The sequence below is a fragment of the Lonchura striata genome, chromosome Z (assembly GCF_046129695.1).
Source record: "Lonchura striata isolate bLonStr1 chromosome Z, bLonStr1.mat, whole genome shotgun sequence".
Taxonomy (NCBI): domain Eukaryota; kingdom Metazoa; phylum Chordata; class Aves; order Passeriformes; family Estrildidae; genus Lonchura; species Lonchura striata.
The window spans coordinates 54,403,561-54,475,649 of NC_134642.1; the positions used below are offsets into that span (position 1 = coordinate 54,403,561).

Genomic DNA, 72,089 nt, shown 5'->3' on the forward strand with positions numbered 1-72,089 from the left:
ACAGGAAGGCAAAGCCCTGGTGCTGCAAATGTTCCCTCTCAGTAAGAGCATTAGAGGTAGCAATGAGGCCAGCTACTCAAGTAACTTAGAAAAGTAAGGGTCAGAACTGTTGTTTTAACAACTATGATCAAAGCAGTGTTGAGTGAATGAGGGAACGTGAAGCTAATTTACAGATAACAAGGACAGAAGCACCACCCCAAGCTTTCAGTGCACCACTGTTTGCAGGAATTTGAGTCACAAAGAGCACAGAACACTTTAGTTCCAGGTACAGTCTGTCGTGCAGTTTTCAGAATTTGATATTGTTTCTTCATCAACAAAGTCAAAAAAGTTTCAATAAAATTGAAGTACAGACTTCAGCATCTCATAATATAATGTGTAGAAGTAAAATCAAAACAGAAAATACTGCAACTCACTGGAATGTTTTCCACAAAGACATTAAAGAAATCAGGCCAAAACAACATTTTGGATGGATTGTTTTTCTATTAGAAACCATTTCAGTAACTCCAGTTCTTACAGGTCTAGGTTTATGTTACTGTAAGAAGCAACAATATCTCTTTTAAAAAATGGTGTTGTTTTTAGCAAGGATAGAGGAGTACAAAGTGCTTGACCGTGCACAGTGTACTGAACAAGACACTCAGAGTTTTTCCTGTTCTCTGCAAAAGGACAAAATTACCTGTTACAGCTATTATTAGCTCCTATTCAGTTTTAGCAGCCTCTTACAAAACAGACCTTTTTTTATTGTGTTTTTGGTTCTAAAACAATATTCAGGCATTAAATAAGCATTTATTTAACATACACAAAGGCAGCTCCAGGGGCTTTAAAAAAAACAGGTCCTTGCTGACAAGGCAAAACACTTTACTCTTCACCTCTTTTATGAAGTGCTACCATCAGAGTTCAGGCCTTCAGCTTTCCTTTACCTGCATAATCTTAAACAATGGAGATCTTTAATGAAAAGGATGAATATTTCAGCTTCCTTTAGTCACCATTCAAAACAAAGATTTTGAAAACCATACTTTCAAAGGACCCATGTGAATTACAGGGAAGGAATTTCTCAGAATGATCAGCCATAATAAGAACTTTGTGACTTGGGCAAAATGACAGTGTTAGGGCTATTAATATCAGATAACATTAGTTATATTAATGCCTTCTGCCTAAGAGTGAAGCACACCTAGAATGTAACTTTGTGGACAATCAGTATTGTATCCTGAAGCTGCAAAATGCTGGGCACAAGGGGGTTCAAATCCCCCACCAGCATTTTTAAGTGCTAAAGTAACACAGTAATGGCAGATATGATAACCCTTCAATAGTTCATACACATTTATACAACAGAAATGCATTCATTTCTGAAATACAATATTCCATAAATAACTAGGATAGGGCCTAGAGTGTCAGTAGTAGCATTACTTATATTTTAGAGGATTCAACAAGAGTTAAGAAACTCACTGATCACCAGGTGGGCATTAGAACATGTACAAGAAATTAGGCACCCTGAAGTATGCCTTCTTGTAATGCATTTTAGAACAACTCAGAGTCCCTGAAATTGTGCAAGTAGGGCCGAATTTGTCACAGGCAGAAAAAATCAAATAAATAAATTCCATACAAAGATATTGAGACTGCACAAGCTCCCCTGTTCAGTTTTTGCTGCAGAAAAACCATTTTGGTTTTATCAGTATAGACAGAGCACCCAGGCACAAAAAGAAAACACACAAATGTATATATAGAAAATATTGCAATAACAATTAAATATTAAACTGGTGAAATTTTTAGCAATCCATACATTTATAGCAGATTGGTCACATTAGTGTGATCAAACTCTGAGGAGCCTTAGAAGAAAATCTTATTCAATTTTCTCTGTAAGTTTTCAAAGTAAATTTTTTGAAGCATTTACTAAAAATATCCTTCCATTAATGTGAAGAAGAAATGGCTGTGAATCACTCAGATTTGCTTTACTGTGAAATATTATTAAATATCACCAAATGTTAATTCTTTTCACAGAAATAATATTGGACTTCCAAGAAGAGTCTCCACAGGTTTTCTTTTTGCTTTCTGCACAACCACCACCACCACCCACTTACAAATTTGTGTATGCTGACTGACTCTGCTCCATGTGTCAGTTCAGGAAATTAATCTCTTTTCATGAAACCAGGCATGTTAGCATGTTTTTTTCCTGTATATACAATTTGTTCTTTTGTTCTGATCACCTTTGACCTTAAATAAGTAAATGAAGTTTCACTTATTACTTATAGTTGAAAGGCTCTACAAATTTTGTTCTACACTTTAAATGCCTGAGCTTTCCAGTTTTCATATAACAACCCAAAGCTGCACAATTTTAAAACTGAGAAAACAAGCTGGATCCCCACTGAACTTCTTTTCTATTTTATATCAAGGCTCTGGGACAAGGATAACTCTAAATTTATATAAGCATGCCACCACTACTTTGAGATCACAGTTCAGCTTTGCCAAGACTTCCCACAGAGGATTCCCACTGTTCATTGTTAACCCACATATTTTATTTCTGATTGATTCTTCAATATGTTGACTAATAGTTCCAGCACCCCAAAAGTTTTGCACAGAACTGCTGTACAAATAACCATTCATTTATGGAATGGCCCTACTATTTCTTATAGAAGACTGAGAGTGCATACCTCTTGTGGTGCCACCCGGCCATACAGAAGCTCTTGTCCAGCTGTCCATCACAAGAAGTGGTACAGAAAAGTGCTTTCATTTAATAAAAGGCCAAAAACATTATAAAAATAATATTTTGGTTTCTCAGAGAAGATTTTTGGCAAACATAATTTTATCCTTTGGCTTTGCCAAAGTTTCCAGAGGAAGAAACAAGTGTTTTGCCCAGCCTTCACCAACCATACCATCTTCTGTTGCATATACCATACCTGACACTGGAATAGAGTATGTGTCATTAATGCACAGGCATTATCAAGGATCTTTATCGTTGAAATATTTAACTCACAGAGATTGCAAAACTCTTGGCTGAAGATTGAAAACTCCAGGACTTGCTGAATCCCCCAGAGCACCTTAGTGCAATTGCTGCATTAAGTCATTACCATTGCACACAGAAAACATTGCTGTGGGGTTTGCTAATGTTAGAAGATGGTATTTTACCACACTGCTCAATTTAAAAACCTTTCTGTATACAGGCTTTACAGACCCTCTGCAATAAGGCTTTACAGATTTGGCAATGTAAGAGAGGAAGATTTTTTTTTTTTTTGTTGGAATAACAGATTAAGTTGCAGGATAGCATTTTACTTACAAATCAACCATTTATTTCTGCCTGCACGTAACAAACTCATACTAAAAGCTCATTCAGAACATGAGAAACAGAAAAAACAGAATGCCTAAACCAAAAGCAGATAGATAGAAGTAAATACAGAATATTTATTCCCTTAATGAAGAGAAAATAAAATCTTAAAACAACAACCTGAATGGCATTCCTTATTTTTCCCCATTGACATCGCTAAAGATTGCACTTTAAGGAAATATAAAACTGGTATTGTAAAGTGAGAATTCATCTTTTCATTTTGTTTGTTTGCATTTTTTCACATGGACACCTGGAGTGAGGAACATGTCATTTTGAGACTGGGGAAATGACCATGAGGAAATAAATACAATTTTCTATGATTCTCCTTACCAGAATCAGTTGAAGTATAAGCTACAAAAATATTTTTGAAAATAATTCCACATAGTGAAAAATACTGTTAAAAGTTTGGACCACAAAACAGTGCAAACAAGAAAAATCATAACCATCCTGTTAGCAAAATATTTCAAATTACCTTTTTGCCAAGGAATCACACTGTTCTTGTTAGACAAGGACATGCAGTATCATCTTACAAATAAAAAGGAATTAAATTTGGTTTATGACAAAAGAAATATCCTTTTATAATTATATTGTGAGGTACTGTAAGGTTTAAAATGTAGCTGTAAGTGTACAGTTAAAAAGAAAACATTATTGTTTCTTTCCATGTAAAAAGGCAGAACTAACAAAGGAATATTGCAGTATTGAGAGGAGGGCAGTGTTAGCTCTTTGTGCATGCTGTGTACAGAGGCCTCCACATCTTCCTGAATGACCTGGTCTGGTTCTTACACTGTCATGAAAACTGTGAAATTGCAGAAATGTAAAATCATTACCCTGTGGACAACCTGTCTGGTTCAGGGCAAGGATTTGATCTTGTCTTTTAATTTGAACTGTGTGACCTAACCAACAGGCCACCAAGAGGATGTCCTTTTTCTAAGGAAAATGCATACAGACATATGTATGTGTATTTTATATATATATATATAAATACACACAAAATATATGCATGCACATACGTATGTATGTTTATGCACATATATGAGATTCATCCTGATAAAGAGTTTTTCTTTTTTGTGTCCTTAGAAGACTCAACTGAAGGTAACATTTTCTCACATTACTCCAAGATGAGACAGGTTGGCAACCCACATGCAGATTGTGTGGGGAGCTGTAGAAAATATCGGGCTCCAGCATGGTGTGGATGAAAGGAGGCAGAGATCTCTGAAGTTTGCTCTTGGGGAAAGAGGTTTATTGGGGGTGCAGGAAGGTCCTGCCTCGTGCTCCCAGACGCAGCACGTGGCCGGGCCTGAGAGGGTGGGGCAGGGGAGAGACAAAAGGATGCTCTAGGAGAGGGGAAGCTCCAAGAATGGAGGAGGTTCTAAGAGGGGAGGAAGTTCCAAGAGACCGCGTGGCCCCACGAAGCCTCCTTATCAGGGGCTTCTGGGTGGGTTGGAATAAGGCATGGGCCAATGGGGTTACAGACATTTGATATTTGAAGGGAGGGATAGAGGTGTGGGGTGAACCATACATCTTTTGTGGGGTGGGATGGAACAGTCCATTTCACCCCAGGACTCATCTAAAGGCAGGGGTGTCATCTGGCTAGCTGGGAGAACTGTTCTCATCCTAGCTGTATTATTTATGAACAATCATATTTATCTATCATCTGCAACAGGGAGCCCCAGGCTACTTAAAACCCCAGGTCAGACCCATGCATTAGCATCTTTATTTCATGGAGTAGTTGTAGAACCTCTACCTCCTCACTGCAGTACCTACTCTAATTCTTGTCTTGGTAGAGTTGCTGTGATCCTTGTCATAAACGTCAGAACCAATGTGAATATGGAAAGTGATATGTATGGCGCCACATTTGCAACCTGTATCTGAAAAGTCTCCCTGAAAAACTAGCAAGCCTTAAATTACAGAGGAATTCCTTGGTAATTATTGGTATTGATTAATCTCTAATAATTTCAGATCCAGGGCACACTGGCATGCAGGCAATCAGAGGAAAATCACAGAGGCTGTGTCTATGCCCAAGAATAAGTCTGTCATGTACCCTACCTTGGCAGAACTGTAATGCTAAATGGGAATATTTCTTAGTCACAGTAACTCCCAAACCATGCTGGTGAACCCTTCTCTCACCCATCCACAGTCTGTAGGACAGGATCTCTGTCGACTTGACAAAGTGGATAAAGAGGTCGAGGTCAGCAGTGCAGGGAAGACCCAGGTATGGGTCAGCATGTGGAGTGACAGCCAGGAGGCACCCAAAACAGCGGATTACAGCACAAATACCTTTCCTCTTACTTCGAGCTAATTCAGCTCATCATTTTAAAGGCAAAGACTATCTCAAATGAGCTTTGATTATCCATAATGGATTCTTTCTGACTGGCTGTCAACCTGAAAATTAAAATGGCTGGTTGAGAAAGCACAACAATGTGCTGCAGCAAGGGGAGATTTATCATTTGTTCTGACAAATGAAGACATCACCACCAGTGTAAGTCAAAGAGGCTAGATATCATTAGCCACTGATATTTTCCTTAAAAATCAAAATGCCTTTCTCCACAAAAGCAAAAGCCAGCATACAAATTTCAGTGTATTTGTTTTACTAATGGCAAAACTAAAATTGTTTTCTTTCCTTTTCAGCAACACACTGGACATAGATGAAATCAACAGACTGCACACATTTTTTAATAAGATAAACAAAGACATAAAATGAGGAGATAAAAGAGAGATGTATTAATGAATGCTAAGTTATTCCAATATTTAAATTAATTATATGCTTAAAGAGTGATTGCCTCTTTTTATCTTCTTCTAACTTACAAGCCAAAAAAGACATCAAGAAACACAGCTGGGCATTTATTAATTCTACTCTTCCCTCTACAATTAAACTTTAATCTGTTTCAAAGGACATTTGGGTTCTGTCCAATGCAGTTGCCACTTAAAGCAGCAATTAAAGATAAAAGTTATGAACATTACCTGTAGCAGCAATTTAGAGGAAATTTTGTCTCTGTAAGAAATACACTTTGCACCAAAAAGGGTTTTGTCCAGTGGGTTATACACAACATTAGTTCTAATAGATGTTTCTACAAACTGATAGATAGCTTTCCTTTTTGAAAAGTAACATCTGTGAAGTTTTATTTAAATATTTTACCTAATCTGAATTGTCTTTAGAAAAATCAAGAACTAAAATCCTTTAATGTCATTAGCCTTCAGCTGAGATTCATCATTAATAACCCCTCTATAGCTTTAAAGCTGATGTAAAACTTGTACAATCAAAACCAAGACTTCAATCACAAGTAGCAGGTTTTTAAATCCAAATGTTTATCAAAAGATATCAACCCTTTCTTCTCACAATGAGGAAGAGTAGCATCAATGAAAAGCAGCATGGTTTCCCCCTCCCTGTAGACATAGTACCCGCTGTCAGTGGTTGCACACATCAGTCTTCACCTTGGGCTGGGCAACAGGATCTGTCTGCCTTCCTCTGGAGCTGAAATGCAATCCAGAAAGGAGGGATCTGTAATCGTGCTACTGTGAAATTTAATATCTGCCAGGCTACGAGAAGCTATGGCTGCCTCAGATACCAAATTAGATCAATTGGCTATCTGGGGTGAACACATGGAAGAACATACAGAGAGCAGTGAGCAGCAATTAGTCTTCTGAGGGTTTCAGGAAGGAGACTAATCAGTAACACAGAGATCACATCTATAACAGTACTATAATTTGAAGAACTTTTACCTTTAATAAGATTTAAAAGCCCTAAATAAATAAGAATACCCACCTAATGAGACAGCTATTGGTCTGAGCTAGCAGATACAAGAAATGGAGCCTCAAACCTTGATCAGCTGCCCTTGGCTGAAGGTACTAGGAGCCTTTGTTGCAGGCACTCCACAATAAGAGAGGGTCAAGCACACTTTTAGCTGGTACAGTGGAGACCCTTAATAAGGGTCAGACTCAGATCACAACACACAAAGTCAGCAGTTTGGACAGAAGAAGGGATCCTTCTCCAAGTTCAAACAAGCCTAAGTGTTCTTGGGCATAGTAGTGACGTTCCACAGGGCATACTGCCCAGCAGGAATTGGAGCAGCTGTCCCTGCCAGGACAGAGGATGTGTGGGTGCACTGCCCTCAAGGCTGAGGAAACTGGCTGTGCTTTCAAGTGAAGTCTGGGCCAGCTGACCCTGACCTCCTTAAAGCCACCATGAGGCAGCAGTGGCAGCAGCAGTGGCAGCAGCAGGTGACTCCCTGTTGCAGGGGACAGCAGCACTTCTGCCAACCTAACCAGATGGTTGCAGAAGTCTGCAACATGCTGGGGATCTGGATGTGGGTGTTGGGGTGACTTCCAGACCTTGCCTGACCCCCTGACTATTACTCCATGATGTTCTTAAATGTAGACACCAATGACAGTGCTAGAAAAGCTGGAGAGTATCCAAAGTGACTACAGAGATGTGGGGGTGGCAGTGGAGGACACGGTGATCCAGAGTTCTCTTCTCCCCTGCCAGCATGGAGAGAAGAGGTCTCTCTGATAGTGCATGTCAGCCATTGATTGTGGAGCTGGCAAAAGGATTCTTGCTTCTGTGGTCTTAGGATAAACGTGTGCTTGAGCAGGGGTTAGGCCAGATGACCTCCAGAATTCCCTTTGGGCCTTAGCCTACCTGTGATTCCATGAATATATCATAAAGTACAGCAGATACTATTCTTATTACAGGTGAAGGATGCTTGATTCTGTATTTTTTGCTAAAGCTATATCTGGTAAAAAATAAGACCTAAAGTATGCTCCTGAGAAAACATTGCCAGAGAAGATTTTTATTTAAATTATGATAGAAAAAAAAAAAACTATTTGAAACTCAGACTCAACAGCTAGTAGTTATGGCCAGGAATGGACAGTTGGTCCAATTCCATTTCTTGAAATGATATATAACTCTCTGGAAGGCTTACCCTGTGGGAGACAAAAGAGCAAAAGCTGCTTCTTCGCCTTCTCAAACCCAAGTTCCTTCTGCCCCAGTTCCTCTCTTTTCTGCTGAAAGAGTTTTCTACCATTCACAGGAGAGCAGCTGAGCAGAAACTGGCACAATTTTGCTGCCTGCCACCACTGTCCCTCTACAGATTAGTAGCAGAGTTATACCCTGCCTCCTACTGAGACATAGGGTTACAGACAGTAAAAGATGCCTGTGCACTTATAGTGAAAGCAAGGAAGTTTAGCTGAGATAAATGATCCCTGCTTCCACCTGGGGCGTTACTGAAAGCAAAAAACTATGTAAAATTACTTAGGCCTATTAATTGTCTCCCCTGACTCATGTTAGTCAGGAATAACTTCTCAGAGATTAGAAACTACACTGTAAACTGAGGTAACCAAGAGACGTCTCTCCACAGTAGGAATTTGGCAGCAAATATCTTTTTATAAAAGCAAAAGCAAAAAGAGACCTCACATCTCTGAATACAAGGCTATCTATTTTTTTTTGACCCTAGCAAAAACTTGGGACCACTTCTATATTATTTTAGAATATAAGAGGTAGCTTGATCTTCTTTCTGAATGACCTGGTAGAAAACAATGAAACACATAATGATACCAATTTATACTCAGATTCTAGCAAAATATAAATATTGAATTTTATGTCTAATTGCCACCTACTCATTGCCTCATAAATTAGAAAATGCTATTCAATAGCATACTATTTGCTACTTAACATGGTGTTGCGCATTTTATAACAAACAGTTGTGGGCTTTTTTTCTTCCCCTACTTTGGTTAAAATATATACCTCCCTTTGGAATTGTTAGATTGATTTGGTTTGTTTTATAGTTTGGAAGTGAATGGCTCACAATCCATAGGGTCTAACTTTCCTTTTATAAATAATTCCCTTTTTATGGTGCAATTAGGATGCACTGTGTTTTTGCAACACACCTCAAAGGGAAGCATGACAAATGGGAGGTACTAAAAGTTCTGTTGCTTTTCCTCCCTGACAAAGCAGAACCTCAGGAATCCAGAAAAAGGACTATAATGGTGTTTCTGCATATATTCAGTTCACAGTTTCTACTGTGTACCATAATTTTTATTCTGATGCTTTACCATGCTGCTGCATCTGTACTTGATATTTACCTCTGTCAAGGGGCTTCTCAGTATTACCTATTTATCTATGCAAGCATAGAACAATACATGCATTTTGTAAGGAATTCGAAATTATTTCTGTAAATGTTAACAGGTGTTTACAAAATATATACAGATATTTAGATTACATTCAACTCATGACCAAAACTGAATTTATGGCAAATGATAAGAATAGAGATGATACAAATGAAAACTGAAATTATAAGAATGAGATTCCTTGTAACTTAAAACAACTGCATAAAAGATGATGAGATGTTGCGAGGGGTTTTAAATGAGCAATTACAACAATACCCATTCCAATGATATTTTTATTCTTCTGCCTACATTGAAGATGTATAGCTGAGGTACCCTCAAGATACATGTAAGCCATTTCACCAAACAATTTATTTTTTACATCAAGCCACAAAAAAAGGCAACAAAACAAACAAGCCAAAACCAAACCAAAACAAAAACCATCCTCAACTCCTTTATGTAAAGGAACACACCTACACAAAAACAAGCTCCTTTATGGAACAGATGTTTGTGAAAAGGCTTTGCACCAAGATTTAAATAATGTATGTAGAAGAAAATAAAGAAAATAGATAAAATGTAGAGAAAAAAACATTATTTGTTACTGTGTCCAGCTATCACTTTTTCTATGATAAAATCAGCAAGTAATTTCCTTCATTGATATATCACAATGAATGTGGTAATGTGAAGTCTTTTATTGAAAATGTTCCCATGCCCATACTCCCATTCTCCCCTCCTGTCTGGAAAAGCTGCAATTACAAAACCATAAAAGAGAAACAGCATCTCATGACAAAGGTAAACAATCACATATTTTACATGTCAAAGACATACTATTCTTTTTCATTATTCCAAAATTGCTTCAAAAATTTTAAATAAAGAACAAAAAATGCATTCTAATCTATCTGCATGCTGTTAACAACATGCAAACAGAAAGATGAACTACAAATAATAAATACATCATTTGCACTGACGTGTTCAGTTTGTACTCTTTTATAAATGCATCAGCTTGTTGAAACCATGAAATCACAAGTCAGACATTAAGAAATAAAGTCACCATTAATATTCAATTTGCCAAGAAAGGTAAACCCAGTCAGCATCATTTGCTACATGAACTGAAGCTACATTCATGTCATGAAAAGTCAGAAAAGCACAAGTTCTGTCTGTTCCTTTACAACTGTATTACAGTTCACATTCCAGGTAAGCATAAGGAGTGAACATGTAAAAGAAATCAAAATGACTTGGGGTCAGATTTGTTTTGGCATATAAAGTGAGAAGCAAATAGTACTGATGTCACTTTCCCAGATCTTGCCCTAATAAGGGCCCCTTATATCTTCCAGGGGAGTACTCAAATTTCATAAGACATAAAATTTCATTAGACATCATTGTTCATATAGCCAACTCTGTGAATTAAGCTATCTAAACCTGTAGGCTCTTAAGATGAACTCTACTCCCCACCAGGCTCTCTCACAGACACACACAAAATCTGTTATTACTGCCTTGTAATTTTCTGGAGCTATCCAAACTCATCAAAACCACATGAAGGGAAGCTAGTTGTCCCATTAGATTTTCTGATTGGTCTTCAACCAACTTTATTCAACTACAATCAGTCTATTTAGTAGATGAGAACAATGTTGCCTATGGCACGATTGGTGATAGGGTATCAAATAGTTTTTTTACGAGCAGTTTCTTAAGCATGGGACTTCTGAGTTCCTACCTGCACTCTTCAACATCAGACAGAAAACAGGTTCAGCTGTGTTTGGAAATGCTGTCTTGAACTCTTCACTCAGAAGGGATGCTAAGCCTTGGGAGAGTTCACTGTTAACCTTGAAAGAGAATATTTCATTACCCAGGTTTTGCTGGCTCCTCATCATGGAAAGTTTGATTCTACCCTTTGAGCATCCCCTGAAGCTCAGTAAAAAATATCCTTATATATTTGCTGTCTTCATGTGCTTTGAGAATGCATATCGTCATATTGTCTTTCATTTCATAATTTTATTTTTCTCACTGTCTGTCCTAGTGTGTATATATATATATGATGTGTAGGCATGCTTCTTACTGGGTTACTAGGGACTTCCAATTTCTAATTTCTTTTTTTTTTTTTTTTTTTTTTTTTTTGCTTAAATGCAGAAAGAGCGCTCATGAAGAAAAGAATGCCTGAAGACTTAAACAGGGCTTTACAGTGAGGGGAGAACCTGGGAAAACAAAGCTGGCAAAGAGAGGATGCACACTCTATTAATATACTTTTTCAATACTATTGCTTAAGATACACTCCCTGGAACTAAGCACATTTTCTGGCTTTTTGTTTTGTTTTGTTTATACTATTTTTGTTGCAAGACAAAAGGAAAACTATCCATCAAATTGAAAAACAAAATGAAAATCATCACACTACTGAAGAACTGAGGTAAACAAAAATACTTCTGAAAACAAGTACTTTTTGGGAGTAGGAGTAATTTTTAAAAAATAATATGCTTGTTCTATTAATACAAAAAAAAAGCCCTTTTGTGCAAATGACAAATACATAGGGTTTTTACTATTTAAAATAAGAATCTGAGTTCCACATGCACATATGTGGACAGCTATGTGCCTTCATTCCTATGACTGCCACTGTGGATACTATGAAAAATAAAGAGGAAAGCATGCAGGGAGCAAGTAAAATCATGGTACATGTACATACAGCATGAAAGCTAATCTTATTATTCAGCTTCACAGCGCTGTGTCTTTCTCCTTTATGCGTTTTTATTAAGCCCTCCAGAGAAGCTATTGCCTTCCGTTGATCTTTATGTTAGTGAACACATTCTCAGAGCTTAATAAATAGTCAGGGATGCTGTGCAGATTTGTGGCTCACAGTGAGAGGGCAGCTCAGTAGGGGAGTGTGTAGAGATATGAAAAAACTGTTCAGACACTGAAAACTCTGTGGACTGGGCATGTGTGAAGAGGCTGCATTCTTAGTTTACATCTGGGTGGACACAATATTAAAAAAAAACATCAAAAAAGTCTTCATGTGCTGAAAAATGCTGAGATGTTGAAATGGAGAACCTCTAGAAACTAGAGGAAAATAAAGATTTTTACTGGAGTACTTATTAAACTGTTAATGTACAAAAGTCTTCTAAAAATTCATAATTCTTGGCAATTTTTTCCCATGTAAATGCAGCATGGACATCATCAGTAGAAATACAGGCTTTTTGTGTGTTTCCTAGTTGAATAAGAAAATAATAATCCTCTTTCCCTTGTGAACAAAAATATTATTCCTGTCCTTTTCCATGGTTTTAATACGGAAATAGCCTCATCTCACCTGTCTTTGGAGGACAATATACAAAAATCCTACTCCTGGGAAGCAACAGCAACAGCAAAGCAAAAATGTTCTACCATGCGACATGTTCATGTCCAAGAAACACAAAACCACAGGAGACTCAAACTGCAGCTGTATTGATCCTGATGGCATCAGTGAGCCTCTACACACACTGGGCTTCCTAATGGAAAACTACTGAGAAACATCAATGAAGTGAAACAAATTTTGTTTCACTGTCATTTTTCAGAAAGGAAGATGGACTGCAACAGGGTAGAAAAAAAAGAATTGGAGAAGAAAATCGAAACAGACTCAAAGATGTAATTTTTTTCACATTTTAGACTCAAACTCTATCATTTATTTTGATAGTTGTACTCAAATAAAATGAAAATATTTCTCTTTAACACTCATACTCTCACTGATCTAAGATCATCCTTGTTGACAAAAAAAAGTGTCAGAAAATCTTCAGAGGCAAAATGCATCAAGAGGTCATACTGTTATTTAATGTGTTGTATTACCTTATCATGACATCATAATAAATCCAGGAAATATAGTCATATTCAGGACTCAGTAGTGTGAAATCAAAGATCACATCACAATCTCTCAGCTATGCTCTCCTCTGCACCTGTACCAGTAAGCTGATGCACTTTGCAAGGTAGGCTTTTATGATTACAGGGTGGAGAGAAAGCTCAACAACAGTAACAAATTATGGAGTGGCTTTTGTAGTATTTAAAGAGGCAGGAATCTCTGAAATTCAGTCCTGATATCATTGTCTGACACTGCCTCAAATCCTCTTAGTCTCCCCTCCTCAGATTTGAAGATATAAATAAGCGGTCGATGTAGAAATTGCACAAATGGTTATGTGGACAGCTAAACAGATGAATAAGGAGGGAGTTCTTCTAGGTAGTAATTTTTCTGGCTTGTTACTGGACCAAGAAGTAGGCACTGTGAGAGGAGCAATTTAGGAAGTTAAAGTTGCACAATTAATTTGAACAAGCATGATAAATTTCACAAGATTTTTATAGCTGGTATGATATGCAAACCTCAGCTAAGATTAAATCTGTCCAGCTCCTCAGTGTTTTTTGCAGATAGCATGCCTGTTCCTTGGTTCACTCAACAATGGCATCAGTGCTTATAAACTCTTTAAAATAATGGAGATTATTTTTTTAGATTACCTTCAAGCTCAATACAGAATTCTAGCCATGCCTGCACCTTAGATTTGCTATGTTCAGAAATAACTAAAATGGGAATTTCTGTGGAATATCATGCTTATGACAGTATTTGAGAAGGTGTTTTTAGGCAAGTGTTAGATAGGTACTTCTCATGACAATTAAAATCTTATTTCATATTTGAAAATCAAAATTCCTTTTGCTTTTACCTTTGAAGCATACCATATAGATAAAAAGTCTTGTTTCATTCTAAACATTCATTTTGGATGCAACATTACATAATAAGAAACCTGTAAAATATCTCTCCATTCCTTCAGAAAAAGAAAAAACAAAAACAAACAGATCCTTACGGGACATGAAAAACCCTGATATGCTGTGTGAAAGTCCTGGCACAATGCCTTTTTTTCTAGACCTCCTTTTTTTTAATCCAAGATAGGAGCACAAGCCCGAGGTTGTTGTTCAGTTAAACTGGATTTTGTTTTGAGCTCTCAGTGTTTTTCTATTAGTCTCTCTTAGTGCATGACTGCAGGTGCTGTGTACGTTCATTTTATCTCTCCATGTGGTTAGCTCTAAGCTTGAAAATCTTGATCTAGACACATCTCTGTCCCTGCAGCATATAACAAAGAGCGATTGCCAGTGGTCTAGTTTTTACCTTTTTCTTTTATAAGGGAGAGTAACAAGGGAGATGACACAGTGAAGAGTGAGAAAGTGCAAAAAAAGCAGGAAAGAAAGCCTACCAATCTCACTCATAATCTGAGACTGATGTCAAAACAAATGTCTGGTGAGTGAAAGGGATGAGGTTTGCCATTTCACTCCAACTCTAGTTGTTCTGTAGCCTGCCTCAGTGCTGTGATGTGTGGGTCCACATTGTCCACAGCCGTACATTTGCAGAATATCTGTCTGTAAGCATCAGTTTCCCTGTCAACAACACACATTTGCTCTGTGCTGCAGTGAGAGTGGGCACAGGCATCTCAAAGAGTAAAATCTGTCTCTTTGGCACATAACATCTTGTAGTTTTTCCCATTAGATAATATTTAAAGTGTTTTCCCTCCACCCATCCATCTAATTCTGCTTTCTTTTTTTGCACTATTATTTTCTCCATTGTGATGACCAGAACTATGAAACCTGGCAACAAGCTTGTTTTTACCAGTGATGGCGCAATTTTTCTGAAAAAATTTTGCAAAAGATGTTTCTTTTTTTTTGTGAGACATAAGTTACAGCTAACTTGGTTGCCAGCAGAGGTGCTTCAGAGAAATAACAGTGAAAAGCACTGTTTATGTCCCTAAGCCTGAAGTTAAATAATCAGAAAGTTTCAGGAAAAATGAAGAGACTTTAACTCCAGAGGACTGGAGATTAAATTGTAAAATCTCTGACACATCATACCTGTTTTGCTTTGCATATAACCTTCATTTTTTTAGCATTTAATACCATTGATTGGTTATTTTCACTAAAACTTAGGAGCCCATTGAGAGAATTGGTATCTGTAGGTGAAATCCATGTCCCAGTTTTGACACATTACAAAGAGCATGATAGCAATCTTGAAGTTATTGTTTTTTCACCTATTTGCCATTAATCATGTCCTCCTTCCAGATTATTTGCAATTTCATGTGTCAGAAGTTGAACTCTCAGGAAAAACATTTTCCATAACAGGAGTAAAACAAGAATTATAGAATCACCACCTAGTACTTGAATTCCTCTCTCCTAATTATCCTGATTTTAACTGTTTCTACTCTGACAGTTATTAAGTATACATCTGGTTTCTGAATTTCTAAGTTAAGTGTCTACATAATGTTTTTAATTGTTGCATCTAGTCGTTTTATCAGGAAACACTGGGTATTTGAAACCATACTGCAGACTGTGGTTCTATTTGTTTTGGTAAAATGTGTATTTCTTTTGTAAACTAATTCGTTCTACTTTGGTTTTAATGAAAGATTTTTTAAAAATCCTTTAAGAAATAGGATTGTATTAAGGATACATATATAAGGAGTTATCTTGTGTGTTTTCCTTTGATGGAAATCATTCTGATACTTAAAAGACATTTGGTGCCCCTACCTGACCTGGATACTGGAAACTCTGTGCTTTGCCTCTAGATTTTACTTTTTCCAGTTTGCCATTCCCTTCAGACTCTTACTATCAGTGATATGAAATGCTGTGCACTGATATGTATTGACAGGTCCTGATTAAAATTCATTTCACATCGCCTGCTATTACTTCAAAGGATCAAAGATCTTTTTTGAAAGAAAACCTAAGTTTTCTTTGAGGTGCTGAGCATGAAAACTGTCTTTGTTTGATAAGCAGCATCTGATGATTCCTCTCTTTTTAACTCAGTGACTGGTCACTACTGAAAATCTGTAAAAGCTGTATTTTGCTTTTGTCACATCCAGGTGCTGCTGACAGCTAACAAGCTGCTATTTCGAAAGCAGTGCTTATCCTTACCAATTTCCTTAGGCAGAAGAAATAGAAAAAAAGGTACTACACCTTGAAGCACAGAATTTATTTTTAGGCTAGTTCTGTATATTTTGACCCAAGGGAAGCAGCTGTTTAATTTCAGTGCAATTTTCTTCTCTTCATGGACATTTAGAACCTGGTAGTTAAATTTTATTCCCCTTTCACTCTGCTTGCAAGTTGCATGTAAACTTCCAGTAACTTTTGCATCCTTTTCCTGATTCTGAACAAGCCCAAGTCAATTTTGCATTACAGGCATGTGGGACCTAAATGGAAGACAGTACAAAAACTTGCCGTCTGAAACTGAACTGAAACAAATTAAATCCAAACAGAACACTTCTCTTGAATTCACTTCCTTACCTCAAATACTCTTGATCAATTTCCAATAATCAAATTGCAACCACAAAGTTTAACTGTCAATCCTGACTCAGTCACCAGGGTCATGTGGAAAATAAAAACATAGATCCTTGAGTCTTATCTCTTCCTTGGACTATCTCTCTTCTGATTTCTCTGTACTCTGTTACTGCCGACATGTACGAAATGCAACTGACAGCTGAGAAAATATCCCTTTTTAAAAGTGATACTGTGTTCAGGAAAGATGTGAGTCCTATATTTTCCAGGTTTGCCAGAGAAAAGTAGTATATTACTAAAGCATTATATAACTCATGGGTTAATTAAATAAATATATTACTTTGGCCAGTCTCCAAACACTTTGAAAATCTTAGCAATAAATGATAGCATTATAGTTAATCTGCACCCTGCATTGAATCACAGGTGTCCAGATTACAGCTTATTAGTTGTTCCTCAGTGTTACAATTATGGGTGATGGTGTCAGTTCATATGGATAGCAAAGCTAGCAACTATTCCTGTCATACCCATTTATTGCACCTTGTTTTATATTGCCACCATTCTGTACAAGGCCTTTAGGGTGCCTTCTAGACAAAAGACTCATTCACCTCTTGCAAGGTGAAACACCTTTCCTGTAACCTCTGCTTCCTTCTGACTCTATTAGCTCTATTTGTCAGAATCAGATTCCTTACCAGAAACATCAAAGTGGTATTAAAGAGGTAGAATGAGAGAACAGTAACAGGAATGGCAAAGCATTTGAAAAAGGGACCGAAAAGGAAAAGACATGGTGGTAAGGATTTAAGATCTGGCAAATAAGTGGGCTCTGCTGCTGACTGAAAAATATTCTATTAATCAACTGCTGGAATAAGTCATCCAAGGTAGCTTTGTTTCCTGCATTTTATTTGCCAGAGTAACCACATTAACATGGGTCAATAGTTACAACACCTATAATGTCTAGCACATAAACCACCATCTAACTGCCTGACTTGCTTATTACCATCTGTCATTCAAAAAGCTCTTATTTGAACTCTGCTGCAGTCAGTTCCTCATCAAGGCTTATTTTTATAATTAGATTTTTAAATAGCATGAAAAAATAAGATTCCTGCAGGATTTTTAGCTCAGTGATGATTCATAAGAGGATGGCAATATTGCTAGCTATTTCAGTATATTAAATACAATCTCCTAAATGAGCAAAATTAAAGACCAGGAAACCATCTATGACAACAGATTTCCACAAAATGCTGATCACTGTTATTATATTTTCATCTCTGTGCATCACAATCTATGTAATACTTGAAACAAAACACCAAAAAAAAAAAATAACCGTATGTGCTTAAACACTCGTACAGAATTATGGGGCTCTGAAAAATTACATGCTCTGAAAAATACATACCACTACTAGGTATAAAAAAATCCCAGCTGTTTGATACCATGAGGGAAATATATTGGTTTTACATTTTATAATTTCAAACCCTGTTGTCAACAGGTAACTTATGTTACTTTATATTCTACTCATCACAGCACACTATAATTCCTTATGGCAGGAACAAGTAAAATATATCCCTCTGTGCTGACGTTACTTATTGTTTTTTGTCTTCTATAAATGATTTGTGGCTGTGTTTTGAATTTTTGCAAGAGTATTTTCAGAAGGTTTAAAAAGAAACAGTACATTCTGCAGAGCAGGCATACCAATATTTTAGGACACAGGAGAAAACCTTTGGTTCATTATCTGACCCTGCTTAATTTTCCTCTTGCTACTTCTTGCCAGAGTCCCCTTGGCCCCTCTTTTCTGATCAGGCTCATCAAGTAGTCATGGAATCCATTAAATTACTAGCTCTAGGCTATTTGAGCACATGAGTGCTGCTCACTACAGCCCATATGCTACACACAGAAATGAATTGAGAATCAGTTTTTCTGTTTCAGTAATGAAATGCTGGTTAGGCACACCTATGTCTCATCAGTGGAGGAAGGAAATACCACACATGGTGAAAACAGCACGAGCACAAAAAGGGGTCTCTTTCATCTTGGTACCTTAAGCTAATTAACAGACTCCATTTGCAGTTTCTAGCCCCAGCCGTTTTCAAACATTTCTTTGACTACTAAGATACTGAATTGTAGACCTCTGCTTGGGTTTGGCAAGGCTATCAGAGCAAGTCTTTTTAATTACCAAGAAGGCCCACTTGATTTGAAGCCCAGAAAACTGGTTTGTTGGTGATTTTTTCCTGTCACTTTTAACACTGGGGTACTTTTAAAAAGTAATTTTGGTCAAATACTGTAATTTCACAGAATTATAGAATCACAGAATGGTTGAAGTTGACACAGTTCTCTGAAAGTCATCTGGTCCAAATCCCCTGCTCAACATAGTGCTGGTTGCACAGAAACTTGTCCCAGTGACTTTTGAGTATCTCTAAGGATGAAGATTCCATAACCTCCCTGGACATCTGGTGCCAATGCTCAGTCACCCTCACCTCAACGCAATGCACCCTCACCCTCAGATTTGCAATATTTAGAGGGAATATCCCATGGATCAGTTTGTATCCATTGCCTTGTTCTGTTCACCGAGAACCACTGAAAAGACACTGGTTCCGTTGTCTTTGCACCCTTCTTTCACAACCCTGCGCAGATTGATGGGATCCCCATGTGCCTTCTTTTATTCAATTCCAACATTTATACATGAGGGATATTTCAGCCTCTTGTAAGCCTGTGGTCCTTCCCTTTGGTGAAGCCATGCTGACATCTCCTGATGACTTTCTTATGCTTTTCTGCCTGGAAATTGTTTCCAGGATTAGCTGCTCCAGCTCCTTCCCAGAAACCAAGGCAAGGCTGGCTTTGTCTGTAGCCCTCTGGGTCACATATAACCTTCTTGAAGAGAGAGGTGATGATATGACATTTTCTTTCCTCCAGTCTTTGCATACTTCTCCCAGTTACTGGGATCTAGCAAAGATTGTTGAGAGTGCCCCCTCAGTGATACCTGCCAGATGCCATAAGTGCATTCCATGAACCCACAGATTTATGTATTCCTGGTTCACTCATAGTTTCTGACCTGATAACTCTTTCACCAAGGGTATTTCTTCTTTCCCTTCCTGCAGGGAATATGGCCTTCATAAAGGCCAGTCTTTCTGTAAAGGCTGAGGCAAACGAGGCAGCTCAGCCTTTCCCATGTCCTGTATAATCTGTCTCATTGAGCACTGGGCCCACATATCCCCTAGTTTTGCTTCTACTTATATACTTACTAAAGCACTTCTTGTTGTCTTCAATTACTCTGGCTAGGTTCAATTCCTTTTACTTTTCCTAGGTCCATCCCAGGATGCACAGGCATGTTTTACTACTCCTCCCATATTACTTACTACCACTCCCATGTTAATTCTTCAACCCGTTTTATGCTTCCTTTAATGTCTTTGAGTTTGGCTAAGAGCTTTTTGTTCATACACACTGGCCTCCCATCTTTTGTGTTTCCTACAATGGAAATGAAGAATCCATTGTGCATTGCTTGCAATAATAAAGCATTTTCCAAGATAATATTCTAGGTCACAAAGAAATCTTCTTCACTTAAACCACTTCATTTCAACACATGACTTAATGAAGACCAGACAATTGGTTGACTTAAACACCATTACTACCTGTATAATTAGACTAATATTTATGGCACTAATTTATCAGGCTTCACAGCAGGTTTCACTACCTAATTGAAAGAAAAAAAAAAAAAGAAAAAAGAAAAAGCATTACCCCTAGAAAGGAGAAAATCAAGCAACTATTTTGCCAACATTAGAGACATTACCTTTGACCTTTGATACTTTCAAGAGTTGTTCCTAAGGAAATCATCTGCTGTAATGCTGATCTGTTGCTTCTCTGACCTTCTACACATGTACCACATTATTATTACAACCATATGCTTCCCTTTTCATGCTGTCATTTTGATGATGGGGCCAATGGGCAATTCATCTCCAGACCAGATAGTTGAAAGAAAGTGGATACCAGTAAATGAAATTAAATTGAGAATGGATATTTCTAAAATCACAGTAAAACTGCTTTTCAGAAAGAGACCCAGCTTTCTAATTATACACTATGTGAGGTAAAAAGTGTTTGGCACACATATAACAATGATTTAGAGATAATGCATGGAATGATCACAGCTCTGGCATTTCTTTCAAGCTTTTCACAGCTTATTCTTTAAACACACTTTTCCCTTTGAACAGCATCTAGGAATTTATTACTTGATTTTTCCTAGTTCCTATCATAGCTCATTCTTTCACCTGACATTTGTTTCATCTCCCAAACTTAGAATGACTGGCACTACCTAAGTGTGTCTCTAAAACAAAAATAATAACAACAATAAGCTTTAGCATGGGCATTGTTAGAAAATAATGACTTGCTGACAATCAGATGTTGTGTCGTTTATTTCCACTTAGACGTGAACAATATTCTCATCTCACAAGCCTCCTCATATGAGGGGCATATAGAAGCATCTGTCTGCCCTTTCAGAGGCAGCAGCTGCAAAGAGAAAGGCACAGTTCTGTGCTAGTTAGTCCACTTCTTGAATTTCCTGTGTGCTCGTGAACTGCATCAACCAGCAAGCATGCTGTAGTAAAACTTAATTGTTGAAAAAGATTTCAATATTTTAATCTGGTTTGATTTTTTATTAACTTCACCTTATTTGAGACACCAAATGTTTTGATATTTCATTATCCAATAGTTTCATTTTTAGAAGTCTTCCAAATACTTGGTAGTCTAGGACAACAATCTGAAAATATACCTAAAAGCAAAATTAAATTGTATAGTTTCTTTAACTGTATGCACTGCAATTTTGAGTTCTAAGCCCTTAAGCCTAAGGGAGGTTTGGTCCCCAAAGCTGTTCAAACATTTCTGGCCAGTAATATAGCAATCATATTTAACACATATCCCCAGTTTAAACTACATTGAAACAGCTTGTTTTGAAACTGTAACTACAGAGGAAAATTATCAAAATGAAGTTCAAGTCTTGAGTTTCTAAAGTTATAGAAACATTAAAAGTAACTTTTATGCATTTTTCCTTCTAAAACAGGAGCTAAAATGTTTTCTAAGTCAAAATTAAAATAATCTTTCCGGGCCTTTTATTCTGAGATCACAGTGATGAAGAAAAGAACACTTCTTAAGAAAAAGAATGGAGGAATAAAGGTCAGTAGATGAGAGAGTTCAAATTACATATCCTGGGCAAGAAAAAGGTATGGCAGAAGAATATCAAGAATGTTGGGCTTTTGTCTTACTTTTAAAGAAGCATTTCAAATACTACACCTCTACTGTAGCTGCAATAAAGCTGAATGACATATTAAATTACTGAAAATGCAATCTCAAGTTTTGAGGCTTGAACATACTAACAGGCATTTCAGCATTTTGGAAAATTTCTCTACTCTTCCTGTTAGGCAAAGAGATAAGAAACCTTGGTAAAGAGTCAAAGATATGTCACAAAATGTGTGACAAATCTACAAGTCAACTTAATGTTTAGACAACAATTTGGGGATCAGAGAAGTCTTTCTTCTGAGTTGACCTGAAACTTTAAAATAAGTAAGATTAGTTTAAAAATAGCCATTAAAAAAAGATTGTTTAAATGTTGTTCTATGGACTTGACCCAAACTCCAGTATCAATTTATTGCCTTTTTTTCACTAGTGATAGCATTAGAATTAAAATGGTATGGAAAATTATGACAAAGTAATAGAATGGAAATTAAGTAGAAGGGGTTTCATAACAAAGTAAAATGCATTTGAAAAAGATAAGGCTTTTAAGGTGTTAAAAATGGCAGATAAAAACTTTCATTACAGCAGAAATTTAAATTTAAAATAATTTTTTTAGAGTATAACCAATTTTAGCCCATACCTAATTTTTCCATTGCAAAGATAAAGAAATCCCTAACCACAAAGCACAGTACAAAATAATAAATCTTTCATGAAAAAATATTTAAATTGTGGGGAGGGAAATTACTGAAAAATTTGATAATTTGGTCATTTGGCATAGCATTAAGCAGTGGCAGCACTGGCAAGAATATAGGATGTGTTGCATCCAGAGAAACAGCAAGTGAAAAATTATTAATCAGGGAGATCTTTCTGAAACTGGAGTGTCATAGAAACTATAAATTCATAAAGTCTAAACCTCTATGTTTTCAAGAAAATTGACTGAGACCCTATTTAAGGATAAAATAGTACAAGACCAGGATAAAACTAATTCTGAAAGGTCAAATGAACAGAGTTTAAAAAAGAAATCCTGTCAGTCCTTTTGAAATCAGTTGTTTGTGCTTTAAAGGAGTTGCTAGCAGCAGCTTAGCTTTCCTTGAGGCATCTAAAAAATGGCTCAAAACCAGATCATTAAGTGGCGTAGCAACAGAAAATGGGGCAATATAAGACTTTGAACCAAGAATTAATGAAGGAAGAAATATACAGCAAATGAGCCACATAGAACTTAAGTCGTTTGCCATAGTTCAGCTACATAAGACTTCTCAATGTCAGACAATGAATACAAATAAACAAGAACAGGGTTACATAAGAAGAGCAAAATTGCAAAATATTCAAAGAAACATAAATTGATACATTAGAAGTGTTATGTGATCTTATAAGCCTTTAAAATTTACAAAATTTGGTTATTTAATTTCTGACAGTATTCCCAGGCACTAAAGAAGGCCAGAAGTGTCCTGGCACAGTAATAATGTGATTATCAGGAGCAGAGCAGTGACTGTCCTCTGGTACTTAGCGCTAATGAGACGACACCTTGAGTGCTGTGTTCAGTTTTGAGCCTCTCACCGCAAAAAGAACATTAAGGTGTTGGAGCGAGTCCAGAGAAGGACAATGAAGCTGTTGAGGGGTCTGATGCACAAGTCTGATGAGGAGCAGTTGAGGGACATGGGGGTGTTCAGCCTGGAGAAAAGGAGGCTGTAGAGGACCGACCTTATCACTTTCTACAGCTACCCAAAAGGAGGCTGTAGTGACATAAAGGTTTGTCTCTTCCCTGAGGTAAGAAGTGACAGGACAAAAAATGGCCTCAAGTTTCTCCAGGGAAGATTTAAGTTAAATATTAGGGAAAAATTCTTTCTCAAGGATCTGGTCAAGAATTGGAACAGGCTAACCAGGGTTGAGGCACCATAACTAGAGGTATTTATGTGTAGAAGTGGTGTTTAGGGTTTAGTAGTGGACTTGGAAGTGTTAGGTTAATGGTGGGACTTGATGATCTTAGGAGTCTTTTCCAACCTAAATGATGCTACAGTTATGTGGTACTGAAGCCTTTAAAACTCATCTTCCCAGGCTCTTATCTGCAAGTCAGAAACACATTTCTAAAAGAACTGAAAGACAATTTTAAGACACAGATCACACAAATCCAAGATCTGAGGTTTTCAGAGGTGATGGTTGCAGGAACAGATTTTTCTGGTGGCTGAACTGTGGGGTGAATTGCACATACCAGGTTTTATTACAGTTACAGCTGGGTAGCCCTTCTTCCAGGGGAGGACTGCTACCCCCACTGAGCCCTTACTCTCTTCTCTGATGACCTTCCCACTTTCTCCCACAAATGCTTATGCTGGAAAATAGAAACATCTGACCTGGACATGGAAAGGAGGTATCATGCAGCATGACAAGTGTTAGCTTGGCAAAGAGGATAGAGTAGGAAAAGGAAATCTCAATAACAGCATCAGAAAGAAATGCTTCCTGAAGGCTGGCACAAGCCTCTCCCCAAAGACTGGTCCCTAGCAGAGCATAAGCTTGCACTCTGGTCAGTCTTTGCTCTCTTTGCTGGCACTACAGCAGAGCTGTTCCTGGCCACTGCAAGAATGATGTGGGGTGAAAAGCTTTGTTTTCTTCCCAGTTCTCTAGCAATACCATGAGGATGGGGGGAATGTGTTTATTCTTGCCTCACTAGAATCAAATCAGAGGGTAGGAAAGAAAGCTGTGTCCTCAATGCTTGTACTTCACTGCTGTGTTTTTAGGTGCTACCTTGGAGAAAATCATGCCTAGACTGCTTCAGGACGTGACCTACAGCCCCTGTGCAGGTTAGAGGCCTTCTCAGTACAGACAGTACCCTTCCAGTATTATTCCAGTATTAGAAACATGCAGCTAGAACAATCACCTAAACAAAACATTTATGAAGGGATTGAAAAGCATTTACCACACATAATGTCCCAATTCCTCTGCATAGAAGAAAATAACACACATTTCATTGCAGCAACCAAATGCATCCAGACACCCCTGCTTTGACCTGTAATGTGTCTGGGACAGCACTTCCACTGCCTGTGGCTGTCTCTCCTAAATAATAGGTAGTTATTTTTTTCCTCTGGTTTGCCTCTGTACTTTGTCCACTGTAAGGAAGATGCCCCCAAAAAAGTGTGCAAGCACTCTGGAAGGTAGCAGACAATCCCTAATGTATTGCCCCCCAAAACACATACATCTTTATTGTGGCTTTTAACTTTTCCTCTAATGTCCCAGGGGACTACTGTGCTGTTATTTTCACCTAAACTGTTAATGGTATTCCTACTTAATTACTGGGCTATTTATCCACTCCATATATAACCAAACCACTCCAGCTGTCAGATTGAATGCAAAATGTTTGCTTCCTGATGCTGCTGCTGATATACTCATTTCAGGATATTGGTTGCTTTAATACCTGTGTGGATTCTGTATTCCCACTGTGCACATTTTGTTCATGGAAGAACTGGCATTTATTTTCATCCCTGAGAAAGGTCATAACTCATGAACCACAAGAATAATTAAGAGAAATTAAAATATTTTTCCCATAGCACAGATGGTAAGGGTCCTAAAACTTATTAAAGTATATTATCTATAAAAAATGACATTTCATAAAGCAACTATTCATAAAGCTGATTTTTTGCAATAATTTTTATTTGCAATAGAAGTATTAGTTAATATCTATTAAAATGACATTAATCCCCTGAAATTATATTTATTAATTCAGGATTTGAGAAATTACTTTCCAAGTGGCTTTCTTGTAATGCCAGAAGACAAAAAGGAAACATCAGTTATTAATGGATTGAGATACAATTATGCTGGAATCAAAGTATGTTTATGTCACATTTCAAAGTACAACTTTCAGACAGACATTGACATCAGTTTAAACCAAATACCAACAACAATTGTGTGGCTCAATCTTAAAACATAGTTGTCAGAAGACAAACAGCAAAAAACTAAGAGGTGAATTTTAAAAAATGGAGGTGAATGAAAAAAAAGTATAGAAGCAATGTTTCAGAAGGAAAAAAAAAAATAGCAGTGTAAGGAAAACCTAATTCACCATTTTCATCATGTGCTATCTTGGCAATTATGCCATAATATCTGTTGTATGTATAAAGAATTCAATATTATTATTATTTTTGGCATTAACCCATAAAAGTAAGTACATTTATTCACTGATTTGAAGTTAGACAATTGTTTAACATCTTTGCTGGAACAAAATTTTAAGGCAGATCTCAATTTCAATGACATGAACAAAACATTTTACTTCAAAAGTAAGGAAATTTATTAGTCCTGCTGGTAACCACCTTTTGAAGCTATGCCACTTTTATTACTCTCCCATATTTGTGTTTTTACATTTTCCTTCATCTCCACCTGAGCCACCTGTGTCTTTGTCTGATGAATGTATATATGATTCAGGGTTCTTCTATACTTACCATAGGTTTCACTACATGGGATTTTTAAATGTATCTATTTAAACTTCTGGAAATCTCTGTTTAGGGATATTATATTATATACTTTGGTATAATTTAAGCTAATGCAAAATGCTATTTAAAAAAAATAACAATTCCTACAAAAAAATTGTCTTCCCATGGCATCTCCAAGGATGCTGTCTTTGTAATATATTTGTGCCAAAAGTGTATTTTCATATTTAAAACCTGCAGATCACATAACAATAAGTAACAGAAGACACATTCTTTGAATATAAATCCTAAAAAAATCCACACAAAATTAAAAGTCAGAACAAATAGTCATTTCAAAGAGCTTGGAGGCAAATTTGTATGTCCATACAGACCTTGCACTTCTAATTAGCAAGCTGAGGGCTTGAAATTCTTGTTTTGCTGGGTTTCTTGATGGGTTTGTTGGTTTGTTTGCGCTTCTGGTTTCAGGTGGGATGGTTGGTTGGTTGGTTGGTTGGTTTTACATAGCTTCAACTGCATACTATATAAATACAAAACACCACTGTCCTTTTACAAAGCATACTACTCCTTCAGGTGGACTGAAAGTGAATGTGAGCTTCACTGAGATCATTACTTAGGCCACAGCTTACAACAAATAGAAAGCATGTTCTCACTGAACTCTTGTTCAAGGAGAGTCAAAAGTAGCTCAGTAGTGAGGGGGACTTATTTTTCATTAAAATGGTGCAGGTTGGAAAAGACCTTTGCAGAATACCTTGTTCAAGTTCCCAACCAAAGCTAGTTTTGAATTAATCTAAAACAACTCTTTGACATACCCTGAAGCTCCCTTCACTGCTTTAATATTTTCGTGGCAATGTTTTCTTAGTATCTCACTGGAATTTTTCTTGCTGCATAATGGGGCTGTTGCCTGTTATCCTACCACATCTCAGAGAACAGCCTGTCTCTTTCTTATCTGCAGATTGCTGTGAGATTTTTAAGACAGCAATAAAAGTCTAACATTATATTTCCCCTTAAGTTTTATGCTGTGTGGAAGAAGTCTCTATCAAAATGGCACAATCAATTTTAAGAATAAATTGGGTAGGAGTAAAATGTAAGAAAAGTAAAACCTACAGCAAGGAAAGATGGAGCTAAAGGTAGACTGAACAAAGCACTTTATATCCAAAAACTAAGCAGCTAAGAAAGTGGCTGTAGAGAGGTGTATCTGCTGGGGGCAGTCATCAGAGGGCTGTCAAACAGGAGCAAATGAGAAAGCACAGACAGCATATGCCCTCTGAATAATAGATGACCCAGTTGCTAATGGCTTCACAGAAGCTGGAGGATTTGCGTCTTGTAAAGATGCATATGTATCAGTCATGCCCAGAGGAATTAGGTGTTCCACACATGGATTTCAAACCTTCTATCCTCAGAACACAGGAAAGTATGCCAGACATGTTGTAATAAGTTCATTTTCCCAAGTAAAACTCTTTCATTCAATGAGCATACTATGGCTACTGCAGGCATGATCTCTAATTCTGAGGAGTGAGACCTTTGTCATGTCCAAGAGTTTTACGCCCTTATAAATATAAAACAGATACCTATTTTAAAAATGTGTTCTTCTGGAAATGATGTTGTTTAAACTGTTAAATAATAATATCTTCTAAGCAGATCAGATTTTTCTGTCATCTGTACCACTACAAAAACTCTTCTTACAGCATTTCAAAAGCACATAATTCTTTCATTTGTAGGTTTTGATTTTCTTCAAAGGGAACCATCTTATTACCTTCCACAGAGTCAGAGCCTTCTAAAAGTGCCTCATAAAAGTATTTGATAAAGCGGAAAGCCTTAGATATATTTTGACTCATTCTTCCTCATGCAAGAGCAGACAATGTATCTTTTTAAAGACGCATAATCAACATAGCATCAATATAGAGGCTCTTTTTCCCATTTGCTGCTGAGCTAAAGTAATTGCAGTGGCATTAATTTGCAAAATAAATTACTGATTATTAAAATAAAATAAAAATACATAACAAGCTAAGCTTCACCATTTTGTTTAAAAACTCCCCCCAAAAAACTAAGGATGCAAGCATTGCATTTAAGCAAGGAATATTAATATGCCCAACACAGAAAAAAAATGCATCATCGAACAACAGGAAGGGGATATCAAGATGCCATTTTTGATCTCAGAAGGACTAAAAAAAATTAGTTTGCATGAAGTTTCTTGTCAAACGGACTTTTCTTATGCTAGTTTTCATGGACTAGCAGATGGCTGTCAGAAGACTTGAGGTAGACTTTTGAGGAACTGAGCTGCAGATCAGGGAGTAAGCATGTTTTCTCATAGAACACAGCCTGGTATAGAGATGGGTATGTCTGTATATTTAACGAAAGACCGCAGACTCTCCAACAGCCCTGAGTGAACATTCATGCACTCACATTCTTCAAGTCTTATAAAAGGTACCTGAAACATTGTTTTGTTGCATAAATTTAAGACTAATATTTATCATCAATATTTTCTACTTTCTATTTCTTCCTTTTTACATTATCTTTTTTGTGTTTCTGCTCACTTGCTCTCTTTTTCAATACAGTTCTCTATGATTATTCCAGTTACTGCATTACACTTTTTCTGGTACAATTTCATTTGATAAAACATATAGTTTTCAAGCTAATTTTATTATTTGAAACTTGTGATTATTTTCACTGTTAGGATAGTCTAAAATTGCATGTGGGTCACAAATCACACCAATACATAATACAGCACGAAATTTCAAGAGGTTTTCTCTGAGAGGCCATCTTTGCTAACTGCCCTCTGCATCATCAGATTTCTTCAAACTATACTTCCAGTGAATAGGGAAGCACGTGAAATTCAGGCAAGTGCTACTGCACCTCCTGATGCCAATAAACAAGAATGATGAAGTGCTCACCAAGATAGAAGGCATGAGGTTAAGTGCGCAATCTAACTACATTCCTCTTGAATTGCAACAAATACTTGAAGACTGCTTTGTCTTCTTTTTCAAGCTTGACTCTTTAATTTGTTCTCAACCTCTTCACTGCATCTCTTTTGCTCCCTTCCTCATTCTCTCCCTGCCTCTGTGTTGTGTGACTGGCCCCTGTGTTTTTTTCCACACATGATTCCAGCAGAAAAACACTGATTAGAAACATTGATTATGGTGGACATCAGAGAGAATCCCAATGCGGCATCAGTCCTGGTCCTGATCCCCACCAAACAGCGGAGAAAGACAGCGATGCTGGGTAATAAACAACCAAAATTCAGTGGCTGATGGTAACTTCATAACCTTGAATTATGCCCAAAAACTTGACTATTTTGAAATTAGGATATTACTTCATGCTAAAATCTGTGCTATGGTAAAGAATGGCAAAAAAAAAATCTTATAATTTTGAGAGTCCACATAAACTTGTTGTTTTTTTTATTTTAGGGAAGATTTAAGGATAGGTGTGTAGATCTGTAACCAGGGTTTAGCTGGTAGAAGAGCTCTCCTGACAGCAGATCGGGCTGGCTCAAGAATTTGCTAGTGAAGCTTCAGCAGAATTTGTCTCTGCTAATACAATCTACTGCATTCCCCTGTTAGAGGAGCTACTTTGCTTCTCTACCTGCAGAGAATAATTATCAGTGAAGTTGCCCTTTCTATCATGAACTTCCTTCAGGTTTTCAGTGTTTTTACCAGGATATACTGGATAATTCTCAAATAAAATCCCATTACAAGCTATCTTATCAGTGTAAGACATTATGGAAGGGGTCAGTTACATGACTGAGTTGCAATAGCATGATGAATTCCCTACCAGCCATACTACTGTAATAAGCTGTGTATTGGCTCTCAGCCCACTGCAAGTGTGAGGTAACTTAAATCTCTTCCAATTAAATTTTAAGGAAAGGACTTTCACCTCACTTTGCCAAAAGCTAGAAGCAAGCACACAGCCTGGAACTGCAGTTCAGCTGATATGCAGAAACTTAATATTATGTTTGTAATTGTGGAAGAAGCCAATGCACTGATATTTATCAGGCTCAGGAAGGATGAATTTACTATCATTCTCTAATCAAGAGTAGCATTTAATACTGGCTCAGAAGGGTGAGGTTCCTTCCCAGCCTCTTTCCTACATGGAGGAAGGACAAGTCCTACTGCCCACATCGCACTGCAGGGACACAGCACCAAGACCCTTAATTTTTACTGCAGGTGGCTTGTGGCAGCTTCCCTGGGCAGGTGCTGTTGGGGTGCCTGCAGCACCAGGAGCAACCCTGCTGTGGTCCATGCTGACAACTCCCCCACCCTACCAGACACCTGAGTCCCAATGGTGTAATTGTGCCTCACCAGGAAAAATGAGAGAGTCCTTTGCTCAGTAAAATCCAGCAGGATTTATTTAGGAAAAGTCCAAGGGTCCAGGCAGGGTAGGAACATAGCGCACAGGCAGGGAGAGCAGGTTAACAGCTACCACTGAAAGGAACCAGAAGCAAAAGGAGCTGGGAATGGGGGTGGAATTGGGGTATATAACTGAAGGGAGGTAGGCGGGGTTGGAGTACAACTTGTCCAATGGGGAGAGAAGCCAGGGGAGGGGTTGGAGTGGTGTCACTAGGACCTAACCAATGGGGAAGCGGGGAGGCAATGGTGCTGCAGAGAGGACCGATGGAGGAACAGATGGTATAGAGCTTTCTGGATCTGGGGAGTGTGCAGCCAGGGACTGGCAGCACAGCATTTATATTAACAACAGAGGATGATGGGGAATTTTGTCAATCTCTCACCCTAAGCTACACTAGAGTGTTTTCCAGGGCATCCTGACCCTGTCTTCCCCATAAGTGTCTCCCACATCTTCCCCTTTCTTATTAATTAAATAAATGTTCTCCAATGTCTTATTGATTGTCCTCTTGAAGCATATCAGTTCACCAGAAACTATAAAAATTATAATAAGAACCAACAGGGGGCTTCTGAAGATGCAAGCCACGCACCCGGGAATACCCCACTGTGTCAGAATCTTGTCCATTACATCCACAACATTATTCTCTGCATGTATGGTCTTTAATTGGTCTTAGATTTGTTTGATGTTGGCTTGGATAGATGAACTCCTTGACGTGATGACGCTGTTGTGGCAGGACAGGAATGAATTGACTTTGTTCAGAAGGCTGAGAGCATAACTCTGTTTATTTCAAAATACATTGCTCTTTTACACAGTTTCGTGCAGACCAATTCCATTGGTCCTGAAGTGAAAACATCCCACCTATTGGTGTGCAGTGAATGACGTACAGTAGCAAAACCTAACTATAAACAATGTGAACAACAAGAGAGAATAAAGAATATTCTTCTCAACAGTTTCTCAGGCTTCTGCCCGGTTAGAAACTTTCCATTTCTCTCTGAGAATACCCACAATGTGAGATTAAAACAACAGAGTCCTTTAAAGTCCTCGCAGCTGTGGCCATGGGCAAGCAGTAGGAAGTCTATGGCCACTTGGCTTTGGAGAATGGCATGCCTGGTGGTTTCTTCATCCACCAGGAGGTCTGATAGAGTGGTGGATGTAGCATTGACATGCTTCCTAAGCCAGCACCCCAGGTGAGAAAGCTCACTGAGGCCTTCACAGCAGCAACCTATGGTAGAAAAATAAACACTGCAACCCTCTTCATTTTGCCCCAGATATAAATTTGGTCATCACAATTGGGATCAAATTTGGTGTATGATCTCTTTTGGCATGCCAGTTTGGTTTCTCATCACCAATCCTTAATTTGGGTAGTGTTTGGGGTGAGGATAGTGGGCTGGCCAAGGCTGCAGGGGCCCCCTTCCATCTTTGAGGGGATCCCTGACCACACCCTGTCACCACAAATGAGAAACACTCCCCTGGGGAGCACCCTGGGTTAAGGAGAGGACTCAGATGGTGTTTCACTAGTGTAATTGCACCAATCGACCATGTATCTCTTATCATTTGGTAATACATTTTTCCAGGCAAATGCCTGGGGCTCTTTGGTGTCAATGCTCTGCCAATCTTGTTTGGTTGGTTTGTAGTGAAATTTTATACAATACATTGCTCTGGAGGAGCCCAGTAGATCCAATTCCTGGGGCTCCTATGGTGCATGGGGCAGGATCCTTGTCCACTCATCCCAAGAGTCGACCAGATTGGGTTTCTTACCTGTACAGGGCTAATCATTTGGTGACAGGGGATTCCCACCAGGCACATTGACAATAGGTCATTCACGCTTCCCATGGTCTGACAGAAGTTCTTCTGTTTGAGGGCTTTTGCAAGTGTCATCTATATGTTTTTCTTCAGCTGCGGTACAATCCACCTGGCTGCTGTTTGGATGTGTAACAGGATGATGGTGATGGCAGCAGCTCTCACAGCGGTCTGGGGTTTCCTGGGAGGTATTACCAGGGTGGCCATCACATCTCCAAATGGGTCATGCATGCTCTGATGCACTAGTAATGAATACACAGAATGGGAATTTAGATGTTCAGATGTTGTTATTAATAATTTCTCCCCTCTCAAAACTCCTTCAATCCCTCTTTCCTTCCAACTTGTTTAAAATTATAGATTAAAGTAGAAGGAGATCTCCTTAGGGGTAATGGGTAGGGGGGTTGAGGGAATAGGTATGAGGGAAATGGGAATGGGATAACAGGGGAAGGTATGATGGGGGTTGTAGTCACATCTGGCATACATAGGTATCTTCTTGTTATTAGGACTCTGGAGACGATGTTTGGGGTATGTGGTCTTTTTCTTCCTCCGTCTGCAGGCGACTGCGTTGTCTGAGGCATTCTGCAGTGGTGGTGTGGTGGGACAGTCTGCTGGTGAGTCATCTTTTGCTGTGGCATCTTGATACAGCTTAATAAACTTTCCAGGTATTCATTTGGGGTCCTTCTCAGTGGAAACACACCCATACTCTCTTCCCCAAGTGATTAGGGGGTATGGTCCTTTAATACATTTGTAATCAGGACCTTTGTTAAGTACAGGAGGCCTTTCTTTTAAATGTGCATAGTTTTTCATGTGAAAGTGTTGGAGAATTGGTGGGTTTGGCTCTTACCAGAGCAAATAATTAAATTCATTACATAAAGTACTTTAAAAAACCTCTCCACCAGGGTTACAGTCAAGACCACATTGTGCTGCTATTCTAGTATTTTTTTTTATCTCTTTGTGTGCCCTTTCCACCACTGGCTGGCTGGTAGGGTTGCAGTACAGTGGTTGATGGCCCATTGTTGTGTAAATTCTCTAAAATGTTTTGAGATGAATCTTGGGCTTTTATCTGTCTTTATTGATTTCAGGACACCTAATGTGGCAAATACCACATAAAAGTGTTTTATGATGTCCTTTGATTTTTTCTCCCGTGTGCAGGTGAGTGAACAATGTCCCAGTATTGACACATGTATGTATTTCAAGCATCCAAAGGGGGCATAATGCATTATGTCCAATTGCCAAGGCTCTAGAGCTCTTAAACTTCTCAGGTTTACACTTGTCATTACTGATGGAATGGCCAACGATTGGTAGTTTGGGCAGGTGGAGATGACTGCTCTGGCTTGATCTTATCTTAAATTGGTGCAACAAGGCTGGTGCGTTTTGGTGGTAAAATGTGTGGCTCAACTACGTTTGCTGAAATGTGTTGCAATGGCTGGTATTTGAGTTGTTGGTGCAACTTGAGCTGAAATTGTTGTCATGGCTAAAGCATCCACCATCTGGTTAGCCTCTGTTATTTGTCCAGGCAGCCCTGTGTGCAACTGGACGTGCAATATGTGATAAGGTTGCTCTCTGTGGGAGATGAGCCAGATTAATTCTGAGAGAAAGCTGTACAATTTTTATTTTGAACTTCTTTGAGCAGGGCATGTTCTGCCCACTCAGCTATCCCAGCAAATACACTGAATCTGTTACCAAATTAAGAGGCTGCTGAAATTTTTTGAGCACTCTCACAACTGCCCTATGTTCTGCAGTCTGGGGAGAACCTTCAACAACCTGGACATCAGACACCCACTTCTGAGTGTCCAGGTTTCTCCAGGTGAACACTGACTTGTGGGACTTGCCTGAGCCATCAGTGAACACTGTGACAGTATCTTTGATGGGGGTTTTGTTTTTATATGACTTTGGGACCAGATGGAAAGTGTCTTTAAAAAGTTTATGCTTGGGATAGTGTATTAAGATTTGACCAGGATAGCTGTCTAAATAGATTTGGAGATGTTCATTAGTTTGTAATAATGAGTCTATTTTTTCAAATTAAATGGGAGGTAAATGCACACTGGATTACAAGCTGTGAGGGTCTGGAGGCGGTGTTGGCGTTATGAGTTTTGCAATGAGTTCAGGGTAGTGACAGTTTTGCAGGGTTGATGGGGTAAGAAAATCCACTCAATAATGACAAGTGGGTCTTTTGAGGTGTCATCCCACTGGAAAATCAGTGTGTGAAAATTGGGGCACTTACCAAAATGCTGATGTTTAACAGAAGGCAACGAGAAACCCTGTGCACCTGGTGAGATGTGATGGCGGTGGTGACCCTCTCCAATGCCTCACGAGCTTCATGTGTTAGGGAATGCTGTGAGGCCAGGTCTCTGTCCCCCCACAGGAGGTCGAAGAGAGGCACCAGTGCTGAGGCCAAGGAGAGGCCAGATCCAGGTGATAGTGCCACATAATTGTTACATGTGTCGCAACATCTGGGGATCCTTGTTGATGTTCAAGTTTTGGGGAGTGATGGTTATCCCAGTAATTAAAAATCTGAGGTATTTCCAGGAGCTTCACAGTTGGATTTTCTCTTGTGATATTTGAAATCCCACACTTTCGACAGCTGCAATAGTGTCCTGGTTTGTAAGATAAGCTTGTATTCTATTTGCCATCTGTTGGAGGTTGGGCAGGTTTGTTATCTCTTCCAAGAACAATGATTTGCTCCGAAGAGGTAATGGTTTAATGGGCCATTGACTGACTCACTGCAGGGCTGGTAACGTAACACCATCCCATTGTGAGATGCTCCACCCAGAGGAGGAAGCCAAGCACTCTTTTATGGTATAAAGTAGTACCTTTTGGGGGACAGAACAGCTCTCTCTTTGCAGGATTTCCCAGAGAAGCAGCTCCTTCGGCAAGACTCCCAAGAGAAGTGGCCGGAGCGCGGTGAGGCGGCGGTGGAGGAGCTCGGAGGCAGCCCCGGCACAGAGGAAGACCGGCCCAACTGCCACCAGATCTTCAGAGAAAACTATACCCTTCTAAAGATCACCACTTCAGCTGCAATTCATCAGCCACTGCAAGAGGAGCAGCTATCATTTCCACCGGACCGCTACCAACACCCCGAATCCTCAGGTTGTGGACTTTTTCACTAGTTTTGTTTGTACTGATTGCATTTGCCTTTTTTTAAATTGTTATCTAGTTTTCTCCTAGTAAAGAATTGTTACTCCCATTCCCATATCTTTGCCTGAGAGCCTTTTAATTTAAAAATCCTAGTAATTCGGAGGGAGGGGGTTTACCTTCTCCATTGCACAGGAGGCTTTTGCCCTCCTTCACAGACTCCTGTCTTGTCAAACCAAGACAAATAGTCTTTGTCAGGGCAGCATCTAGGTAAGTCTTGGTGGCAGCACATTTTAAAATATCATCCACATAGTGCAAAATGATAGCATCCAGGAATAATTTGCGCACTGGTGACAAAACTTATGCAACAAAGGTCTGGCATAACACTGGGGAGCTTTTCATCCCCTGCAGCAAAGTGGTCCAGTGATATCTTTTCAAGTGTTCTCCATGGTTGACTGATGGAATGGAGAATGGGAACCTGAGAGCATCTCCAGGGTGCATAGGAATGTTTAAAAAGCAGTCCTTGATGTTGAGAACTGTGAGCTGCCAATCCCAGTGTAGCATGGAGGGAGAGGGGAGGCCAGGCTGCAGGGGACCAATGTCCTTGATAACCTCATTCAATTTTTGAAGGTCTTGGAGCAGGTGCCACTTGTCTTTGCCAGGTTTTTTGATTACAAAGACTGGGGTGTTCCAAGGGCTAGTAGATGGCACAAGGTGCCCCAGGCATACCTGCTCCTCGTTTGGAAGGGGCTACTGATCCACCCACACCAGTGTGTTCATTTTCCAATTCAAAGGCAGGGTGCTGTACTCTGCAGTGGCCCATACTAAAAATCCCACTTGCGGCCAGGGATATTGAGGCGAGCCCCTCACTGGGACAGTACATCCCTGCCGAGTAGTGAAATGTTGGATGAAACAATGAACAACCGAATGGTAGCAATCGGCCCCTCAGGTCCCTCTACACTTACCACATGTTTGGATCTCATCGAATAGACAGCTTCCTCGATACCAGAGATTGTGCCACAAGGGGGCCCAACTCCCAGTCGCGGGGCCACTTTGCCTTGGAGAGGATTGTCACATCCGCACCAGTGTCTGCCATCATTGGTAGGTTCCCTCTGTGGGAAATGGAAACAGAAATTATGGGCTTTTCCTTACATAAGTTCTGGGAGAAGAAGACTTTTTAGTTATCTTTGCCATTTAAATAGTCTGTTCCTGTTAAAATGTACATCTGAGCGAAGGGGGCTCCTTTGCATAAAGTGTAAGACGTGGTTTACAAGTCACTGACACCGTTACCTCATTCCCAGGGTCCACAGATACCACCTCAGAGATGATGTTGGTCTCCTCAGGAGTATGCTGGCTGTCCCCAAGAAGGAGCATGAAGGTGGTGTGCTGTTGATGAGGGGGGCCCAGGTATCCTGCAGGGACTCTTACCAGGTCCTCATCAGGGAGCAGCAGATGGATGGAGCTGTAGAAGACCCAGCGAATTCCCTGGACTTGTTCCCTTGTTCTGAAGAAGAATCTGAGACCCTCCTCATGACTTTGATCCTGGGAGATGTGCTATCCAGGAATTGGGTCTTCTGGATGGTCGGTAGACCCTGGCGATGCAGCCTGCCACTTGGAGTCTTGCACAGGGTCGCATCACAGTCCGCCACATATTTCCTGAACTGTGCAAGGGCTGTTGGTAATAATTCCTAAGTGGTCTTGGGGAAGGCTAATAAGATGAGTCCAAGCACCCAGGAGGCAAATGGGGACAGTTGGCTTGGAAGTGACCTAGTTGGCCACAGCTGAAACATCTTACGTTATTAACATTGACCATTGCCTCCCCCACCCCTTTGCTCATGGCCATTGCCAAGGTTGTTTCCAAAGAATAGGCTTTGGTGCAAGCATTGACCATCTGGGGGATGGTTGGCTCGGGGTCTTGGGGTAGAGCTCTGAGGAACTTTTTGTTTTCTAAATTGGCATTGCTCATCACCATTGTCCTCAAAAGCTCTTCCCTGGCCTCTGTATTGTATATTTGTTGATCAATGGCCTCTCGAAGGCAGTCCACAAACTTAATAAATGTCTCAGCAGCCCCCTGGTGTATGGAGGAGAGGTTTTGGAGGGGGGTGGTCCCATCTAATATTTTTAAAAGAGCAGTCTTTGCTGCAGCTTTGATGTCATCCAAAATATTGGTGGGCAGCATGACCTGATCATCTGTTCAGCTGAACTCCCCCTCTCCCATCAGTGCCTCAAGGCCCTCCTCGCCTTCACCCAGTACTTCACTTAAGTCAAATTTGGTTAAAATTGGTTTTTACAGTTTTTTCCATTAAATCTCCCACAGAAGAAACTCTGTGCAGAACAGCATCGCTTTGGTGATATAACAAAGGTCATGCAGGATCAGAGTATGTCCCATAAAGGTTAGGTCCAGAGTGTTTCTAAAATAGGGTGAATTGCAGCCATAGTTCTTTGCCACCTTCCTCAACTCCTTCACTTCTGCATATAAAATCTGTTCCCACCACAGCTCCTTTCCCTGTTTCATGATGACCAGTCAAGTTCCTGCACCTGTTCCAAATCCCCAGTCCCTAAAGGCCTCCTCACTCAATCTACGTCCAGCTCCCCCTGGCTTGTTGTTATTGCTGGGGGCGCTACTGTCCCCATCCTCTTCAGAGGATGAGGCAGGGCAAGCTAGAACGCAGGACCTCCAGCTGGTTGGTGGGACGCAATGGCTGGGGTCCTGGCAAGCCAAGATGGCCTGCCTCTGGCCAAGCCCACTTTGGTCCTGCCAGTGTGAGAACTGGAAGTGGCAGCAGAGGGAGGGACATGGGCTGGTGTTAGGCCTGACCTACCCACTGGGGTATGGCCTTCCTGGAGGCTGGTACCACCCACAGGAAGCCCACGTAGGGGCGTGGTCAGAGGGATGGAGGGCGCGGGTCCTGATGATGACACCATCAACACGATCGAAGGGGAGGGACCCGGCATGGGGGCAGAACTTGATGTGGGAATGGATGAAAGGGGAATGGCAGGAATACAAGGAGGTGAAGGAGGAGGGACACCATTTTGAGAAAGTCCAGGAGCAACCCTGCTGTGGTCTGCGCTGACAACTCCCCCAGCCCACCAGACACCCGAGTCCCGATGGTGTAATTGTGCCTCACCAGGAAAAAATGAGAGGGTCCTTCACTCTGTAAAATCTAGCAGGGTTTATTTAGGAACAGTCCGAGGGTCCAGGCAGGGTAGGAACATAGTGGGCAGGCAGGGTAGAGGCAGGAGCAGGGAGGGCAGGCTGACAACCACTGCTGAAAGGAAGCAGAAGCAAAAGGAGGCAGGAATGGGGGTGGAGTTGGGGTATATAACTGAAGGGAGGTAGTGAAGTGGTATGTGGAATAAATAAATAGACTCCACAGCTTGGGGTAGTTATGAAGTGGGTATGTATTGTCAGTGCCCAACACAAGTGAGATCACTCTCCAAAAACTTTTGCCCTGATCCTTAATTTGACCCACACTTTTATTTAAAAAGGTGTTCCATATGCAGTACATTTGTCATGGTTTGACACAGAAAAAGAATTTTCTCGGAAGGAAGAGGTCAATTTGGATATCGACCAATTGAAGGTGGACACGCCTCTGAGAACACAGAGGGGTTAAAAGCAGAATTCCCAGGGGAACTCGCTCTCTTTGGTTCCGCTCAGCCGCAGTGCAGCCTCTCCCCTGCCCGGCCGTGGCTGGTGGGGAGGGGAAGGCCCATGGCCTTACTGAGGTGGGCCCAAGGGTGGAGGGACTGGAATCGGGCTGGCCCCTGCAGATGGAAGGGTGGAGAAATCTGGGATGTCTCCGTTCCCCCCCAGAGTCCCTCTTGAGAGAGAGAGAGAGAGAAAAGAGGCAGCTGTGACTTGTCAGCAGTTCACTGCAGGGAAGGAGAAGAGCAGGGGAGCCACAAGGTGCCCAGCTGCCTGTGGGAGCCGGAGAATCCGGGCAGAGAGCCAGCCAGGGTGTCGGGACTTTTAACCCTTCCTTGAGAAATGAAAGCTTTGTGAAATTTTTCCCCTCTTTGATTTGAAAGAGAGGAAGAGAGACAGCGTGGGCCCTGAGATGTTAGAAGGAGAAATTCTAGATGGGAGGGAGTGAAGGAGTGGCTTTTGGCTGGACTTTTTCCTTGGTAGCCACTGACTGAATCAATCTTCTCCTTCAAGAGAGACTGTATTTTAGGAGGATGCCTGTGAGCCAAGAGACCTGCTTCAGCTGGGAAAAGACAGAAGTGGAGCGAACAGAGGAAAGGTAGGGGGTTTGTCACTGTCCTCAGTGAAGGAGAAGAGAAGAAGATCTCTGTTCTTGGACCCTTGGCTCCAGGGGGAAAATGGGGGGGACTATGGTCCCAAAAAAAAAATGAAAAACTGAACTGTTGTGGTTTTTTCCTCCTCTTGGCAGGGCATCCTTGAAAGGAAAAATCCTAAAAGCAGTCTGCCTGTCCATGCATTGGTGGTGAGAGCACTGTGCATAGAAAGGAGAATGGTCACCATGGCAAACTCTTTCTCTGGGCGGTACCATGTGTGACATGGAAACACAGGATGTGGCAGCTGGGTTTCCTGTGGATCTGTGGCACAGGAGAGACTCCTGTTCCCTCGATGGACTGATTATCAATTGTCTGGAGGGTGGAAACCTGATTGAGGTCCAGACTGTGTCTCACTGTGGTTTGCTGGAGTTGGGTGGTGGGAGGAGGAATGCTTTGCAAGGTTTCCATTTTGATCTTTGTGTGGTTTTTTCCCCTTTCTTTTTTTCTTTTATAGTTGTAGCTTAATAAAGGGGTTTTTTTTCTGTTATTAAGCTTGGGCCTGCTTTGCTCTGTTCTCAATTGCATTTTACAGCATTCAGTCAAGAGATTGCATTTTCATGGGGGCACTGGCATTGTGCCAGTATCAAACCATGACAACATTGCACAACTTTTTCATGCATATTCAACCCCTGGCCCCACTTGTCCTCACCTCTCATGCTAAATAGGTCCACGCCCTTCTGGGCACGCGTGGTTTGCTGTGGTGGTCTTGCAGGGGTCTTTGGTGGTCTCGAGGGTGAAGATTGTGGTCTTCTTTATGGTTGAACTTTTGAACTTTTCTCCTTTGCGCATGTGCTTTTGGTCCTTTGGTGCTTATCTGAGTACCATCTGTCAGTCTTGGTAGGCTTAGGAACACAGTAGCCTCTTTACCTGGGTTCTTTGCATCTTTGGTCATTTCTGGTATTGTTCTTTATGCAAGAAGCTTAGGAAATTTGCATTTTCTTATGCCCTTTTGTATTGTGGCAGAGGTTTCTTAAAAGGTTAAAAGTCAATACATAACTCTACAAGCTAGAATATGAATGCTTAATTCATTTTGCTAACTTAAGTGAACTCCAAAAATCTCTGTTTCAGTAGGAGGGGTTGGAGTACAACTTGTCCAATGGGGAGAGAAGACAGGGGAGGGTTGGAGTGGTGTCACTAGGACCTAACCAATGCGGAAGCGGGGAGGGAGTGGTGCTGCAGAGAGGACCGATGGAGGAACAGATGGTATAGAGCTTTCTGGATCTGGGGAGTGTGCAGCCAGGGACTGGCAGCACAGCATTTATATTAACAACAGAGGATGATGGGGAATTTTGTCAATCTCTCACCCTAAGCTACACTAGGGTGTTTTTCCAGGGCATCCTGACCCTGTCTTCCCCATAAGTGGCTCCCACATTTTACATTTCTTCAGCTCCAGGAGTAAAGAAAGGATGCATTCCACCAAGCAGTTGTGAGGGAAAGTGAATAAAAGCAAGACACAGTTTGGGATTTTTCTTGTCTGTTTTCTTTGAGGTATAATTAAAATAGTAAGTTCACTTTATTTAAAAAAAAAATGCTGATTTTAAAATGCAGTACCATAAATAGGGCTAACATACATATGTTATAAAATAAGAACTAGGTCAGTACTGACACCAGTGTTTCAATTTGAGAGACCTCCAATTCATCTTTTGTGTGTTTACTTCATCTGGCTTCCTCCTCTTTTATTATATTTTGCTTCACTCCTTTGAGAAAGAAAACTCAATTAGTTGGCAATTCAACAGGGGACCAATTTTCTAACAAGCAGAAGTTTTGAACTCAGTTATGATGGAATTTATTCTAGTTTAAGAAGTTAGTATGCATATCACTAGAGGCTGTCACTCAATCTTCCCAAAACATTTCTCCTCCTCCATTTTTAAGAATTACGAAACCAAGGAAAGAACCTAAAAAAACAACTGGAAAAACAAAACAAAACAAAACAAATAACAAATAAAACTAAAATAAAGAAAAAACAAAACCCAGTCTAATCAAAATCAGTAACAGGGAGACATAAAATTTGAACCAAGTTGTACATTTCAAGAAAGGTCTTGGCTGCTTCTTTCCCTCCATCTCCTTGACTCTCTCATTAACATAATCAATCATCAGGCTCCACAGACAATAGCAAAGATGTGATGCAGGAATGAAATGTGATCACAGAACAAAAAACAGCCTTTGGACAAAGGAGATTCAGAAACGGTCCTAGACCGCGTTGAACTTCAGCGTGAAGCGTCATTCAGCTATTTCCGATGTCCATTTCACAAAGAAATTCATGAATTGTAAATAATCTTGTATTTAGAAATTAAACCTTCTGTTCACCAGAAGTCAGAGTTCTGGCAAACAAAGAACTTCTAGAGAGCAAGGGGAAATCTAGATTCCTGCTGTTTATCACTTCATTATACTCTCTGTGGGATTGTGCAGTTAGTTTAAATGTCTGTAAAGCGTGGGTATGGGACTGTTCATGTTAGCAGACTTTTGCAATCCTTTCCCTTTTTTGTGAGGAAAACTTTGTGGTAGGGGACTTGGGAAAAGCCCCCCCGAATATGCCTTGGGAGGAGGCTGTTGTATAAATTCCCGCCTCCAAGCTGCCCATCGAATCTACCACCCCCCTTATGTTATGTAACTGTCAGTTATGTCCATCTTTATGTCAATCATTTTTGTACTTGCCTTTAGTTCCAGAATGTTCCTAAGTTCTCTGTCTGTAATTGGCTCTTCCCCGGTTATCGCCCCCTTCCCTCATCCCCATTTGCTGTACCCCAATTATTCCATCCCAACTCCTCCTCCGAACCCCATTCCTACTGGACCCTTTGTACCCTGTCCCTCCTATTTGCCACCTGTTATAAGCCCCACCCCGCCCCTTATTCGGGGCTCTCGGAGCCTGCTCCCTTGCCGAGCGGACGGGTCGCGGATCCTCCCTGACACCCAGCCCTCAGCGAATAAAGCAGCGTCCGAGAGACGACCTGCCATGGTGTACGCATTCTTATTACCACCGTATCGGCGGAGCCTCCATACCGGAGAGCCGCGCCCCGATACTAAACTTCATCTGAAAAAGGAGAAAAAATGGAGCAATAAGAGCTAAAGAATAACAGTGGGAAAGAAAAGAAGATAAGGAAAAATTAGGAAAGCAAAATAAAGCCAAAAAATCCTGCCACAAGAGAGTAAAAAATAATTGTCACAGTCTCCTGGAGAAAACTGGCAAAGTGATGAGCTTCAGGGTGTGCAGCACAAGAGTAGAAAGAGAAGACTGGAAAAAAATTACTGAGTGAATAGAGAAACGGGAGAGTGTGCAAAGGAAAGTAACAGCATATGCTCTTTCACTATACATCTCCAATTCCCTCACATAAAGAGATAACCATTATTACTAGTCAGAGATAGAAAGCAAAAGCTCAAAGGATAAGATACTTGGAGGAAAAAAAAAAAAGAGTAGATTTAATAAGATGTTTGGATATGCAAGATAAAGGAAGGACATATGAAAGACTGCAGGGAAGAATGAAGCATAGGAAAGACAATGCAGCAATAGAAGAAAAATAAATTTAAAAGGGCAGGAAAAGGACTGAGCAGAAATGGATAGGCAAGTGAGCAGACAGAGACAGAGACAAGAGCAGCAGAATTAACATGAAGGAGCAAAATCAAATTTAAAGTGAGGTGAAAGGGACAGCCTCTCAGAAACTTTATAGTGGATCATTATTTCTGTCATTTTCTGATCAAGATAAAGGTCAACACACCACACTGCCTTGAAGACTGACATTAATAAATGGAGTGAAAAAAGAGGAACCAGAGTTTCTACAATGCCCAGGGAGCAAGAAGAGCAATGTCTTTTAGTTATAACAGCCATTTAGACTTTATGCCAGATTATATTGCCAAAAATCAATGCTTTGCTTTAAAACATGCAGACTTACAACAAGGTAAACCACACATTTACTTACTTCTGGGCATCACATCAGACACCTTGGAGTGTCACTTCAGGATGCAAAGAAAACTGAATATCAGTTGCCTTCTTATAAATAAAAACGTATCAAGTCCATTGCTTTTTCACACATTGATCAGATTTGGCTCCTAGCTAGCTGAAGAGACAGATTGGGCTTGCTCCAAATCCACAGGATCTTCTTCAAACAGAAAAAGTTGTATTTGTGTGGCATGCAAAATCCCTCATCTCAAGCTCTCTGATTTAATTGTGCTGCTCAGTTACAATCTCAGGCAGTAAAATGAGTGTAATCTTTAATTTGAGTTTACTGAGTTCTGAAGCCTTAAAGCCTTTCCTTTACATCAGTTTCAAAACTCTCCGTGCACTTTACTTTTTCTACTTTGTGTCCACAGATTTATCTAAAAGACCAATCAGTTTACTGCTTTGCCCTGTGTTTGTATTATCTCATCATCATTCCTTTTTAACCTTGTCTGACCATATATTTATTTTAGATTAGGATCTCAAAAACACTCCTCCCCCCACCTCCCTGTTTCCACAAATCCAATTTGAACTGTTTCAGTGACTTTCATTTGTTTTTCCTTTCCCAAGAAGAGAATTAGTGAAAAACAAGGAGGAAGTGAGTAGGCTATGTAGTATTCGAGAAAATGAGCAAGAGGTCAAGAGGTTACTCTCAGAGATGTTACAATCTCAGGAGTCTCAAGCCTCCACTGTAGCAGAACCCGCAAGTAGTCAAAGATGTGTTGAACATAAAAGCCAGAAGCTGGTTACTGCCCATACTGGGAGGAAGGCAGAAACTTGACAATGGCAAGTAGGACTGGCACCTCTTATGACAGGTATGAGGCCGTGGAACTAGAAGGACAGTCAGCTGATAAGGTGGAAGAAGATCCTTCTGGGATAAAGGGCCCACTTAGGGCAACACAATTTAACCTCTCCTTCACAAACTCTGTTAGGAGCAAAAGAAGGGTAGTTGTCAGAGGTGGCTCACTTCTAATGGAAGAGAAGGCCCAATATGCAAACCAGACACAACCAACAGGAAAACCTTCTCCCTTACTGGGGCTCTGGTAAGAGGTATTGCTAGAAAGCTCTCCCGCCCAGCAAGGCACTCTGGTTATTATCCCTTACTAGTTTTTGAAATCAGTGGTGATTAGATACCAAAGAGAAGTCCAAGGGCAACCAGACTGGATATCAGGACCTTAGGACAATTGGTTGAAGGATCAGACAAGCACAGGTAATGCTTTCCTTTATTCTTCCAGTAGTAGGAATTAATATTGAAAGGAACAGGTAGATTCATCAGGTCAGTACATATCTCTGAGGCTAGTGTCACTGCAAAAATTTTGATGTTTTTGACCATAAGGTAATCTATACAGCACTTAGTTTAATAATACCTGATGGGATGAATCTATCTCAGAAAGGAAGAAGGGTTCAAACACAGGAGTTATCTCAGCTCTTTGAGAAATCTTTAAACTAGATTTGAAGGAGGAAGGGGCAAACCCATGCTTGCCAGATCAATGGGAAGTCATACCAAAATTTGAAGGAGGAGGTGCCAGTGGGATCTCTCAAGCTTCTCCATGAGGCATCAGTTGCAACAGACCATAACTGAAATGTTTCTACACCAAGGCACACAGTGTGAGGAACAAAGAGGAGCTGGAGGCTTTGGCCTGGTCCCAGAGATTTTACATCATTGGAATAAGTGGAGGATGAGCCCCTTGATTGATGTGCCATGTTGGATGGTCATAAGCTCTCCAGGAGGGACAGGCAGGGCAGGTGAGCTGGAAAGGCTGAAATATTGCCTGAAGCCAGCAATGGCAAGCTGACAGTCTCTGAGTAAGGATTAAGGGGCAGAAAAATAATGTGGATGTCATCGAGTCTATGATAGGCCACCTACCCAGGACAATGATTCCAGAGAATTCTTCTTTGAGGAACTAAGGGACAACTTCAAAACAGCTGCCTTTGTCCTTATAGGAATATCAACTTTTCAGACATTAACTGGGAGCATGACACAGCTGGCACAAAAAAGTCCAGAACAGTCCTAAAATGTCTGAATAATAGCCTCAAGATATAGCTACTAAGGGAGCCAATTAGGAGAGGTACCTTCCTTGGCTTGTGGCTTGTTAAGACACAGCCCTCAGGTGTGAAGATTGGCGGCCACCTTGGCCACAGCAACCATGAAACAATCTAAGTTTAAAATCTGTTGTCATGTTGCAGTTCTTGGGACTGTCCTGTACCAGGCCAGGAGCTGGACACTGATGATCAATGTGGGTCCCTTCCAATGCAGGGTATCCATGATTTCATAATAAACAAACAAACAAATAAATAAATAAATAAATAAATACACACACATATAAAATGTACATCTATATCTATAATCTATATTACATATTACACATTACACAAAATATATCTATGTACAATACCTGTATATTTTATGTTTCAGAGCAGGACAATGGAAGCAATGAAGTGGCTGAAGCATAAGTCTTATGAGGAACAGGTGTGGGAACTGGGGTTATTTAACCTGGAGAAAAATGAGGGTCAGGGGAAACCTTTTTATTTTCTGTAACTGCCTGAAAGGTGGTTGTACTGAGGTGGCTGTGAGTCTCTTCTACCAGGTAATATGTGACAAGGCCAAGAGAAAAAGTTTTGTCATAGAGTTTTAGATTATATATTAGGAAAAATTCTTAATTGAAAGGGCTATCAAGTATTGTAATTCACCCAGGGAAGTGGTGAAGCTGGCATCCCTAAAGTATTCAAGAAACATGGATATGGCACCTGAGGACATGATGTAGTGGCAATGGGGCTAGGTTGTTGTTCAGACTTCTCCAACCTTAACTTTTCATTATTCTATAGAAGTGACCACATACCTTTATGGAGTACTCCTCAGATAGCTGCATTGCCACTCTTGCATACCTCCCTTGGTGACAGTTGCACTGGATAATCTGATTATCTGAGAAGCCACCACCACCAGGCCAATAGGCACAGGATTTTTGGGGACAGTTCATTAAAATGCCTCAGAGTTCCAAAACTATGCTTTGAAGTTGAACAGTAGGAACTTGCTTGAGTTAGAGGGAGATTGAAGTAGCTGTTCCCATATTCAAAGACTTTTTTTTCATTTTAGAGACTTTATGGGGTGAAACTTCTCTACAAAAGGCAGAAGTGTGGACAAAGTTTTTCCACATTTCACTTATAATTTCTGCATGTCAGATCTTTAAAAAACTTTAAATCAACTTACTTCTTATTTCCAGTCATCAGCTCAAGTGTAACAAATGTCCCCTGACATTTACCAGTTATTGATCTTCTTTCCACATCTGCTCCAACAGTAAGGGCATGACAGATTTGCTTTACACAGCGCAAAGTCAAACCTAATGTCACACATGTGTTGCTGCCATAATATTCAGACCATGTTATGTGGCTTCTTTGTAGATTGCAGCACTCTAGCCCTTAAGGACACCCTAAGAAAATAAAAATAAATAAGCTAACTAAAAGACAATTTTGTTACTTCATCCTATAAATAGATTATTTTCTTAAATAACCCCTCCTATTCTCCTTTGTTGTGTCAGTTTTGGCAGAGGTAGAAATCCAATTTATATTTATTGTGCTGCTATCTGTACAAGTTTCCATCTCTCTTACTGTCTCCAAAAGTCTGATGTTTGTACACAGGAAGAAAAGAGATAGAAACTCCTGGGAACTGAACACTTTTATCCTTACATCCATTTACTGCAGAAGGAAATTTGTGCCCATGCTATGACCATTCCTGTTCTTCGGCCAACACATTGGCAAAAACATTCTGTCCTTGAAGATGAGGCTAGAACCTGGGACCGAGCCCCTGAAGCTGGGAGCATGCGGTCCTGCCCTTCTCACTGTAGTTCCTGCAGTGGCAGGCCCTGTCACACAGCCAGGGCTGATGTTACAAAGGGACTTTGGACACAGGCTCTCTACCAGAGCCCTAGAGGAGAGTGATGGTGAACAGAAATTGCATGTACCTGGCTAGCTTAAGCTCTCTTCCAAGGGCTTTTTCATCTGGTCAAAGGCAGCTCCTTGACTTACATTCTTTAATAAGTTCAGCAGGATCATATCTTCAAATGAGGCACCACTTCCATCTAATCACAAAACATACAGTTTTTATTGCTTGATTTTACTGTCCAGGAGAAGCCCAGGATTGTTCACAGCTGGGGCCTGTGATGAAGGCAATAATATTAATTAACTTCACCCCAAAGAGCATGAGTAGACTCAATTAATTTGCACTTGAAATCCCTTTAAAACTCTCACATAAAAGTAAGTGTTCTCCATTGATTATTCCAAATCAGTTATTACTATTTATTTATATTATTCTTATTATTCTTAAGTTTATGTTTTGCAAAAAAAAAGAAAAATAAAAAGAAACTAATGAAATGGATCCCATAATTTTTAAATTCTCACGAAAATTTCTTAAGATCTGTAAATCACAGATGGTACAAAGCCTAAAAAGATTAAAATAAAATCAATTAAATATTGAAAAAAAAAGACAAAAATACCTAGTACTGTATAATTGAATCAATCCTCCAGAAAACCTAAAAAACAAAAGATGTGTAATATTTAAAAAACACGGATTTGTTTTTGTTGGGTTTTGTTTTAGTTTGGTTTGGTTGGTTGGTTGTGCATACTAATCTACTCAGTAAACCACAGTCTTACAAATATTCTGTTGCTAAGCAAGATAATAAAATAATAAGAGGGTAATTCTCATTTCTACAGTAGTGATCTTTAACAGGCTCTATTAAATGGTGACGTCATCTATGTCCACAGGCTGGAAAAATATCTGTCTCACCCAGCTGGACCAAAATTACAAAAGAAGGAATATGAACTGTTCATCTCCTTTAATTATCTGTAACAGTTGCCTACTTCATTATGTTAGTTAAATGACTACCTGGACTTAAATACTGCTTACATAATGTGAATGTTGGAGAAGACCCTGCTAACAATACACAGCACAAACACATTTTCAAGGCTATAGCAAAAATGAGACACTAATACCAAGTTTACAGGCTGGTTTTGAACACCTCTGTGGCAACACAAGGCTTTAGCTTGCTTCCCACTTAACACATGCAAATATAGCCACATGCAGAGATTAATGCATCTTTAAATACAGAGGTGGGGATTCACTTGTGTCTTATCACACATTCTGTATTCACAGGAGCAGTAGTGTATGGGAAATATCAAAGCAATAAACAAATCACAGTGTTCCCACTGTACAGCTTACTTTCACCTTCAGTAGTCTTTGTAAGGACAGAGTTGAAGAAAAGAATTAGCTGCAGACATCAAAAGGATGAGGTATATCTTTGAAATCCCTTCACAGTCCAGTATTTTGTTTATGACCAAAGCTCCTGAGCTGCATGTGAAAGTCAGTTTCCATGGATATTTAAATGACACTTTTATCAGGTGTATCAGATCAACATACTTTGATATTTCAAAGACTTGCAAGGTCACCTTTGAGCCATCCTCAAATTCATTTCTGTCAAGCAATCAACATTTCATGTAAGCAACAAACAGTGCTTGTGGCTTGTCAGTGTGACCAAACTGGAAAAGAATTGAAATTGTGGAGTACTAAAGCAAAGATTAACAACACCAGCAACCTGTGACAGAAAACCAAACATCTTTGCTATCTGTTCTTTCCTTACTTCCTGCTCCTCCACACTGCTTTGTTCTCCCTACACTGCAGAACAAGCCACAGGTATTTTATGTGCAGTGATTAGTCTCTGAACTGAGGCACAAGACCAAAGCATTAGCTCTGTGAACATGTCCATCTAGCTGTCCTACGCTGATGTGCCACTGAAATAAATAGGATTTCTCACTTTGTAAATCAGACATTTTTGATGAATTGAGACTTTTATTTGTGCATGACATATTTTATGGGAGAATCATTTCAAGGCCAGCAAATTATGAAATCTCAGGACTTTGGTTCAAGTTGTCTGTCATCACATAAAGAAAAAATCTGTTGTAATAAAAGCTGAAATAAAATTATTGAGAAGAAATTAGCAGCAATTGAAATACTTTTTAAATTAATGTTTCAATTTTGAAATAGCTATTAAAAACATTTGTGCTTGCCATGGCTTGCAGTTAAATTTTAAAAATAGCACTTAAATATGCATGTTAATACCATCCGGAAGGCATTTCTTTCAAGCCTGTTTGGGCTGTTGAAGGCTTTAATTTAACCACAGCATTCATTTATGTCTAGCAGTTAGAATTTTCTTTTAAGCTCAAAGGAGCCAGAAGTTGTAACTATGATCTAATTGGTAAGAAATGAAGAATGCTTTTCATGTTTTATAGACAGCATGAATCCTGATCATTTTACTGCAGTAAATTATAGAGTGCTCTGCTCACTATGGAAGTATGGGCCTATATCTCATTAAACTATAAAAATAACTTGCAGTGTTCGGCACTCCTCAAAAGCTATTCTGCCAAGATATGTTATTTTTATATCACTAATGCATGCCAGAGAGTCAGTCCAGAGAAAGTTAGGTTTTTTACAGCCTAGAACTAAATTAATTTATAGCTACATCCATATGTCTGAGGGGACACATAAGGAACATAAACTTCTATAGAAAACAATAATTTATTATTGATTTTCAACTCCTTTTAAAAAGCAGCTGAAATTTATTGGCTTCTCAGTTCTTTCCTCTCTGGTACAAATAATCTAAACAATGCTAGCAATGAAGCAAAGCAGCTCCTGTGGGTATGGCAAATGACATAAAAGTCAGATATGCTTTACCTGTTTTTGGCTTAAGAGAAATGGAGCATCACTGAAATGAGAAGAAAAAAAAAAAAGATCAAAGGTGGAATGTAATGGATGTAATGCTTTTCTGCACTTTAAATTCTCCTTTTAAGGCGTGTATAATTATGCAAGATATCTCATTACATTAATTGTTCGACTTTAAAATACAAGCAAGCATTTCACACATTTTAAAGCTATGTATATTGTTATTTGGTTGTACATTCTAGCTGAATTTAGCTGCAGTAAAGTCAGTACACTACAAATGATTTAGTCCTATGGTAATACCTTCGGTTTGTGTTTAAAAAAATAAATCTAAAAGGCAGATGTTACAGAATTGCTACTGCAGCCACTGAAGTCTAAAATGCCATCCGTTAAAAGCAAGGGTAGAGTGGATTGGAAAAGAAAAAAACTAGCTCAAGAGCCAAGGTAGGAATGAGCACAGCACTAGGAACACTCTTCAAGTAGTGCAACAGTAAGATAAGAACAGTAATCTCTTTTCTCCCAGCAGCACAGCGATTAACCACTGATTTCTCCTTTCAAAGCAAAATAGTCTACAAAATTGTTCTCATTTTAGGAGCATACAGGAGTACACTAAAAATTACAGTAATAATTTTGAAAATACAGGCATATTTGATATTTCTTTCAATAAATTAAAAAAACCTACTCTGTTGCTAGGTAATTTAGCTCAAATTAGTTCTTCTGTACAAGGTTTTATTGCCAATGCCATAGTTCTTTCCCTGAACAGTCCAAGGGCCTGGCCCCAGTGCCATAGTTCTTTGCCTGAACAGTCTTAGTCTGAGGGCCTGGCCTGGCCTCTTGGCCACAGTCCTTCTTTGAGCAGGGTTTTCTTCTCAGAAAATTAATGGCCAGTATCCCAAAAGAGGAAAACAGGCAAATATCACAGACTTACATGTGAAACCTTTTGTGTTTTGCTCTTTGGTTATTACTGCACACCCTTCCTTGGCCCTGGAATTGGTCCCTTTGGAAAGAACTCCCAGAGCTAAAGGATATTCATAATTCACCCCAAGGTCTGACCATGACTGACGAAGAGCACAAGGGAAGGTCCTCCAGTTACACCAGAGAGGAAGTCAGTTTCAAAGCAAGTAATTCCATTCTCAGGTCAGGAGTTGTAACACACAGGGTCCTGGACCAGAACAAACAAAGAAGATGAGAAGGGTAAATAAAAAATGACAAAAACTCTGTCATGTCTGCCAACACCAGCCAGCTCTCACAAAGAAATGGAAAAGTTCTGAAATGAAAAGCAAAGAATGATAAAATTTACAGGAATATTTATACCCATAAAGAGTAATGGAAACATGGAAATAGAATCAGAGAGGATGCTGAATGACAAAGATCCTGGTTTATTAGATGTAACAGAATATGTCTGGAGTAGTTACATCCCAGTTAGGATAGTTAAATCTACATTTGGAAAAAACTAGAAAAAGAAGCAGTAAGGTCTAGCTGCCACCCTACCCATTTTAGAGAGCTGCTAGGATCACTGTGAGAAGTCTTCCTTCAAAAATAGAAGGACTAGGAATAAAGATAAAGTTACAGGCACTTGTTACTGACCAAAGGCTCATGAGAACAGCTCCTAGGGTGATGTGCAGGCTGCTCTCACCTACCAGCCACTATGCTACAGGCCAAATTTCACTACCTCCCCTACTAGATGGAATTACAAATTGGGAATCAAACCCCACTCTGCTGCTCTCTCTGATCTGGCCTGTAACAGAGCATACAAAGAACTCTGCATAATTTTCTTTAATCTACAAAAAAACCCCAGCCAACAAATTAACCAACAAAATAAAAACAAACAGACAAACAAAAACCAAACAAAGACCCAAGCAAACAAAAAACAACCATACAAACAGCAAAATTGGGCAACAGAGGAAAGCATAGTATGCCAATTTTGCGGTATGCAAATAGCTGGATTTTCACTAATCACTATATGATTCAACTGTAAGAGAAGCTGATCAGAAGTGTAACCTTTTGCTCACATGCAGCTAAAAATTTGTCCAGACTTCAGGGTAGAGAGGAAGAACATCATTAGGAAATGTATTCAAGCACAGTGCACAGGTTCAAACAGCCTGTACAGAATCTCATAGTTCAAAAAGAAGTTAAAAGTAGCATCCTCCACAGCGTCGAGTTCAGGCAGCAGCTGACACACATTCACCACAGAGTCACAGATGTAGATTTTCTCAAGATAGGTTTCAGACTGCTAACAGCTTCTCTCATCCCAGACACATGCAAAAAATACATCCTTAACAGAGTTTGAATCCACATATAAAGATTTACAGGAGTGCCACTGAGCCACATATGAAATTTACAGATTACTAATTACCTCAAGCACAAAAGTACCAATATGAGAAATGAGAAAGTATATATAAATCTTTAGAAACTTGATTAATATTGTCTCAACATTACCAAATATAACCATTTAGTATGATCCCATACAATTATAGATTACAAAACTGAAATTTACTCAAATTTGAAAGGGTAAAGATACAGTACTTCATAAAAAATATACAGATGTTGCCACTCAAATATTTTCAGTGCTCTTACTCCAAAATATTTTGTATTTAATTTTGTTTAAGTCTATGTGTTTGTAATCTATCTGAAAATTCAGTGTGAATGAGTCTGAAATAAGTCTTGTTCCAGCTGAGCTAAATGCCTGTTGAATTTTAATGAGACAAATTGTCTCTTTTAATGTGTTTTTGTAAAAACTGATTACATTAAAGTATGCTAAAATTGAATTATATGTTAGGCTATTATTTAGAATGATTTGTGTAATTAGCCTTAGATTCATGTATAAACACTACAAATTATAAATATTTTAAGTAACATCATTCAGAGTAGAAAAAGGTAAATTACATAAAATTGAGTTCTTTGTGTTATTTGAAAGTGAAAGTAGGGGATATGTCATTTCCCACACACACTTTTTATTTTACATTTTTCCTTTTGTTCTGTGTAAATGAATCTGATAGTCAACAAGCAAGGCCAAAGCCTTGGAAAGTTATCTCTGTAAAAGACAAATTGTTATTTTTCAATACATTATCATTGTTGAAGATCAGTTTTTCACAGCTCCAAAATTCTCCCCAGTGGGAAGTTAGTCCATATTACTGAACTACCTACCCATAATTCAACCCAATTTCATGCAATTGTCTTTTTTTTTTTTTTTTTGTTTTTGTTTTGTTTGTTTGGTTGGTTTTTTTTTTTTTTCCCTTCTGAAAGTCCATTGCTGAACTGCAATGGAGACTATTTTCCATAGCTTCCAGGGAGGCTATGGAAAATATGGAAAATAGATAATTTTGTTGGCTGCCTCCATTCCATTCATCTTCTACTAAATAAAGAAGGGATTGCCTTTTGCCTAATGCTGCCTGCTTTCTGAAATCCAAACATTCAGTGGAAAGTACCAAATTAGTACAAATACTTAAATGCCTGAGCAGAAAGCTTTTCATTCCCATGCAAGCTCAGAATCAGCCTTCACAACTTGAAGTACTTATAGCTTTTTCAGCCACAGGACTAGGTCTCCAGAAGCCAAATTCTAACATTAAAGTCTTGTGAGAAAAATCCATGGTCACAGTGAAACTGAACAAATGTTCTTCAAGAAACTCATCTTTTCTTATGGATACACCACAGTTTATATACAAATGAATAAGAAAATGAGGCCGTTCAAAATCTTCTTTTATTTTCTAATACTCAAAATATCATTTAATTCACTGCAGAACAGGGAATTATTCCAAATCAGGTCATTTTGAGTCTTTTAAGCAACGATTTTTAACCACTGCCACAGAATTAACAGTCTGAATAGATTTGTTCATATTTCCAAGTTATTCAATTCTGTTTTGACATACTGGTTTGCCATGGAAAAGTTTGATCAGTGGCAATAAAGGAAAATAAATTAGTTGAAGGAATTGATTTGAAATGCTAATATTCTTTCTAAACATTAGATAAGCTCTTTTTCTAGATCTAAGTCTACAATTCTCATAGAGAATCAACAGACATGATAACTGATTTTTTCTTGCACAAATAAATAAGCTGTAAAATATTTGAAGCTTTTGACCCTTATTCAGTCATGGGCAATAAAAGATCTAATTAAAAAGATATATGCTCTCTTATTTCCATTTACACTACTGGAATAGACAAAAATTCTTATAAAGGATAGCTACATTAAAAGATTTTAAAAGATTAAGTCCATGTTATTGTACAAACAATTAAAAAATTAAAGCAACAACTTATCAAGTGCAAAATAAAGTTTGCTTCTATGTGAATGTATCCATGGACAGAAGAAAAATAAAATGCTTTCTGAATAGAAGTTGTAAGCATTGGGTTAATTTCAACATTTTCTGCAAGAGGCTGTGATTTAGTGTTCCAGCAGTGCTGTTTTCCAACAAAAGCTAATGTACTACAGCTTCTAGTAGGTTCTGGAAACTTAGAACAGGATTTTACTACTTCCTCCAGACCACATTCAGTAGGGAATAAAAAGGTTTCATTCTGAAGTAAAAGAAATCACACTGTAAGTTTAGCCAAGCAAGAGGATTATAGATGCATAGTCAATACTTAGGCTTTTTCAGTGGAAGACAGTATTTCTGTAGAACTCCTAACATGTATTTGGCATCAGAACATCTGTACCTGGCTACTAGAAGAAACAAATAAATATTTTTTTTGTGTATACATAGATCTATCAACAATATCTATTTATTTTTCCATATAACATATCAATAAGTAACAGGTTCAATTACACTTTGTTAATTTCATCTCTTTTGTGTCAGGACAGTGACATTAATTTTAAGCCTCTACACCTAATTTTCCTGTCACTGAAGTAGCTATTCTGTCCCATGACATGAAATAAACAAGGGACCTACATCTTTACCACTGTCTCTAATGCAGCCACTTTCCAAAAATGTGGCTAAATGGATAGGCAATGCAGAAGATTAAATCAGCTGACTGAGGGCCTACTGGCTGACATTGCAAAATCAAGTGTCCCTCATTGAAATTCCCTGCCCGAAGTCCCTTTGCATTTATAACTGTGGGAAATCAGATTGCCACCTTAACTGGCCTCAACTGCCATGGCGTCACACGAAGATAGATGTGATCACTTACAGAGGTACAATAGGGTGCACTCTTCTGATCTGCTTTCATCTCGCTCCCTGATCTCAGATCAAAGCAGGGAGGCAAGCAGAGCGGGGGCATGTCTACATGGGGACATTACATCAATCTAGTTTGTTTGCTCTAAATGCACCAATTTAAATACATCTCATTGAAAGGCTTATGCCTCAGTTTGTCAGGCCAGCTTAAAATATTTTCCTTATTAATCATAACACCCGAACAGCTCTGTACTTGTCTGAAACAGCTGCCTCATTTTCCCAGCCAGTGTTTCATGTCTAGTGCTTGCAGCTGTGATTTTTTTTTTTTTTTTTTTTTTTTTTTTTTTTGCTGTGCTGTAGGAGGCCTATTTGAAATTAAAGAAATTTGTGGGTGGGTGAGGAAAACAAGTCAAATGAATGCACTCCTTGAAAACTTTCCTGGTGTCCATTAACATCATCAAAAACATTACTCTTCTGCTGACATGCAATATAAATGACCCATTGCTAAATATGATAATTATTGTAATATGAGCTGAGCAGCACATACATATTTGCTATAGCTCCACTGTGCAGAATTTCTCTTCTTGCAGAAACAAATGACTGTCGGTACAATTTCAGTACTGACAGTCATTCTGCCTTCCTCATGTGAAAAAAAAAAAATGAGCAGAGATCATCTGTGCAGCAAGCACAAGGAGCTGCAGCTTCACATCACTGTAGAGCTTTTCTTAGGTCACAGGAGCACTGTTCTCCCAGGGGGTAGAAGTTCAGCACTTACAGCCACACATGAGTTAATTCCTTTGGTGCTGATAGATCAGCTATCAGGAGTTCTGTTCTGGAGCATTTCTACGTCACCTGGAGAGTGTTGTCTTGTCTGAGGTCACTGTTTAGATGCAGGCTTTCTCTTCTGCTACTTAGAGGTCTGTCAGACCACAAAAAATTAAGGCATTTAAGAACAGCATAATGAGCTGCCATTACAAGACAACTCTAGGAGAAACTTAAATTATGAGTTTAAAGTGAAGTGATTTTTTAATGTCTGCTCATGAGCAATCCAAAATAAATCCAAATAAGGAGCCATTAAAGTTTTTAATTAGATCAATATATTTCTTTAAAATACTGCATTTTCCTATAGGCTTAGAAAATGCATTATGTCAGCTAATGCATACAAGGTTTTTAAACAAAAATAACTCAATCTGCTAACTGACCAGGAAAGCAACAGGTTTCTGGTATCTGCTGCTGAAAACACACATTCAGTCTCTGAAACTTCCTAGCTGCATTTGGGAATCCATAGGGGCAGATATAATTTTACACCATGCAGGGTATAACTCCAGATATAGCAGCTATTCAGTTCAAGACACTTATTAGCATAGACTTATTTTCTCTTTCCCATTTAATAGCTTCAAACCTGTTCTCCATGGATAAAAAGTGACATTAAATGACACAACAATTGCAGCTACATGTCTCTTCAATGTCAACCTATATCCCACATCTGTCCACAGTTCTGAGTGTGAGCAACAGTAGATCTGGAGCTGGACTGGCACAAAATTATTTCCAGTCAATCAGTAATGAAAATATTCCTACTGGATACTTCTAACTGCTTGAGGCAGCAAGTGTCCCAAAAAGTGCACATTTTAATAAAAGTCATTGCAAGTTTTAATGTATGTATATATGTTTTCACAATGTGCCATAAAAATAATTCATGATATTTCAAAGAGACAAATCAAATGGGTAGAGGAAACATTTATTACATTGTATCTTTGATGAAAAACAAACCCAAGTAAAAAAAATCAGAAAAGCTATAATAAATTAAAACGGCCAGTTATCATCTTTTATATGCAATATAACTCATTTAAATTTAGAATTAAGTCAAGGAAAGCATTACCAGAGGGGAATGTTTTGACAATAAAAGGTGCCCTAACAACTTTATTTATACTTACTATATTCTTGATATAAATCTTTGTCTTTTTAATACTTATCTGTAGACATTCTGGTCCCAAAAGAACTTTAATTTCATCTCTTAACAAGCCAGATAATAATTAAATAAACAAAACTAGTCATTTTGATTTTAAAACCTGCATGCCAGGAGTCACTTTAACTTCTACAACAAGCTGGAACATGATCAGCTGTACATGCAAAAGTGCACTGACAGAGCACATCAAAATCTAAATATGTCATGCAGGTAGCAACAGGCATATGAGAATTGACTGAGTAAAAATATAAAAATCAAAGTTTTATCAAATGCTTGATTGGGTCAACCTGAATTATTATCTGACACACAATAAGCCTAGATGGAAGGCTTCACTAGCAAAAAGTGGTGGTGTGGAAAATGGACAGAATAGGAAAGTGAAAAGCCAGAAAGACAGCTTTTTGAAGAGCTGCAGTGAGTTTTTCTATGTGCAATAAATAATCTTCATATCACTTAGCTGTTTACTCCTTTCAGTTCTTCTGACAATTTATGGAGAAGCTACATAAAGGATTTTCCAGTCCTATTCAGGCCTCCCTAGGTAATCTTCAGTGCATATAAATAACATTATTACAGCTTCTAAACAGAGAACACAAATTTCTGGTCAATAGAATATTTTATTATGCAATATAGAGATCAGGGAAACCTTTCCCAGGGTAAACTATCAATAATTCTCTATTAACATGATCAAAAGGGTTGTGTGTAGTTCATCATCACAGCTCATGTAATTCATCTTGTCAAAACTTTTCCTTTCCCATAGACACAAAATCAAGGAAATCTGAGCTAGGAGTAGTTTAGAAGCTTACCTATGAGAAAAATTCTTGTGAAAGCCAGAAGTTGAGTTTTGTACTAAAAAATAAAATAACATAAATAATCCCAACCAAATAACCCATATAGAAAGATAGCTTCTCTCGAAACACAGAACCATCCCCTAGTGGGTTACTGCCTTAGAAAGAGCAATAGACTCATGGCCGTTATGAACTGAAGGCACAAAAGCGGAGATGATGTTCATATACACAAACATAGCTATTTTGTGCAATCACTATAAAAGTTCCTCAGTTGGCTTTTTATAAAGTTTCAATGGAAGAAAAAAGTAGAAACCACTAGAGAAACACAGATATGCTTTTATCCTTCTTTGAGACCATACTGTAATCAAATTGAGTTAACTCAGACTAATTTCATGGACAGAGATGCATAATCTATTTTCAGAACCCCTATGTAGAACATTCACTTTCTGCATGCGCTGAAGGTCGGATATGTTTCTATCTTGATATTTAGTAAGCATGTCTTAAAATCAACATGCATATCACTTCCTGAGGCCACTTGCTAGAATATATTTAGTAAAATTATTTGTGAAATTGTGACCTTCAGATTGAAATACTCAGTTATAGTAGCCCTGACACATAATATTGAAGTGATTTTATGTCCCTTACATTCCTCAGAAAGAGCCTAGTTTTGATTCCTTCGGGGACTGAAATTGCTCATGTAGCTGTTGCTTTGAAGTAGCAACTTACATGGAATTAGTAAACTGTTCATAGCTAAAAAATAAAAGTATGATAAAAAGATGCTAATTATAATGATTTGTTAGCCTTTCCTATTCCAAATGTGTGAGGTGACTTGGAAACAACCTTTAGTCTTTTTAAATTACCTCACAGCCACAGCTTTGTTCAAGTTTGACAGTGAATATTTTTCTGCATTATCACAATTACGCCAAACTCTCATCATTGCTAATTTTTGGGTCATTGCTGGTCTTTCACATTTCTAAAAACCAGACAGATTTCTGTTTCCTGTCAGGGCAAATTTTAGAATATGAACAAAATGACAAATTAACTAATTGGCTAAAAAAAAAAAAATGAAAGGCATTTTCTGGCCTCATGAATCTGGTTTGTTTATTTTTTTTTTTTTTGACTAAGTATAGAATATCTATTTGTTCAGTGTCAGTCACAATTGCCAAGGCAAAATGGGTACAATAACTGTCTTGGATGCAATGAATTATCACAATCTTACAAAACTATACCAACATTCTATACTCATAAAAAAAAAAAAAAACAGATTTATTTTCTTATTTAGCATTTATTTTTTAAATATTTGCAGGGAGATAGAAGTTACCTAAGCCTGGCATTGAAAATGTTCATTTAGTGTATACTGCAGTAGCAACAAGTAGAATGCTAAAAGTAGAAGGCCTTGTAAAAATATTTTTGTGGTTTTGGTTTTTTTTAAAAATTTCCTCCATAGATTGAAAGAAAAATAAAAAACCCTTTCCTGAGAATTAAATTGGAAATGGAGGCCTGTCACTGTTGCATATGCTCCTTTAACTTAAGTAAGTCAAAAACATTATTCCTTCATGAAAAATCTCAAGCCAGGTTTCTCTGTGTTGAGAAAACCCACAGGGAGGCACTGAACAGGATGCTTCAAATTCCTTTAGCTATTATTCCTAAATTCTCATTTATTTCTTGCCATTTAATGTGTTTATATGTGGTTCCATAGTTTAGAACAAAATGATCATAAGAAAATTTTGCTAATTGTTTCAATAATAACCAATACATTTCTAAGAGCTTATATGTTTTCGTTCCAGGAATGGAAAAAGTCATTATCAACAGGATAAAAAGTACACTCTAATTTACATACGAAGTGAAAAAATGTGAGCTATAGGGGGGAAAGGCTGAGGAATTTTTATATCATTTCATGACGCATCTTGAAGTTGTTTGCCTCATTTGCTTGAGGTAGATTACTTCAATTAAGGCACATCTGTTTGAAACATTCCTACTGCAAGGGGATCCTGGTGGAACTGTCACAGATTGTGTTACAAATTCTTTTTGTAGAAAAAGTGAGCAGTTGTTGCTGTTCACGACCAGCTCTGGGCAAGCACCAGTAGGACACAACGGGAGGGGGAGAGAGGCGGCGCCGCTTTTTCCCCTTTGACTCTGCGAGGCTCAGTTCTAGCGCAGGAGCAGACAAAAGGACGACACGGGGCTCGGGTGCAAACACGTGTTTATTGTGGGAGCGTGTCCCCGAGACGCCAGGACAGTGACCTGCGGGTGAGTTATACCCTGTGCCGGGGGCGGGGGGAACCTGAGCTGCGGCCAATGGAATGGGAGGCAGGGTACAGGGGCAGGGAAACGGCAGGGACAGCTATGGGAAAGGCGGGGGGGTAGGGACAGACCGCGTGGTGAGGGGAAAGGAGGAGGGGACAGGGACCGGACCGCGTGGCGAGGGGGAAGGATAAGAGAACAAAGGGTTGGGACAAGGTACCGCGGGAGGGAGGGGGAACACGCGGGAAGGGGGGAGGGGGAATGGAGGAAGAAGGGAAAATTACAAACCCCACAGCTCACTCTTTTGTATTAACATAAAGGAAAGGGAGTTCCGAGGTAAAAACAAATTAGCAATGTTACAAAGAGACATCAGAAAGTGATACACCAATCATAGTTACAATGAATGGGGCAAAAATCTTTTCTACATTACAACTGCAGATAAAGGGTACAAAATTATCATAAACACATTCTGTATTGAGGATGAAAGTAGGATTCATGATGCAATGCTTGTGGTTTTCAAATTCTAGCAGAGCAGAAGCAGACAGCGAACAGCAATGTGGTTTCTCCAATTTGATTATTTGGTTGTGAAGTTGGCATAGAATTGTGAGCAGTAATTACAGAGGATGATCTTTCCTTCTATAAGATATAACTCAACAAACAGATTATTCCAAAAATAATCAAAAGCAATAAGAAGAATTTGTAGCAAAATAAAAGGGAACATCGGGTAGGGTATATTAAGGAATAGGATAGGAACATCAGACAATCACTTAATTAGTGATTGTCATGAATAATAAGGGAAATCGGTAAGGGGTGTACCAGGATGCCACCATCCTAGGGGGAAAACAAAATGACGGATTCCCAGTCCCGGGTTTTGACTCCATTTCCTCGGAAGAAGGTCCCTCCCGATCCTTCCCCCTGGAGGAAGAGCCAGAAGAAGGATTGGGGAATATCCAACCCTGCCTCCCCCAACAGGAACTAGCCTCGTGCAGGGATGGTGCAGGGCCCTTGGGGGAGGGATGGGGCTGGTGGGAAACCAGGGGCGGAAAAGAAGGATCAAGGCAGGAAAGCGGGTTCCAAATGGTGTGGCCATCGCCATCTTGGAAAGGGGTGCTGGGTACACTGCACTTGGCCTGAACAGTGTCCAGCAGGACACTTGGGGCGGCTTGGCCACAGCAATCCCCAAGGGAGGATAGGAAAACGTTTAGGAAAGTCTGAGGGGATGAGGGTATGGGGAGCTCACAGAAGCCAAGGGGGAAATCTACAGGAGAGGGGCCCAATGTGGCTGGAAGCCAACAAAATGTGTGGATGTGAAGGGCCTCTCTTAGGATGTTAACAATTCCCCCATAGCTGACGTGTCGCCGTTTAAAATTCTGTCCCATTGGTGTCCTTTCGACCCCTCCTGCCCCCATAGCCCAGAATAGGGAGGAGAGGGTAGAAAAGGCAGCTTTCCAAGAAAGAGAAGGAGCTTTCCAGTATGAGTTACCCCAAAAAGACCAAGCGAGGTTGTGTCCTCCTCGGAAAAGAAAAAGCCTCCCAGCCACCAGGGACATGCAAGCCTACAGCCCCCATCTGGACGCAGATGGTGGTTAAAACTCAGAAAAGAAAAAAAGGTAGCTCAGCCACCCACCAGGGTCCCACACCCTGCTCTGACCCAACTTACCCTCCAGGCTTGGGCAGTGAAATCTCTATCTCTCTCCTTGGTGGTGGAAAATCGCGCTAAACTGAGGATGTATTCTTTTGTAGTTTGGCTCTCCCAGAGGCTTAGGTGTTCCCGTTAACCCAGAGTTCGTCCCCTGAATCTCTGGGTTCGGCCACTGTCAGCCTCTGGTCTCCATTCAAATGCCGTCCCCTGACAGGCCACTCTTCGAGCTCAGTCCATCGAGCCTCTGCCAAACTCTCCTCTTTGTCCTCAGGTAAGTCTACCCAGCTCCCGGCCTCTGCAGTCCGGCTGCCCCTGCAGCGCGGCTGGTCCCGAGCAGGTAGAGAGCATGCTGGCGAGGACGAAGAGGATCCCGGAGCTTCGGGTTTGTTTTCCGCCCGGCGTGTCAACTCCTCTTGGCGCCTGCAGACCTCTTGTGGTGGCAGAGTTCCTTTCTCTCTCCCACTTTTCACAAATCGATGGGAAAAACCGTCCTCTGCTACCATTTGTTGCTGTTCGTGACTGGCTTCGGGTGAGCACCAGTGGGATACAGCGGGAGGGGGAGAGAGGCGGCGCCGCTTTTTTCCCTTTCGGCTCTGCGAGGCTCAGTTCTAGCGCAGGAACAGATGAAAGGACGACACGGGGCTCGGGTGCAAACACGTGTTTATTGTGGGGGCGTGTCCCCGAGACACCAGGACAGTGACCAGGGGTTGGTTATACCGCGTGCCGCGGGCGGGGGGAACCTGAGCTGCCGCCAATGGGATGGGGGGCAGGGGACAGGGGCAGGGAAACCCCAGGGACAGCGATGGGAAAGGTGGGGGGGGGGGGGCAGGGACCGGACCATGTGGCGAGGGGGAAGGATAAGGGAACAAAGGACTGGGACAAGGTACCATGGGAGGGAGGGGGGAATGCGCGGGAAGTGGGGAGGGGGAATGGGGGAAGAAGGGAAAATTACAAACCCCACAAGCAGTCTTCAGTTTACACAAAAATATCAGATCGTTAGGGTTTTTTTAAGAATTCACATTACTTGGGAAAAACTGGTAGTTTTCTATGCATTTTAGTCCTCTGGCTGAGTCTATATCCCCATCACAAATGTTCTGTTGAAACACATCAGTCAGTTTTGTGATCACCTCTGCTAAAGGAAAAGCACACACACTACACTAGCTAATTCCAGTACAATAGCATCCTGTCTCAGCAGTACTAATTTTTTTTCAGCAAGAGCACAACCTGCCATACCCCAGTTTCTCCTATCATTTATGGAAACATGATCATAAAAATGCAAAAGCACATAACATATGTTAAAGTATTCATATGTAATTTCTATTCAAATATACTATTTCCCCCCTGTTAAATGTGAACATTGATCTGAGATTCTGTTCAAATACAGCAGCAGAATAATTTTTATTATTTTGCTGGGAGAAAAAATAGCTATTGTTTCCTACCCACAGGTAAAAAAATCTCAAATAAATTAGATCTGGTATGATTGTATCTCCCAGAGATACCTCCACACTAAATTCTTTAGTGACAAAACTGCTAGTATGAGTTACATGTCCAACATTAAAGAGTGAGAAAAAGGTGGTAAGTGGGAAAGTAACATCATTGTCACTGATAAAGTAGGACCACAAGGACAGCTGTAATATACTGAAAAGATAGATGAAGACAAAAAGTAGCAAATATGAATGCTGAAACTATTTGGAGGCTTTTTTTCCTTCCTGTTATACTCACACACCTCTTCTAACAGCCCCTAAACACCACATCTGTAATATGACAAAAAGAAATCCATGGTATTCTTCAAAAACACTCATCATTTACTTTAAAAACATTTGCTTTTTAGGTGAGTGCATTTGCACTTCTCTGCAAAGTTTTTGCAAGAAGGGAAGCTTTCCCCATGTCCAGCAGAGCCAATGTCCTTTCGCTCATGCTGGCCAAGGCTAAACTCAATAGCAATGGCAGGAACATCTCTGCCATTGTAGTTATAATGTAATTATGAAGGGCACAATGGCAATTGCAGCCAAAGAAATAAGTGACAAAATGTGAGAGCAGCAGCCCTGCAGATGCCAAGGTCAGAGGAGAAAGAGGGGCAGGAGGTGCTCCAGTTGATGTGAAGATCATCCAGGGGCAGCCATGAGCCTGCAGCCCTTGGGAGGTCCACAAGGGAGCAGATCAGTGCCTGAAGGAGACTATTCATACCAAGCCTTCATTGGAGCAGGCTCCAGGCAGGACCTGTGGACCGATGGAAAAAGGAGCCCATGTGAAAGCAGGTTTGTTGGCAGGACGTGTGACCCCATGGGCAACCCACTCTGGAGCAACACATTCCTGAAGGATTGAATCAGATAGGAGGGAAGCCTGTGGGGAGGATCCAGGTTGGAGAAGTTCATGTAGGTCTGTCTCCTGTAACAGGAGAAGAGTACAAGGAGTATTTCCCCTGAGGAGGAAGAAGAGACAACATCTCCCTATTCAACAGTCCCTATTCCCTGTGCCATTGCACTGATGAGGAAGGGAAGGTAGAGAAAATCAGAGTGAAATTAGGTGCAGGAAGAAGGGAAGGATGGGAAGATGGTGTTTTTAACATTTGTTTTGATTTCGCACTATCCAATTCTGATTTGATTGACAATAAATTACACTTTTTTTTTTTCCCCAAGTCGAGTCGTCTTTGCCCATCACAATAACTGCTGATTTCTCTCTGTCCTCTTCTTGACCCATGAGCATTTATTTCTATCCCATCAGCTGTGGGGGTGAAAGGTAGAGCAGCTTTTGTAGGCACCTGGAATCCAGCCAGAGTCTACCCTCCACTGTGGGTAATTATTAACACTATTTTTGAAGGAGTAAAACTATTTAAAATTTCAATGCTGTAGTGCAGCAATACTGCAATAGGAGTACATTGAGGAGAATTACATTTCCTTCCCACTTAGAAAAAAAATCAAGCCTTACTGTTAAATGCAAATTTTTAAAATTACAATATAAGATACACACACCATGAAAAGAGGGTCAGATCAGAGAAGGCTTTAGCAAACAGGTCATATATAAGTATGTGGGACAGGATTTCATGGGATGCAATAATGAGTGTGCAGGGACCTGCCAGATGACATTGTGAGGCCATTTAAAATAATTTTTAATTAATCCTAGCGACTGGGAGAAATATCTGAAGACTGGAAAAACGCTGATGTCAGTCCTGTATATTGCCCCTACAGACTTTATTGCCTCCTATAAGACCTTTGTAGATAAGCTGTTGAAGTACGGGATGGATGACTGATTGATGGAACACTGGCTAAAGATCAGTGCCGATCAGTGGTATGAGGTCTAGTTAGAATCTAGTGATTCAAAGTGTACAGGAAGCTTCAAATCTGAGTGTGATACTCTTTACCATTGTCCTTATGGCCTGGACGATAAAGAGCACCCCCTCAGCAAACCTGATATGCTTGATATGTCAGGGGATCATACTGACAACCAGAGAACACTCAACAAGGTGGATAACTGGGAGGACAGGAATGTCATGGAATTCAACAAAAAGTCCTGCACCTGGGGAGGAACCACCCTACATAGGTGTCTGGGGGCCACACAACTGGAAAGCAGTCCAACATTAAAGGACCTGGATGTCCTTTAATGTCCTTTAAAGGACACGAAGTTGAATGTGGATGAGCCCTGTGCCTTTACTGCAAAGAATAGGAATTGCACCCTGGGCTGCATTACAGCGTTGCCAGAGATTTGAGGGAGCTGAGACTGCCCTTCTATTTAATTTTTCTAAGGCATGGATGGAGTGTTGTTCCCAGTGCTGGGCTTGCCACTAGCAGACAGCCATCAACATGCTGGAAAATAAGATGCTGGACAGCAGTGTCTCTTTATGAAGAAAGACTAAGGTAACAGAGCCTGTTCTGCCTGAGTAAGAGCAGGGTCAGAGGGAAGTCATCAATATACATATAAATATCTGCAGTAACAGTGCAAGGACAGAGCCCGACCTTTTCCAGTGGTGCCCGGTGACAGGACAAGAAGCAACAGGCACACAGTGAAACACAGGAAGTTCCCTCTGAACATCCAGAAACACTCTTTCACTGTGAAGCTCACCAAAAACTGGTAAAGATTTCTCAGCAAGATGGTGAAGCCTCCTATCTTGAAGCTATTCAAAAGCCATCTGGATATGGTCCAGAAAAATGGTGTGGGGAAAACATTTTGATGGATCCACTTAAACTTGGGGTTTGGACCAGATGTCTCTTCCCCAAGTCCCTTCCAACCTCAATCATTGTGTGATTCCGTGATATCTTTTAGCTCACAAAGGAAGTACATTTTTATTTACACTGAGTCAAAGTGGAATGCCCTATCAAGTCCAATTTCAAAATCACCTTGTAGGTCAACAATGACAGATTTGGGGTTTGATTCTTTCCCTTGAAACCTTGTTCTTAACTTCACCTAAACAATCCTTTGTTAAAATATGTCCCATTTAAGCTGTATCCCTGACATTCATCTTTAATAAAGCCAGAGTGACAACTAAGGAGGGGTCTCCTTATGCCTGTTTTCCAGCCAACAGAAACCAGTGTGGCAGGTCTGGCACTTCAGTGGTAGAGAAGTAAGTCAGACTGAGGCTGCTGCTGTAGTTTGTATCAAGGAAAAGTTTTGCTCCCCAGAAAGTCCTGCTCCCCCTTGTAACGATTGCAGGCGTCGGGATGGTGGTGATGAATGGAGATGAGAGATCTCTGAAGGCTGCTCTTGGGGTACAAGGTTTATTAGGGATGGAGAAAGGTCCTGCCTCGAGCTGCCAGACGCAGCACGTGGCAAGGCTTGAGAGGATGGGGGAGGGGAGAGATGAAAGGATGCTCTAGGAGAGGGGGAGTTCCAAGAGGAAGGGAAGTTCCAAAAGGTTGTGTGGCCCCTCGCAGCCCCCTTATCAGGGAGCTTCAAGGTGGACTGGAACAAGGCTTGGACTAATGGGGTTAAAGGCACTTGATGTTTTAGGGGAGGGATACAGGTGCGTGGTGAACCATACATCTTTTGGGGGTGAGATGGAACAGTCCACTTGACCCCTGGACCCATCCGTAGGCAAGGGCATTGTCTGGCTAGCAGAGAGGACTGTTCTCATCCTGGCTGTATTATTTATGAATAATTATATTTATCTATCCTCTCCAACACCCCCTCACAAAGCCAGGCTTACAGGCATGGGGAGCAGTAGCCCTGAAGGGCACTCCTACTATCCTATGGTTGACCACTTACCCACAGCACTTTAGAAACATTTTCTATTAAAACATGATACAAGCCTATTCCTTGTAAGGCTCTTTACCCTAGTAATGACCTGAAACTTGGTCCGTGCTATTCAGTGCGTGCAAAACTACACAATTGCTAAGACCCTGAATTTACCTTACCTCAGAGCATCTGAGAAGACCCTTGCACTGATTAGTTTATTTTGTGCTGCTTTTATTTGGTAAGCCCGCATATAGCCATCTTTTGACCGAGGGAGCTCCTTAAGTTATATCCATAAATGTCAGTGACCCACATGCAGCATACAAAAAGGCTTGATTTTTTTAATTAGCAAAATTAACCAAGATCAGTGTAGTAGCAGCAATTTTTTTCTTTTATTTTTTTTCTCTTGGGTAGCATATGATGACTGGTAATGTTTTTCAGAAACTAATCTCTATCTCAGAGCACAGTTCTGATTAACAGGTTAATAAATGTACAATTTATTTTTAAGCTTAGGTACCTTTTTTCCTTTTTAAACACTGTTCTATCTATCTATCTATGCTATCTTAGAACTCATGTCAACAAGAAAGAGACCTTTCCCTGTTGTCCCTTGGCATTTAAGGCTGCCTTCAATGCAGATAAGGTTTGTTTGGGAACATACAGGGTTTGCTGAAGACAATCACTGGAGATAGAATCTTAATTTAACCTCAAGCCTGTAGTATTTCCCCTGGGACGTGGACGACTGATAACACAGCAGAGGGCAAGGAAAGCACAAAATTATTGAGAAGTAGAAGCAGCAAATCTGGAATGCTGAATGTCTTCCTCTAAATCATTGGTTGTGAGGACAGTCATGCATGTCTGTCTGAGTCAGGAGACACTATGAAGCAATCTTAAAATGTACTGACAGTGAACATTTTTGAAAATCATTTTCAAGGCATACAAAATCCAGTTGTCATATATTCATCTTAAAAGAAAATGCCATTACAGGATCAAGCTGCACTTGCTTAGAGTATCCTATGAACAAGGTAGGTCAACAGTTGTTAATTTAATTGAAATAAGTCCTTAACAGAGAGCTTGATAGCATTTCCCACAGGAACATTAGAAAATGGCGTTAATGAACATTATTATTGCCTGCTTCTGTAAGAAAATAGATCATTATTAACTGACGCTATATGTGATGTTTTCATGTGTGTTATAGTCCTAAATGGACAACATGAAAAATTAGAGAGCATTTTGTTTTAAATAAAAAGGCTTTCTGTTCTCTAAACTTACAATTAAGCTCTTCTATTAGGGTTAAAGGTTAAATAACCCTTTGCTTTCCTAATGATAAATTTAATTGTCTGAAGCCAAAATGAATACTAGCTGATTTATGTTTTCCTTTCTATAGGGATAAAAAATCCTTAGTAGGCAAGGCTAGAAAATGTTACCCTAGATTCAGAGTCCTTGCTTTCAGAATGGATTATTTTCTTCATTTAAAACAGAACATGTGTATACCCTTTATCAGACAAAAAGGTGTAAAGAAAAACACCCTATTTACTACGAAAAACCCCAAAAATCTGGCATTTATTGCAATGTAAAATCTGGGTTTTCTTTTAATCACATCTTCTGAGTCACTAAAAAAAGCTGTTTTTCTTCCTCCAATCAACATAAAGAATCCTAATCCCTGAACATACCTCTCCTACAAAAACAAACAAACAAAAAAAAAAAACCAAACAAACAAAAAAAACCAACCAGCCAACAAACCAACCAAAAACACAAAAGAAAATCATAAAAAAGGGGAAACAAATGAAACCAATTATTTGCAGTTAAAGAAGCATTTGCATTTCACTGCTAGAAGTCATAACTTTTATTTCCTGATAATAAAAAATTCCAAACCAATACCTCAGCTGATACTTTAAAATATTTGCATATTTTAAGGAAAAAGAGTAATAGCACTGTGAAAAGACTTCAAGCTCAACAGAATAGCAGGACAAAATGTAACCCCTTCAGATGGCATTCTGCACTTCATATTGAGCAATGGCTAATGAAATCCTAAGAGGGTTTGTTACATAAACCAGTGGACTGAAGAAACCTTTAACATGTAGGAGACTAGAGTTAATTAAAGTGTTATGGGTATCCTATCCATCATCACACCAGACCGCTCTATTCTAAACCTATTTACATTTTGCAACTGAAAAAGTGTATTTGGCATGGTTGATAAACCATGTATACTGTTCTTATTGATTTGACATTTGTGCATAACCCTTATGCTTTAATTATCTAACAGCAGTTCCTGTATCTTTCTTTGCCACAGAAAGTATTTGATTTCCAAGCAATTAGACATATCTGAAAATTAGCAGACAGTAAAATGTTCCCTTCAACAAATTAATCAGGAAAAGCCCTGGTTCACTACTGCATTGAATTTGGTGAAAAGGTTGCTTTATTGAATCTCATTTCATCCTGCTTTAGCACTTATAATCAAAGTGCATTTCAACTCTGCTCATACTTCGCTCAGAGGATAAACTGCTTCTAAGGAGTTTCCTTTCTCGTGATAATTTGGAAACCTAAATGCAATATGAGAATTTAAACTTAAGGTTAACAGCTATTTTCATTTGTAAGCACCAGCAGAGGAAATGAGATCAAATATTTTCTAATATAGATGGAGTCAAAGAAAAGAAGAAAGATGGTTTCTGCAATATAAGTTTGCCTTCTTTTCTGAATATTTAACAAGAAGATAATTTTTTATTTCCTGTTTGAGACAGTTTTTGAGATTTGCTTTTAATACATTTTTGTGCTAAATCAGTTCATGATATTTTAAAACTTTTATCCTTGACTATTCTAGCACTTATATCTGCCAAAAGTCTTCACACTGCAGCATTAAAAATGACTGGAGTCAGCTTATAAAAACATTCTTTGGTTTCGGAGATATTTTTCAGAGAGAAAAGGTAGCAATGAAAATTCAGTCATTAAAATTTTTACATGTTTCTCATTTATGAAAGAATATGTTGCAATTCTGTCTTATCAGTGAAATTAGATGGGTGACCCGAGATCAAACTCTGGAGCTCACATTTGTGAAAGGCAGTATTTTATCTTTTCCTGCATTAATGGCTCACCACATTGTGAAAGGGATTTAAGGCATCTGAATGTTTTTCCCACTGTAGGTGCGGTGTGAAACTGCTATACCATTACAATACCTCCTAACAGCCACCAAAATATGCTGAAAGCAGAAGTCACATTTTACTCTAAGACTGTGAATTCCTGGTCATCAATGATAACTTTCAGCCAACCTGGATATCTGTCACAATTTAAATAGCTTCTCCCTTTCTCAAGATTATCAAATGTCATTACAAAGAATGGGTGTAATTCCTGCTTCAGAGAGGGGCAGGAACACAATGACAGATATTTGGCTCAAAGCTTTTCCTGGGCTTCATATCTTACACTGTACCTCTAGACAGTGTGGAACAGATCTTCCAGTCAGAAGAGCTACAGGGTTACACCATGCACACACCTTGTGGCTCACAGGCACCCCCAAAATACAACACCATGATTTAAGCACTGTAACAGTATGTATTTTAGCTGGTGTCACTGGAGGAGTATTTACAGAAGAATTTTACTACAAATGAGTTATCGACTAGAGCAGAAGAGGGATTAACTTCTTTCAGGTGGAAGGGAAAGACTGTAATCTGTTTCTTTTCTTCATTTTTTTCACACTATGCAAGCGAGAAACAAAGGGAAGCATACAGTGATTCTATATGGCAAGTTAAATAAAAGTTGAACAAGAACCTAGAGTTAAGATGGAAGAAATCAGTCACTGCTTTTGGAGAGCAATCAGTAACTCTGGCTGGTTCATCTTGTTATTCCTTTATGCAATAGTACTTAGTCATCAGTTCTCATCCAAAGAGTTCTTTCTGATAAGAATACATTTATTTCATTCAATAAGATGATATTCTGCTTTCAAATCTAAACTTTTAGTAATTTTTATCACCTTTTACTCAACTTTAAACAATGTCTTTAATTTCAAAAGGAACTTCATATTGCTTCAGATTATCAGAGCCTAGATTCAGTCCCAAAGTTCATGTCTAGGCAAATTTCTCCATACCCACTAAATAGATTTTATAGATTTCAGTGAGATTTTGGCATAAATATGCTTTCACAAAGAATAGCCCTTGGTGGAAATCAATGAAAAACTTTTTTTGCCCTGGTAAAACAAGTTTCTTAATAGTTCAGAAATAACTAAATTTCATATCTTGCTATAATTTAAGAGTATACATACACACACACAAATAATTCCTTCACAGACTGTGGGTTTTTTCCCCAACATACTATACAATACTGTACACCACAACATAATTTAAAAATTTGTAAAAGTATTTTTTTCTCTTTGCTGATTTTTAAATGGAAATATCTGAATATCCCTCTCTGTTGAAGTGAATTAACTCAAGCAGCAGCCTGTCTTGCAGTGGGGCAGCTGCATTGCTTGATGTTTATGACATCTTGTATATGGAAAGTCCTGGTTTGGAAGCCTATTGTTTGTGTTGGCACCCAAAAACAAGCCTAAGTGCAGGCTTCCGTTTTCCTCCATATTAATGATTTGAAGATGCCTCCTTTCCACATACCATTATTTAGCTAAAGGCGCCATTCAGAATTGGTTTTTGATAAATTCAGCCTGTTGCCTCTGTGATTACTGCATAGGTACAGTAGTTTTAAATATTTATGTTGTGCTGGTGGTGATAATTATTATTCCAACTCAGTATAGCTTTAATACATTTAAACATCAGT

The 72,089-nt window shown here is 39.4% G+C and overlaps 1 long non-coding RNA gene across 1 annotated transcript; it reads right to left on the reverse strand.

Annotated features, from left to right (window-relative positions):
- Window positions 1-31,828: 31,828 nt before the first annotated feature.
- On the reverse strand, window positions 31,829-36,694 carry LOC110479161 (uncharacterized). The gene is made up of 3 exons (XR_002466879.1): window positions 36,462-36,694; window positions 32,380-32,663; window positions 31,829-31,843 (listed from the first exon to the last, which is right to left on the reverse strand). It is a non-coding gene; the product is annotated as an uncharacterized LOC110479161 (long non-coding RNA).
- Between the last annotated feature and the right edge of the window lie 35,395 nt (window positions 36,695-72,089).